Below are 71,257 nucleotides of genomic sequence, written 5' to 3' on the forward strand. Positions count from 1 at the left end.
AGTTACATGTGAAGAAATGAAATGCCTTTTGTAACAAATGAGTTTTCGTACGAAACCCTGATACTTCGAAATTGTCCATTTTGTACACGAAGTGCGTCCAGTTTTTGTCGTAACCCTCTTAACTTTTTATCACATGCTATGTGGGTGAAATGATGATACCATACCAACTTCAACCTTTTCAGACTTCATTGGTAGTGCTTTTCAATTTCAGGGTCATTTAGCTCAAAAAAATCAGTAAATACCAAATTAAGTCAGAAAGGGTTGAAAATTTATGATGTGGCTTTGAATGGTGCATTTAGAACACACAAAAAGTCTGGAGTTCAAATAAGTTCAAAAAAATGAAATCCCTTTGTAAGAGACGAGTTTTTGTCCGAAACCCTAATACTTCGAAAGAGATTGTCCATTTTGTACACAAAGTGCATCCAGTTTTTGTCGTAACCCTCTCAACTTTTTAGCACATGCTATGTGGGTGAAATGATGATACCATGCCAACTTTCAACCTTTTCAGACTTCATTTGTAGTTCTTTTCAATTTCAGGGTCATTTAGCTCAAAAAAATCAGTAAATGCATGAAAAATACCAAATGAAGTCAGAAAGGGTTGAAAATTTATGACGTGGCTTTGAATGGTGCATTTTGAACACACAAACAGTCTGGAGTTCAAATTGGTTCAAAAAATGAAATCACTTTGTAACAGATGAGTTTTCGTCCGAAACCCTAATACTTTGAAAGAGATTGTCCATTTTGTACACGAAGTGCATGCAGTTTTTGCCGTAACCCTCTCAACTTTTTAGCACATGCTATGTGGGTGAAAAAATGATGATACCATGCCAACTTTCAACCTTTTCATACTTCATTTGTAGTGCTTTCCAATTTCAGGGTCATTTAGCTCAAAAAATCAGTAAATGCATGAAAAATACCAAATGAAGTCAGAAAGGGTTGAAAATTTATGATGTGGCTTTGAATGGTGCATTTTGAACACACACAAAGTCTGGAGTTCAAATAGGTTCAAAAAATGAAATCACTTTGTAACAGATGAGTTTTCGTCCGAAACCCTGATACTTCGAAAGAGATTGTCCATTTTGTACACGAAGTGCATCCAATTTTTGCCGTAACCCTCTCAACTTTTTAGCCCATGCTATGTGGGTGAAATGATGATACCATTACAACTTTCAACCTTTTCAGACTTCATTTGTAGTGCTTTTCAATTTCAGGGTCATTTAGCTCAAAGAATGAACTAATACCAAAAATAATGAACTAGAAAACTTTTATAAAACTCTAATAGCCAAAAAGAATGAACTAAAAAGAATCAATTAAAATATGTTTTATGATAAACTAAAACAAAACTATAATATTCTTCAGTAACAAAATTATAAACCTCTAGTATTTTTGAAACTAAAATTATATAAAATTTATGCAACTAAAATTATCAAAGTATTTTTTGTTCAAAACATTAATTGAAAAAAGAATTGTCATAAAGTATTATTTTGTTAGAAACTTTAATTGCAAACTAAAATAACATAATCTGTTTTTGATTAAAACACCCATTTAAAATAACCTAAAAATTACCAAATTGAATATAATGATAAAGCACACTAATATTAAATAGCAGGAAAAAGAATCACTCAAAAATCTATTTTTAAAGTAAAGTTTTTCACAAACTAGTGATTCACACAAATTTCAAAGAATTCAAATTTAAACTATTCAAATTTGAAAACTAATGGCACTAACAGAAAGTTTATATTTTTGTGACCTAAAGCAAAAAAGAATCACTCAAAAACTCTAAGTATTTAGCTATAAGTAGAAACAAGAGAAGATAAATAAAGCAAAAAAAAAACAAAAATACTGGAAAAAATCAAAAAAAATTGCCGCCTACTGGGCCACCACGGCCTGCATACGACTAGAAACCCAACCCGCTAGTTGGGCCAGGATGCAGGCCCGTAGTAGGCCCACAGGCAGAGAGAGTGTGTTTAGGCCCGTACGCCTGCATTAGAGAGGAGCTCGAAGTGGTTGGCGCAGCGGCGCTTATAAACCACTCGGAGGCCCTCTCAACTAGCGAGGTGGGACTAAACTTTTGGCCGTGGCAGCACCCCCCCTTTCGTCCCGGTTGGTGGCACCAACCGGGACCAATGCCCCCCTTTAGTCCCGGTTCGTGCCACCAACCGGGACCAAAGGTCTCTGCTTCCCGCCCTTTGGGCTGATGAAAACTGACCTTTGGTCTCGGTTGGTGGCACGAACCGGGACTAAAGGGGGGCATTGGTCCCGGTTGGTGCCACCAACCGGGACTAAAGGCTTTGCTATATAAGCCAACACTTAGCGTTTTTCAGATTTCATCTCTGCAGTTGCCCCCGACGACGACGATAGGCTGCCCGAGCTCGCCATCAACGCCGTCGCCGCCCTCTACCCCGTCGACGTCGTCAGGCTGCTCCACCTCGCCGTCGACACCCTTGCCGACACCCTTTGCCCCGACGCTCTCCCTGCCCCGACGCCGGCGCCTCTCCCCGCGCCCGTGCCCTGCCCCGACACCGCCGTGCCTTTGCCCCTGCCTCGACGCCCCCCCCCCCAGTGAGCCCCCCTTCCCCAGCGCCGCCGCCCTTGCTCTGCTTGCCCCCAGTGAGCCCCACTTTTTTGTTCATAGAAAGTTTTTTGTTCATAGAAAGTTTTTTGTTCATAGAACTTTTTTTTGTTCATAGAAAGTTTTTATATGTGACCATGGATATATGAGCAATGATGATCCATGGATGTATGCATTGATATATGAGCAATGATGTTCATAGAAAGTTTTTTGTTCATACTAAGTTTTTATATATGATCCATGGATGTAGCTCCTCGTCGCCGCCCCCGACGCCATCCCTGCCGCGACGCCGAGCCCCCTGCCAGATAACTTCCCCGATAACTTACCAAGTTACTAAGTTACTAAGTTAACATTTACCCCCTCCTGATAACTTCAACATGAGGGGGAGACGTCGGACATGCCTGCATGAGAGAGAGGCGGTCCGCTCGCCCGACCAACTATCGAGGCCACCCAAACCCTAGAAGAAAGAGCGTCATTGTCAATCTACCCCCTCCCCGATAACTTCGACATGAGGGGGACGTCAGACATGCATGAGAGAGAGGCGGTCCGCTCGCCCGACCAACTATCGAGGCCACTCAAACCCTAGAAGAAAGAGCATCGTTGTCGATCTACCCCCTCCCCAATAACTTCGACATGAGGGGGGACGTCGGACATGCATGAGAGAGGCGGTCCGCAAATAATCCATTGCTCATATATGCATATGATTCCTGTTGTGATTAGCTATAGGTCTATGTTTGCCACTAATATATCCATCTCTCATGTTTGTATATTTCCATGTTGTAATATTTGTAGAAACTATGGAAAGAGACTTAGAACTAGAACAGTTGTTGGGGGATATAATCCTCACCGATGCTGATCCCTTGTCATTTCTCAACGACACCGATGGTCAGGAAGGAGAGGATGACGACTCGGGTAATCCAACAATGGAGGAGGAAGGAGATCATGACGGCTCCGGTGACCGAATGGCGGAGGAAGGAGATCATGATGACGGCTCCGGTGACCGAACGGAGGAGGGAGCTGTTGCAAAGTCCTGCGAGGTATATATATATTAATTAAGCTTGTGATGTCTTGATGCATTAATTGTTTTGGTATGTACATATATTAATGCTTCTTTCTTCTTTTATAGCCCTCCGGATCAAGCCAAACTTCCGTAAGGAGACGAGGCCCGAAGAAAAGGTTGCGCCAGGATGAAAGGTTCACAATCACAGAAATCGCGAAAGATGGCCAACCGATTGCTCCCAAGCGGACCAAGGACACATTTGTACATCAGTGCGGAGTTGTTGTTAGGGACAGCGTCCCGATCAGCATCGTGCAATGGAATAAGAGTAAGGACGGCCCTGAAGTATCTTATGTCCACGATAGACTGAAAGGTGATCTTTGGACCTCGCTGATGACAAATTTCAGCCTCCTGCCAGAGGAGGAGCTGAATAACCCAGTTATAGAGCCAAAGGTCAAGGCGTATGCTCTTAAGAAGATGGCAGAACTATTCAGGAAAAGTTGAACTCAAAGTTTGTCGGCAAAGGAAAGACTCCAGAATTCACCGGTCGATATGAGAAGATAAGAGATCACTGGCCCGCATTTGCGGCCTACAAGCAATTGGAGAAGGGTAAGAAAAGGTCACTAACAAACAAGAAAAATGCTGCAAAGAAGCTGTATCACCATCACACGGGGTCAGGTGGCTACTACAAAGCCCGGCCATTGTGGGAAGTTGAGAAAGACCTGCTTGCTAAAGGGGTCCAACCAGCGACATTACACTGGCCAGGTCGTTCAAGGACTTGGTTCTTTGGGGTTGGGTGAACTTTGGACCCAGAAACAGGGGAGTGTCGTTGGACGGACGAGCAACTTGCAATACCCATCAAGAAGCTTCAGGCAGCAATCAAGGTAGCGCGGGAAGGGATATTCATTCCCGACAGAGAGAAGGACGAGCTGACAGAGGCCCTCGGGAATCCTGAGCACCCTGGACGAACACGAGGCACACCAGGCTCCGTTTCGTGGGTGCATGGGTTTCCCGACAGCGGTGGTTACAAAAGCCGAGAGAGAAAGAGGAAAGTGGAAGCGAGCGAAATTCAGAAGCTCAATGCAAGAATAGCAAAGCTAGAGGAACTTGAGAGCTAGCGAGCTACCGGCCAACCATCTCAGCGGCATGAAGATCCTTGCTTCGACGCTGCCCCAGAAGCTACCCCGCCATCTCAGCGGAGAAGCAGCGTGGCTTCTACGGAGCTTGTTCAGCCTGATTTCATGGCTCCTCACTACCCCGTGGATAGTATCATGGAGGCTGAACATTGCGAGCTAATGACGAAATGCCAAAACCTGACTTTGAAGGCGGCGGTCGGCTTTGTTGTACCTCCTGAAGCTGAGGGAACTTTTCATTGCTGTCCGATTCCACATGGCTATGCTGTTGTGACGGTGGATGAAATAATGGAGAGATTTGAGGAGCTGGAGCTTGACTACCCTACAGGTGAAGGGGAGAATAATCTAGTTTATGCTTTAAGGAGTACCTGTCTATGGAGGAAGGAGTACATCAAGCTTCCAAACTGGACGCCTCCTCCTCCTCCTCCAGCGAGTCAGGGCACTCTGCCTCCTCCTCCTCCTCCGGCGAGTGATCAGGGCACTCTGCCTCCTCCGGCACGTGAGGGCACTCCGCCTCCTCCTCCGGCTCCTCTGGCGCGTCGGAGCACTCCGCTTCCTCCGGCGTGTCAGCGGACTCTGCCGCGTCAGCAACGGCGGAAGAGAGACGCCGCCGCTCCGGCGACTAGTAGTACAAGAGGCGAGAAGAAATACAAATTTGGTCCAAGCCTGAAGCCTCTTCCAAAGTTACCATATGAGAAGACCGACGAGGAAAACGCGGACATCTGTGCTGCCGAAGTGTAGGCCCATTTTGAACGGAAACCTCCACCTCCGAAGGAAACGGTAGATTTAGTGAAGGCGAAGCACACTCTGGATGCCCTGAAGCGACCACCACTGCCTCCGCTGGATTCCAACTATGTTCGTTGTATTAAAAAGACATATGAAGATGCGCAGCGGTCGGGAAGTACTTCCAGTGATGCAAGATTAGCACAACGAAGAAGTGGGGAAACAATTCCCAAGCTCGGCGAACAGGCGAAGCAATCGTGCCCCCCGCTCAAGGTGTATAGCTATATAGTTGCTAATCATCTGGGGCTAGTGCCTGGTACCAATCTTGGTGATTACCTGAGCGATGATGCAGAGTTTGAAATGTTAGAGGTAGCAGAGATCTTCAGATACGAGTACGGGAAGCCTCTCGTCAAACCTGATCATCCTCCTCTAACAAGGATGATGCGAAGATTGCATGAATGGTACATGGATACCTGCAGGAAGTCTGGGAAGGATAGTATGATGGTGAGAATTAAAGGTGATGTGACGCCCCCGATTTGACCGTACACTAATCATGCACGCAAATGTGTACGACCAAGATCAGGGACTCACGGGAAGATATCACAACACAACTCTAAAACATAAATAAGTCATACAAGCATCATAATACAAGCCAGAGGCCTCGAGGGCTCGAATACAAGTGCTCGATCATAGACGAGTCAGCGGAAGCAACAATATCTGAGTACAGACATAAGTTAAACAAGTTTTGCCTTAAGAAGGCTAGCACAAAAGTAGCAACGATCGAAGAGGCAAGGCCTCCTGCCTGGGACCTCCTAACTACTCCTGGTCGTCGTCAGCGGCCTGCACGTAGTAGTAGGCACCTCCAGTGCCGTGGGAGTCGTCGTCGACGGTGGCGTCTGGCTCCTGGACTCCAACATCTGGTTGCGACAACCAGATAGAAAGGAAAGGGGGAAAAAGAGGGAGAGAAGCAACCGTGAGTACTCATCCAAAGTACTCGCAAGCAAGGAGCTACACTACATATGCATGGGTATATGTGTAAAGGGGCATATCAGTGGACTGAACTGCAGAATGCCAGAATTAAAAGGGGGATAGCTAGTCCTGTCGAAGACTACGCTTCTGGTCATCTCCATCTTGCAGCATATAGAAGAGAATAGAGTGAAGTCCTCCAAGTAGCATCGCATAGCATAATCCTACCCGGCAATCCCCTCCTCGTCTCCCTGTTAGAGAGCGATCACCGGGTTGTATCTGGCACTTGGAAGGGTGTATTTTATTCAGTATCCAGTTCTAGTTGTCATAAGGTCAAGGTACAACTCCGGGTCGTCCTTTTACCGAGGAACACGGCTATTCGAATAGATAAACTTCCCTGCAGGGGTGCACCACATAACCCAACACGCTCGATCCCAATTGGCCGGACACACTTTCCTGGGTCATGCCCGGCCTCGTAAGATCAACACGTCGCAGCCCCACCTAGGCTCAACAGAGAGGTCAGCACGCCGGTCTAAACCTATGCGCGCAGGGGTCTGGGCCCATCGCCCTAAGCACACCTGCACGTTGCGAACGCGGCCGCGAGCAGACCTAGCAACCCACACGATCACGGCGGTTACGTCAAAGCGGTCCAACACGGCGCGCGCCACTCAGTCGCTGACGTCAAAAGAGCTTCGGCTGATACCACGACGTCGGGATACCCATAACTACTCCCACGTAGATGGTTAGTGCGTATAGACCAAATGGCCAGACTCAGATCAAATACCAAGATCTCGTTAAGCGTGTTAAGTATTCGCGAACGCCGACCAGGGCCAGGCCCACCTCTCACCTAGGCGGTCTCAACCTGCCCTGTCGCTTCGCCACAAAGATCCACTTGCGGGTACTCCTACGAGCCGACCCGACTTTAGTCATCTCAGGTGTCATGTATATAATATATAAGTATATGCCCGTGTCCACCGCCCAGGTGATCACGGCCCGATAGTATAGCACAGCAGACGGACAAGAATGTAGGGCCACTGATGGAAAACTAGCATCCTATACTAAGCAGTAGGGTAGCAGGTAAGGGAAACAACTGTAGCAACAATGACAGGCTATGCAACAGAATAGGATTAACCGAAAGCAGTAACATGCTACACTACTCTAATGCAAGCAGTATAGAGGAGAGTAGGCGATATCTGGTGATCAAGGGGGGGGGCTTGCCTGGTTGCTCTGGCAAGTAGGAGGGGTCGTCGACTCCGTAGTCGAACTGGGCAGCAGCAGTGTCGGTCTCGTAGTCTACCGGAGAGAAGAGGGGGAAGAAACAGTAAATACAATGCAAACACAAGCATGACGATGCGTGACATGACAGTGAGCGGTGCTAGGGGTGTCCTAACGCGACAGTAGGTGGTACCGGTGAAGGGGGGGAACATCCGGGAAAGTATTCCCGATGTTTTGCGTTTTCGGACAGAAGGACCGGAGGGGGAAAGTTGCGAGTTCGATAGGTTAGGGAGGTGTGGTGGACGCACGGACTGCGTATCCGGATTCGTCTCGTCGTTCTGAGCAACTTTCATATAGAAAACATTTTCATCCGAGTTACGGTTTAAAAGATATGAATTTTCAAAGTTTATTTGAATTTCTGGAATTATTTAATTAACAGAAAAAGGGATATGACGTCAGCATGACGTATGAGTGACGTCAGCGGTCAACAGTCCGGGTTGACTGGTCAAACTGACAAGGGGGACCCACCTGTCATAGACAGTGGGTTAACAGAGGATTAAACTAATTAGTTTTTAGTTAATTAACTACTGGGCCCACCTGTCAGTGAGAGATTAATTAAACTAATTATTTTTATTTATAAAACATTTTCTTTTTTAATTTTTGCGGCGGGGCCCGCATGTCAGTGACTGGGCCTGCCCAGTCAGCAGTTGACTGGGTCAACCCAGTCAACTGGGGCCCGTGGGGGCCACTGGCAGTGACCCAGGGGGTGGCCCCAGGTGTGCCACGTCGGCGGCCGGCGCCGGCGCAACTCCGGCGACCAAAACCGCGGCGGTCCCTCGCCGGAGTTGGCCGGAATTGCGCTACGGGGCTCGGGGAGGAACGGGGCTAGGCCCATTCGAAAGAACTCGCAGCGCCGCATCCAGGGGTGGCCGGGGCTTCGCCGGACTCGGCCGGAATCGGCGCCGGCGAGCGGCGGAGGCGGCGGCGCGCACGGGTGCCCGACGGAAACAGGGCTACGGCAGGCGGTCGAGCAAGCGGAGGGGCTGGGGAGCTTCTACGTGCGGTGGGGAGCGCTGTGAGCTTGAGCCCGTGACCATTTGGTCACCGGAGACCCGCCGGCGGCGAGCTCCGCGGCGCGGCGTTCGGGCGCGCGTGGGGGAAAAGCTAGGGAGCGTGGGCGAGCTAGCGGAGTGGGGGAGGAGGTAGAGGAGCTCACCGCGTGGCGCAAGAAAGGCCCGTGGGTGCTTAGGAGCAGCAGGTCGGCGCCGGGGAAGAAGGGGGGTCGCCGGCGTCCGAGGTTGAAGGCGAGCTCGGGGAGGCCGTTGCGGTGGCTCCGAGCTTCGACGGAGAGGCGGAGGGGGTGTAGTCGAGGGCGGCGACGTCGTACGACACGGCGGGGTGGCGAGTGGGGCACGGTGGCCGCGAGAACGACGGGAACGGCGGCGAGCGCGTCGGGCGTGGGGAAGAGGGGGGGCGGCGCGGATCCGGGGGAGGGAAGGGGGAGGCGCGGGGTGAGTGGGAGAGAGGCCCGAGGAGGCGGGGGAGCTGGCGACCTTATCCCCTCCGGCGTCGGTGCCGGCGAGGGGGTCGGGCGGCAGCGCGCCCCTGTTCCGACCCGGTCGGGGGAACAGGGAAGGGGCGAGGGAGGAGGTGGGCTGGGCCGGGGGCGCGGGGGTGCGGCCCAGTTTGGGCCGGGGGGGGGTTCGGTGCAGATGGGCCACGGGTCCAGTGGGGGGGAAGGCCTGCTCCCCTTTTTTTTTTCTCTGACTGTTTCTGTTTTCTGTTTTCTTTTTATTTGTTTATTTCCTTTTCTGTTTTATTTCATTTAAAGTATTTAGGCATTTTATAAATAGGAGTTTTCTCCACCATAATTGCTAGTGTATTATTTAGCACCCACAGAACATTTTTGTTTGAGTTTTGAAAACTTTTATTTTTCACTTTAATTATATTTGAAGTTTGAACTAGGAGTTTGACAGGGGTGTGGTTCAAATGTGATCAAGCCCTGTTTAGCAACATGATTAGCTTAATCACAGGGGTTACTGTAGCATGATTCTCAGGGTGTTACAGGTGAGCACGGCCTCATTGGAGTTGAGTTGCTTCCTGTTGAATTTATGGAGTTATTTCAGTTATTCTATCAAGATGCCCTCGATAAACAACTCATGACTTGCTACTGTCCATAAGTATTACTTCTGTAATTAAGTCTCTATAGCTTAGCTCTTTCATTGCATGTATATATAATTATCCTCACTATATTATGCAGATTGAAGATCATCGAATGCAAAAAAGGACAAATCTATGACATTGGGTTCATTAACCCAAATACCATAAATGAATGGTCGGTTCAAAAGAGATTCAAAGATACTAAGGACAACTTGCTACAATCGTTACTTCGACATCAAAACAAAGCTAAAATACTCTTACCTTACAACTTCAAGTGAGTGTTACTGTCTTGTGCATATTCGGTTTCGCTTATTCAAGGTTACAGTAATGTAATTGATGAGTTATGCGTGCGCAGCTTCCACTTTATTCTGCTAGAGATTAAGCTTGACCGGGGAATAGTAACTGTCTTAGACTCGAGACGTAAAGATCCCCAGGATTATGCGGACATGACTGCAATGCTCCAGAAGTAAGTTCAATCGATCATTATCGCACCATATCGGCAACTTTCGTTCATTTGCTGATACCAAGTAATCATTTCCTTTGCCTGGCAGGGTTTGGAAAAAGTTCACCGGAATGGTTCCGGGTCTGCAGAGGGAGCTGCGATTTACACACCCCAAAGTAAGTAGTACTAGCTAGTTCCGCGCATCTCTCATTGATTCTAGTTTCATCAATACCATTTATCATGCTTGATTATCAGTTTGATTGAATTCTATTTCTCGTAAAGTGTTTGTGGCAGGAAGGCGGGAATAATTTATGTGGATACTACGTTTGCGAGTTCATCTACAACTTGACCTCTCAGCGGGGCTAATCTGACGAACAATATGAAGTACGTAAACAATATTCACAATTTTGTTTTATTACCATCAATTGTGTTGAGTTTTATTCATATATATGTATTGACCCCCTTCTTTAAATTAGTTGTGGCAGATGCGGGATGAACTCCTACCACATGATCGCATACGAGCAATTCAAGAGGAATTAGCGGGATTCTTTCTTGACCACGTCATACATAAAGACGGAGAATGACATGTGGAAGTTGAAATGGATTTTAGATGTTAGGGATTGTGAGAGATGTTATATTGTATATATGTAGTAGCGTCAGATAGATATATACGAAAACTTGGTGTTCGACCAATCTCGGAGAAAGAGAGGTCACTTCTCTCTGTATATGTTCATGAAGATCTTGTGTAATTAATGGTTTCTTCATTTTCTTACTAGCTAGTGTGTCGAGTTCTCTCTATACGTATAGTAGCTAGCGTCGACCAATCACGGAGAAAGAGAGGTCACTTCTCTCTATTAGCTAGCTAACACAATATGAAACCCCTAAATTAACCCTCCAAAACCCCTAAATCCCTCCCCCTCCTAAAAAAACAAAAAACCCAGCGCCTGCGAGCTGCTGACGCGTGGCTGCCTTTCGGTCCCGGTTGGTGTTACCAACCGGGACTAAAAGTCCTCCTGCCTGGGCGCCCCGCAGCGGCCACGTGGAGCCCCTTCTGTCCCGGTTTGTAAGCAAACCGAGACTGAAGGTTTTGGACTTTAGTCCCGTTTGATTTGTCCCGATTCCAGAACCGGGACTAAAGGCCCTCTGGAACCGGGACTAGTACCATGTTTTTTCTACTAGTGTACACACGGCCTCTGCATAACTAAGATGCACACAGTCAAACAAAGTTCTCTCATATAAAACGAAAAATAAAAAGGCGAAATACAAAGAGACATGTAGAATCTGTATAACACCTAAAGTGTAGGGGGTCTATCCTAAGATCATGCTGCCACCCGTGTTGGGTAAAAGTATCCCTCGCTGTAACCTCCAATCGTGTGCACACCTCCGTAAATAGGTCTCGATTCTCCACGCATTGTAGAGAGGACCATAAACGAAGAGTCTCGGTATATCTGTAGATAACCTGCATCGGAGAGGTACTTTTAGCATTAAAACCGTTATCATTTCTACATAGCCAAATCAACCAAATAACGGCAAGCGCTCCCATCCTGAGAAGAGTTCTAAACCTGTGGTCAATCCCATATAACCAGTTGCCAAATACATTAGCAACACTACAAGGAGGATACAAGCCAGAAGCTATTTGGATGACTGATCATATAGAACGGGCCAATTTGCATTAGAAGAATACATGTTTTACTGTCTCATCATGGTGAAAAAAGACACATTGCGGACTTCCATGCCAATTTCTCTTAATAAGGTTATCTTTAGTAAGAATGACTCCGTGACGAAGATACCATGTAAAGATTTTATTCTTGAGAGGTATCTACATCTTCCAGATCTTCTTGTTATTATCAACTAACACATTAGACTGGATTAACACTCTATACATGGACTCCACTGAGAATTGTCCATTCCCATGGAGGTTCCATCGGAATACATCGGGCCCATGTGACAATTGCACCATGGACAACCGCTGGAGCAGGATGTTCCATGATTGGAGTGTGGGTCCAATTAGATCTTTTATGAACGTCACATTTGGTGGAAATGATTCCATTACCGTGGCAATAGTATCACCCTTGTGGCGCACAATGTTGTATCGAGCCGGGTATTGTTCCCGGAGTGTGGCATCTCCTACCACTTGTCCTCCCAGAATCTAATTTCCGAGCCGACTTAATCGAGAAGGATTTTGCTCGGACTCGCAAGATTTTGCTCGGATATTGTGTCGTTACCTTGTTGAAGGCATTGCTAGGATTTTGCTCGGACTTGTTCTTCGGGGTGAAAACCACTGATCTGACCTTTGGTGGTTGGATCCTGCGCCGGCGGTCGGGGGACGCTTGAGCGTCATCCCCTCCTGAAGGCATTGTTGTTAGAGAATCCCTCTCAAGGTACCGGTGATGTCAAGTTATTGTTGGTGCGGATATGGTTGTTGTATATTGTTGATCATTGTTTTGATTGCTTCAGAGTTTTTTTTTCATCAAGGCATAGCGTCGGTCTTGTTTAACTTTGCTAGTTGCCGGTGTTTTTTATGTGTGTGCGTTGGAGTTGGCTGTGTCCATCCTAACTATGCAGAGGACGGGTGTGTTGCTCGTTGTGTTTGTATCCCCTTGATGCTTCATTGTAAGCCAGTAGAATCCGCCCTTTGTCGAAAAAGATCATAGCTCACTTGTTCCTCGTCATCTAAACCATCTTCTCTATTGTTAACATTGATATACATTTCGCTCATCAACAACATCAGTTTGAGATCCCGGCACCTCAGTGTTGTTTTTGATTGCTTGCTGCAGCAACTCGTGCTGTCTTTCCACTTCCAGCTCAAAACTTCTTTTCTTCACCTCTAGTTGTTGCATCCTTTCCTCTTACAGAGCCAACTAGGCGTCCTGTACAAAGCAGCAGGCTCTTCAGCTTGCCTCAACCTCCTCAACAGTTCTCATCACCTCAGCGCGCACTTCTTCGATGAGATGAACTAGTTGCCATGCATGTCAGCTAGTAAGTGTTATTCCATGCTAGCTTTAAGGGTGTCTTCATATTTTGCCTTAAGAGACAGGCAGCCCAATATTCTACTCCCTCCGTCTCAAAATAAGTGACTCAATTTTGTACTAACTTTGTTTCACTCATACTCAGTTAAACGTATGTACGTGAGCGGACACTAGTTCCAGCAGAAGTACGCTGAACTGAGTTTGGTAGAAAATCAGTTTCTCTCTACGAGAGAACATTCGGCACTCTTTGTTGTGTTGCATGGGCATTCATCGCGACACAAACTCACACCAATACTATCTCGCTCTCACCTCACTTGGCCAAGAATCGACAGCGTCTGCATCTCGATGTCAATCAAATAATTAACTTGCGTGGCAGGAGAGGCACGAGCGCTGTACGTGCTCGTGCTCCACGAGGCCACCATAATAACGCGTGCTCCACGAGTAGTACCATCGAGCAGTGACCAATTTCCAACACAAAATGATGTTGCTGTAAAAAAAGACTCCCGCCTCCAGCCTCGTGTATATATAGGCCGGCCGGCCAGCCATGCATGGCGTACGCTGGACTACACCTCACGGTCACCACCCTGGACACGCGCAGTGGCAGCCTAGCTAGCTATAGGAGTGAGTGACAGCTGAAGAAGAGGCATGATGGGGATGGCGCACGTCGTCGTCCTGGCGGCGGTGCTGGCCATGGCGGCGACGGCGAGCTCCTCGCCGGAGGTGGGGGTCCAGCCGCTGTCCAAGATCGCCATCCACAAGGCCACCGTCGAGCTGCACGGCTCCGCGTACGTGCGCGCGAGTGCGCTGCTGCTCGGCGACGGCGACCAGCAGGTTTGTAATTTTGTATATAAAGCTAACTGTTTAGCTGGTTTATGGGTTGGATCTTATTCTTACATCCAGGAGTGAAAAGCAAGCAAAAGACATGTTATATTGTTATACAGAGTGAACCCGGATAGAAACTTTGTGATGGTGCTTGGGTATGAATAAAGTTTCAAATGTTCTATCTCAACCAAGATATAAAAACTAAAAAATACCTAAGCAACTCAAAATTGTGAGCTGCCTCTCACAGGAAGGAGACACTGCAATGGTCACTGTGAATAATGTAATCTCTTCCGGTCTCAAGATGCGCACAGCCAGATACTTTGTGATGGTTCTTGGATATCTGAACAAAGTGTGGATTGTTTCTATCTCAACCAAGATAACAAAAACTAAATAAATTGTAAGCAACTCAGAATTTTGAGTTACCTGTGACAGGAAGGAGACACTGCAACGGTAACTGTGGAATACGGCTGGCAAAACCCCGCCACCGACGACTGGATCGCCGTCTTCTCCCCCTCCGATTTCATGTAATTATTATGATTCCCACCTCCTATCATATGTCGACCAATGTACAGTATTGTTATTGTGTATCTCTGACCAGTCTACGTATGCAGCTCGGGCTCGTGCCCTAACCCAAGGAGGTACCCCACTGAACCGCTGCTCTGCACGGCGCCTATCAAGGTTCGTTGATTAGCTAACCAAGTATTTTTTTTCTTGAGATTTCATCACGTTTCCATGATTGAGCTGAATTGATGTGTGTGTGTGTGTGTGTGTGTGTGTGTGTGTGTGTGTGTGTGTGTGTGTGTGTGTGTGTGTGTGTGTGTGTGGTGAGTGCAGTATCAGTACGCCAACTTCTCGGCGAACTACCTCTACTGGGGCAAGGGCACCATCCAGTTCCAGCTCATCAACCAGCGCTCCGACTTCTCCTTCGCCCTCTTCACCGGCGGCCTCGAAAACGTACGCAACCACAGCTAGCTAATTCCATGGTTGTACCGTGCATGTCTCATGTGTCCCTGTCACGATCTCAAGTTCTAAGTGCTAGCTCTACGTGAACGCCGTGCCTTCAATTTTGCAGCCGAAGCTGGTGGGGTTGACGAAGCTGTCGCCGTTCAAGAACCCCAAGGCGCCGGTGTTCCCGCGGCTGGCGCAGGGCAAGACCCACGACGAGATGGCCGTGACCTGGACCAGCGGCTACGACGTCGGCGAGGCCTACCCGTTCGTGGAGTGGGGCATGGTCACCACCGGCTCCGGCGCCGGGAACCCCGCCCGCACCCCCGCCGGGACGCTAACCTTCAACCGCGGCAGCATGTGCGGCGCGCCGGCGCGGACGATCGGGTGGAGGGACCCCGGGTTCATCCACACGGCGTTCATGAGGGGCCTCTGGCCCAACAAGGAGTACTTCTACAAGGTCGGGCACGAGCTCCCCGACGGGACGGTGGTGTGGGGCAAGCCCTACACCTTCCGGGCGCCGCCGACGCCCGGGCAGAGCTCGCTGCAGCGCGTCATCGTCTTCGGCGACATGGGGAAGGCGGAGAGGGACGGGTCGAACGAGTACGCCAACTACCAGCCGGGGTCGCTCAACACGACGGACGCGCTGGTGAAGGACCTGGACAACTTCGACATGGTCTTCCACATCGGCGACCTGCCCTACGCCAACGGCTACATCTCGCAGTGGGACCAGTTCACCGCGCAGGTCGCCCCCATCAGCGCCAGGAAGCCCTACATGATCGCCAGCGGCAACCACGAGCGGGACTGGCCCAACACCGGCGGGTTCTTCGACGTCGAGGACTCCGGCGGCGAGTGCGGCGTGCTCGCCGAGACCATGTACTACTACCCGGCCGAAAACAGAGCGAACTTCTGGTACGCAGTTTTACAATTCCTACGTGTAGTGTCAAAAACGTTGTTATATTATGGGACGGAGGGAGTACTAGAAAATGACGGAATGGCTGAATGAATAATCAATCTCTCAAGGTACAAGGTGGACTACGGGATGTTCCGGTTCTGCGTGGCGGACTCGGAGCACGACTGGCGGGAAGGGACACCACAGTACAAGTTCATCGAGGAGTGCCTCTCCACGGTGGACCGGAAGCACCAGCCGTGGCTCGTCTTCGCGGCGCACCGGGTGCTGGGATACTCCTCCAACAAGTGGTACGCCGAGCAGGGCTCCTTCGAGGAGCCCGAGGGGCGGGAGAGCCTGCAGAAGCTGTGGCAGCGGCACCGCGTCGACCTGGCCATCTTCGGCCACGTGCACAACTACGAGCGCACCTGCCCGCTCTACCAGAACCAGTGCGTGAGCAACGAGCGGAGCCGCTACTCGGGCACCATGAACGGGACCATCTTCGTGGTGGCGGGCGGCGGCGGCAGCCACCTCAACGGCTACACCAGCGCCGTCCCCAAGTGGAGCGTGTTCAGGGACCGGGACTACGGCTTCACCAAGCTCACGGCCTTCAACCACTCCTCGCTTCTCTTCGAGTACAAGAGGAGCAGTGATGGCGAGGTGTATGACAACTTCACCATCCACATGGACTACCGCGACGTGCTCGGCTGCGTGCACGACAGTTGCTTCCCCACCACCCTCGCTACCTGACCGTCGAGCCGCCATGGAGCCAGCCAGCCAACCAGCGGCTAATAAAGGGAGTTGGCCCTGTATTTTCTTGTATTTTCATGGTGTGCGCATGTTGTGGTCTCTGTTCTTCGCAGTCTGTTGCGCTAGAGTGTGGAGGTTTTCTGTTACTGTTGCTGTAGTTGAACAACACTGTGTGACGCTGGTGTTCCCAGTGATTATGTCGCTTCAATAAAAAGCCGGGCTGTCATAGCATATTCTCTAGAAATAAATATACGCAGAATTTGCTTCTTCTTTTTTTGCATCAACGGCCCCAGGAGCACACCATGGATTTCAGGTCGAAGATGCATGGGCGGGGGGCGGCGGCATTTGCAGAGACGGCGGGGGCTATGAAACTCACGGGAGGCCTGAAGGTCGGTGGAGCTGCTGCGGCTGTAGTAACTGCAACCACGGCTGACATATCTGGGAAAGATAGACATGATCACGCGAACAAATGCAATCGCATGCCGAGCTGCAGGAAGGAGCACGGCAGGACGAATTGCGATGCTACGCAGAGAAGTTATAAAGAACGATACCAAGGCAGCAGAAAAACTACTCCCTCCGTCATATCGGTTGTAATATCTTATAATATGGGACCGAGGGAGTAGATACCAAGGGAGCGCTTGTGTCTGACCTCCTTGATCATGCTCACGTCAACACGAGTCCTGGGCGTGGCATTTTCTGATTGTTACAAGTTCCAACATATAAACATTAACGAAAGAAGAAAGAAAAAAGAAGCAAACAAGGTAGCTGAATCTGCAGCCGCGGACAAAGTGCAAGCAAAATGATGGCGATCGCCCAGAGCTAACATGTTGATCCATTGGACATCTCCAAATAAGTAGTGCTACTCCACTTCATTAGGACATCTATATATCATCATCTGTTCTCGGCCTGCGATTGCATTTGTTCGTGTCCTTCCCGGAAATCGCAGCCGTGGTTGCAGCTACTACGGCTGCAGCAACCGCGCCGACCTTGAGGCCTCCCGTGAGCTTCATAGCCCCGGCCATCTTTGCAAACGCCGCCGCCCCCACCAACTTCGACCTGAAAGCCATGGTGCGTTCCTGGGGCAGCTGTTTCAGAAAATGAGCTAATTCAGCAGCGATCTCCTGTTGTTACGCATGTTATTTCTTCGAGTGCCTGTTTAGAGCATCGATGTAGAGTCAGCAGAGAAGAGGCTTAAGATGTTTATCATGTGCAGTGGCCATTTGTACTCACAAGATAGCTGAAGATATAGACAATTGACCAAGGAACGGCAGACTGAAATCATTTCTAGACTAGAAAAGATTTGTTTCAGAGTTGTAGTGTTCGGAACTTCGAATATCCTGTATATATCACCCCTCTTCACCAGCCTAAGACTTGTGCACAGGAAACAAAATTCCCGACTACGAACTCTGCTATGGATGAGCTCGCAGGGTGAACCTTTCTTTCAAGTGCCAGACTAGATCCAACAACACAACCAAATATCTCAAGACTTGGGTACACAGGAAACAAAATTCCTGACCACAAACTCTGCTATGGACGAGCTCGCAGGATGAACCTCTTTCAAGTGCTAGAGCAGATCCAACAAAACAACCAAATACTATCTAGCTAGCTGCTGGCTGCTAGAGGGAGAGATTCTTAGGTACGATCCATACCTCGACCAGGAAATCAGGAAGAAAAAGCAGCCGCGGAGCTGCCGGCTGGCTCGAGGGAGAGCGCGATCAGCTCCCCAGGACGCCTCGCCTTGGACCTCGCAAGGAAGATGGGGAGGAATGTTTTGAGTCAACACGGAGAGGGCCCGTGAGAGTATGAGCTAGTCACAGGGAGGCCTCTCAAGTCTTTTTCTTTTCTTCTCTTGGGATGGGTGGGGGCCAAGCTTGGGAGAAGCTGTTGAACGAGCGATCCCTTTGAATTCTTCATGCTCAAACAGACCGCAGATGCATGCACCTCCCTCTATTCATTCTCCCACCTGCTCCTCTCGCCATCCATGCGGGGAAGGGCGGACCATTTTCCATGGAGAAAGCATGCGCCCCCAATCAACGAGCTCCATCGCAGAACTGCTCCAGCCACATGCATCTGCAAAAAAATACTTCTCGGTAAAACTATAAAGCATGGCTATAAATTTTCTGTTGAGACGCAAAGTGAGCACTAAAATTTAAACTACTGATGGGTGAAGATGATCAGGCACACATGCAACCATAAACAACTTTAAAAACAAGCTGTAGAAACAAATACTAGTATATTGAATATCCCCCTTGTCCCTCCTCTTGGTGAGAGGTCATTGTGCTTATCCCCACTTCTAATAAAAGAAATCCACGCATCTGTCTTTGCCTGCCCAGGCATCATCATGCACTAGCTAGTCATTCAGATTAATTTATTGTTACTAACTTATTGCCCCGCCCAGGCATCTTCTAGCTAAACAATGCTTTATTCACCATAAAAAATTGTTGGATCATTAACCAAGAGAGGGATCAGGCCAAACGTTCACATCAACTCCAGCTCTCGTCAGCTACAGAATAAACCTCCTATTGGGAAATGCACGAAGCTTGCTTTCCATCAAGGTGCATTCATCAAAGATTGTTGCTGCTGAACCAAAAGACCGTTCGCTGGTCAGCATCACTTCATTCACATCGACACAGTCCGAATCGGTTGCATCCAAATTGCTCTGCCAACCGAAGCCCGTGCAGAAGACCAAAGGCTTTAGCAGTTCAGCTGTCACCTATTTTTATCTACACATGCAGGACGTAGCAGTTCAGGACCAGCCTTAAAACCCTTAATCATTTGGAACATTTAGCGCGGTAGTTGGGCAAATGAGCTGGCATGCTTAGCCCCGGTACCAACAACCCCCTCAATTCATGCATCGTTCTTCTTCTTGTTGTCTTGAAGCCAGCATGGGCTTGATGAGGCGTTGATTAAACCCACCAGCCCTTCACTGTTGATCCGTCCTTTGGCTACACACATCAGCAGCTGCTGCTTGGTCGATTTTACACTGACCACTATAGTCTCAGATCCACACAGAAACAGTTGGGATCAATGGAGGCGACAGTGTTGAGCGTGGGCAAGTCCGCGGTGAAGGGGGCGCTCGGCTACGCCCAGTCCGCCATCGCGGCGGAGGTGGCGCTGCAGCTGGGGGTACAGCGCGACCAGGCCTTCATCAGGGACGAGCTCGACATGATGCAGTCCTTCTTGATGGTCGCGCACGGCGAGCAGGACGACGGCAAGGTGGTCGGGACCTGGGTGAAGCAGGTCCGTGACCTGGGCTACGACGTCGAGGACTGCCTCCAGGACCTGGCTGTCCGCCTCGAGAAGCCATCCTGGTGGCGTTTCCTCAGGACACTGCTTGACCGGCGCCATGTGGCTAAGCAGATGAAGGACCTGCGGGAGAAGGTCGAGGATGTCAGCCAGAGGAACTTGAGGTACCGCCTCATCAGGAGCCCTGCCGCTGCTGCTGACTCCAAGCATGTCACCACCGCCGCCGACCAAAACTTCGCAGGCAGCGCGACGATGTTCGGCATCGACGAGGCGAGGCGTGCCATGAAGCGGGACAGGCCGAGAGTGGACCTTGCCCAACTTATCAACAGGGAGGGCAAGGACCTTGGAGTCATCGCCGTGTGGGGAACATGTGGTGTTCTTGGGCAGGCGTCTGTGATACAGAAGGTGTATGATGATGCAGACAAGTTTGAATGTCGTGCCTGGATCAAGCTTACACATCCTTTTGATCCGATCATGTTCATGCGGAACATTATGAGGCAGTTCTATGGATGTTCTTTTCCAGAACTGGCAGCTGGGGGTCAAAGCTGTCAAGAAAGAGCAACCACTGTAGGGGCTTATGTTCTCAAAAAGATGCTGACAATAAAGCAAGAAGATTTGGTTGACGAGTTCAACGAGCATGTAAATAGCAAGAGTTACCTGATTGTTCTTAATGACCTGTGTACCATAGAAGATTGGAACTGGATCAAAACTTACTTTCCCCTCAACAATAATGGGAACCGGATCATTGTAGCCACACAGCAAGTTGAAGTTGCGAGCTTATGCGTAGGTAAAAAATGCCGAGTCTCGGAGCTGAAACAATTATCCGCTGATCAGACTCTCTACGTTTTCTACGACAAGGTAATACTCAATGTTCATAAGAAAATTTGTGTTACATTATTAATTTTGATTGAAGGCCACATACTGTCATCTACTCCCTCTGTAAACTAATATAAGAGTGTTTAGATAACTATTTTAGTATTCTAAACGCTCTTATATTAGTTTACGGAGGGAGTACTTTGTATCATTTTTGTCTGAAAATCTCATTTTTATTAACTGTTGTATACATTCAAACATCATTACCCCCACCTATTCCAGGTATAATTTACGAAAGGGAAAAATATATCGAAATCTTGCTAGAGTTCTGTATTTTCAAGACTGCAATTTTAGATGATTGAGATTTCTGAAATTTTAAGTAACCGTGAATTAGAAAAAGTATTGGTTTAATTGATTGGCTAGGCAGTCAAGGCAGTTATTCTCATAAGTTGTAGTCTTGTAGAAAGATTAACTAGATAGCCGGTCCGAGACCCCTGCATATATCATTCAAGACTGCAAAACTGAAAACAGTATTGCTAATCAAATAATGCTCTGAAACATATATACTACCTAATAAGTGTTTGCTTATTATCTTACAAAATGATTTTTGCTTGTGTTCAGAGTCCTCAAGGTGGAACATATTCAATGAAACCAGAGTCGAGCTCAAATACATCCATTGCCACTACTAATAGCTCTATAGTGCCCAACAGTGAGATAACAGCTGGTGATCAGGCTATAGATTCCGCTGGTGAAAAAAACACTATGCCCAGAAGGAGCCTCACCCGTATCATGTCGAGGACGGCCGCTTTGGAGGAATCTCAGGTTGTTGGGAGGGAGACAGAAACAACTGACATCCTCCAACTAATTTTAGATGCACCAAGAGAAGAATTTCGGGTGATCTCAGTGTGGGGAATGGGTGGTCTTGGGAAAACTGCCCTAGTCAAAGATATCTACCAGAGCCAAGAGCTAGGCAGTGCATTTAAAAAGCGAGCGTGTGTCACTGTCATGGAACCTTTCAATCATGAGGAACTCCTTGAGAGATTAGTTACCCAACTAGTTGTAGAAACATCTGAAGAGAACGGTGCGATGTATTCATTGGGTAGTGAGAAAAAAACATTGGCATGGTCACTTAAGGAGCTGAAGGCTGAGCTGGAAAGGCTTCTGAAAGAAAAGAGGTACTTGATTGTTTTTGATGACTTGTCATCTACCACTGAATGGGACTTGATAAGTGGAAGCTTACCTCAGACAGAAAATGCAAGCCGAATCATAGTCACCACAAGGGAAGTGAGTATTGCCAATTATTGTTCAAAGAAACAAGAAAATGTATACAGGCTCAAAAGTCTAAACAAGGAGCATGCGCTTGGCCTCTTCACAAAAAAGGTACTTCAAGAGTAATGGTAGCGCTCCATTTTGTTTGACTCAAATTTTCTATTTAGCACGGCACTACTTACTCTAACTTACAAATAGGCCTAAATCCACATTCCAAAACGTTAAAATTATACCATCCGTTTATAGTAATGCTTTGTATGTTGATTTATATAGTAGCAGCGCAGTTTGACCGTCCTAGCTAGATTTATCTTTGACCAGCATTCAGTACAACATGTGGATTATGCAACACTGACACATGTATTCGTATCCAAAAGCATTTTTCTATGATGGTGATTTTGTGCATATAAGGAAATATAGTCAAACTTCAGCTCATTATGATCAAACTATGCCCTATGTATATCAACATAGGGTCAGGAGTAGGACAATATGAAGAATAATGAGGATGATAGATATGGCTGGGATACTTACAGAGTGCACGACCATCTTCCCTACTTCTAATTCTGAAACATAATTGTGATTATAAGCTGAGACCACATATGTTTACTCCAACACATAAATAGCTAGCTAGGATGACTATTTCATATCTAATTTGTTTTGTAGAGTGCTAAGTACTTGGTTGTTAAAATTTCAGGTATTTAAGGAGAATGAATATCTGCATCGGCAGTATCCTGAGCTGGTTGAACAAGCAGAACAAATCCTGAAGAAGTGCAATGGACTTCCTCTTGCAATAGTTGCCATTGGTGGCTTCTTGGCAAACCAACCAAAGACTACCATGGAGTGGAGAAAATTGAATGAGAATCTTAGTTCTGAGTTGGAGATGATTCCAGAGCTTGACACCATAAGAACAGTCCTTATCAAAAGCTACAATGGTTTACCATATCATCTCAAAGCTTGCTTCTTGTATCTGGCAATATTTCCTGAAGACTGCAAGATTAGTCTAACACGTTTGGTCCGGCGGTGGATAGCAGAGGGTTACTCAAGAGAGGTACGCGGCAAGTCTGCGCATGAAGTGGCGGAGAGCTACTTCATGGACCTTATAAGCAGGAGCATGATCCTGCCATCCCAACTATCAAGCCACAGCAGAAAAAAGATTGACTCTTGCCAAGTCCATGATATTATTCGTGACATCAGCATCTCAAAGTCAGCGGAGGAAAATCTTGTTTTCAGATTGGAGGAAGGTTGCAGCTTAAACAACCAAGGCACGACACGTCACCTCTCTGTCAGCAGCAATTGGAAGGGAACCCAAAGTGAATTCGAGTGCACGGTGGACCTGTCTCGTGTCCGATCAATAACAATTTTTGGGAAGTGGAAGCCATTCTTCATTTCTGACAAGATGAGGTTGCTGCGGGTGCTGGACTTGGAAGGCACTTCAGGTCTGGTTGATCATCATCTCAAGCACATTGGGAAGCTTTTCCACTTGAGATACCTTTCCCTGAGAGGTTGTCATGGAATTTATCACCTGCCAGGTTCTTTGGGTAACCTGAGGCAGCTCCAAACACTAGATGTCATGGGTACAAACATAATCAAGCTGCCAAAGACCATCATCAAGCTCAGAAAGCTACAACACGTTCGTGCCAGGGGCGTTGGGAGCAACGATGATTGTGTGTATGAAGAGTATCCAGAAGAGGTGCCGAGGATAATGAGGAACAAGCTATGCATCTTGACTTCCTCCTCGGTAGGATTTTGTGTGGCATGCTGTGACCCTCACCTTCTGAAGGAGTGCATGGACATCGATGGGGACACCAACAGACGTGATGTCTGCACCGCATGCTGCTGCTCCTATCTGCCAATGCAGGTGACACGCCGGAGCCGACGCGGTGTTGCAGTGCCCAGAGGGATCCACAGGCTGAAAGCCCTGCACACGCTGGGTGTCGTCAACATCTCGAGGAGGAAGGCTGCCGTGCGAGAGGTAGCGAGGCTCACCGGGCTGCGCAAGCTGGGAGTGACCGGCATCAACGAGACCAACAGTGGAGAACTATGTTCAGCCATTTCTAGTCTCAGCTCCCTGGAAACATTGCTCATGCAATCTGAGGGGAAGCCCGGTTTATATGGCTGCTTGGATGACCTCTCTATGCCTCCAAAAAACCTTGAGAGCCTCAAGCTGTACGGTAACCTGGTCAGACTGCCGGCATGGATAAATGGTGGGCTGCTACAAAACCTGGCCAAGCTCAAGCTGCGGAGCTCCAGGATATCAGACCATGATGCCGCCATAAAAGTCCTTGGGAGCCTACCAAACCTAGCCATCCTTCGTCTGCGGAAGGAGTCACTTGAGGGCGAAGAGGTCCGTCTCCGTTTCTGTCCGGGTGCATCGTTCCCAAGCTTGATGGTGCTGGAGCTGAGTTCTCCAGGTAAGCTCAAATCTGTACAGTTTGAAAAGGGAGCAACCCCTAAGCTCGAGCTGCTGCAGTACTACGATCAGCCTGACCATGGTAAGAATGATGTTATTTCAAAAGAAAATGATGATCAGTTTGAAGAAGCTTCCAGTGTTTGGCTGTTTTCTGGGCTAGCATCTCTGGGGAGTCTCAAGAAAGTTCTGCTAGAGGGTGGCAACTATGAACACTACTTTGTACGGAACTTGCGGTCCCAGCTTGAGTTGAATCAGAATCGGCCTTTTCTCAAGATGGACTGAGCTAAACTCTGGAAACTCTGATTCTGCTCACCTGTTTTGATCACCATTAGTTAAGGTCATTTTAGCCTCTGCCACTGGGTTGCTTAATTTGACTTCTTTAATTTGCTTATTACAGAAAATGTCTAGTTTACTCCTTCCGCGAGACTGCGACTAAAATATCTACTCCATTGGGTCTCATATGAAAGACATAGTGTGTTTGTTTATTTGTGTTAGGTCCCATATGTGAGAAAGTATATTTGTTTATTTATGTCCCTTAGAATGTTTCTAGTCCCACTGGTGGGTAGGAGTGCACTATATGAAAGACTAGTACGAGGAAATTACTCATATTAACATATCTTAGGCCATACAGAGTAAGAATAATTTATGCCTAATTTTTCGTAATTTACTCTCATGTCCCAGAGTAATATATAAGAAACTGAATGGTTCCCCTAGTTCTGGCATGCATGCTTCCACTTCCACAATACAAGCATAGCTTTATAAGTACATTCCTGGACCTGGAGTATGGTCAGTGGTAAATTTCACTACATTCATGATTTCCATCCTTGATAACCGATATAGTAACAGAATGTCAATGAAACTTTTTACCTTAATAATGTTGAGAAAGCCTTTCCAAAGCGCATTTTGGATACTAGAATGGAAGGAATATGTTTCACCATGGAAAAGCTTTACAGCTGGCTATCTGCACATGTTTGCATAGCAATTATAATAATTACTTTATTAGAGAATCTACTCCCTCTGTTGAACTAAAACCACGACATGAATTATGGAACGGAGGGAGCACATGATAAAAACAGAGCTAAGAAATGGCCGTGAGAACTTACAGTTTGGTGGTCAGAAATAGTCAGGGGTCAATTGAGTTACTCAACAGTATAACATTTTCTCCACATGACAAAATCTGGCCAAACCTATGTACGTACTGCATAACAAATCAGAATGGCCCTTATTTTTCTGTCCATTAATTTCTTTTTTAAGACAATAGAAATTCACCTCGTTCTTGGGCCATCGAATGAACTGAATGTATCACAGCAGGTCATTGAAGAAACTATGTACAGCATGATTGCACAGAGATGAGCTTTATATATATGAAATGCTGTCTGCTGCTAAGTTTTCGTTTTCTATCTACAGCCACACTCATGTCAAGTCAGAGGAACATAACCTTCCAGTTTTAAATGGATATAAATGTTCTTCAATGCTGCATAAATATCTTCTGAATGAACATGTAAAACATCTGCCGCCAAAAACTCATGACATTTTCCATCCACCTCAATAGAACTACATCCAGGGTTCTTTTTTACCCCTCTATCTCTCATCAACATCCTCAGCATCTTCACCTGATCCCATTTACTTTTACTTGCATATATTTGGCACATAAGTACATATATTCCACTGTCCGATGGATCGAGTTTTACTAGCTTATCTGCAGCACATTCACCAATCTCTACATTGCCATGCACTCTGCATGCATTCAAAAGAGCACCCCAACCGGCCTCGCCAGCTTCCATTGGCATACCCTTTGCAACTTCGAGTGCCTCTTCAAGAAGTCCACTTTTCCCCAAAAGATCAATCATGCATGCATAGTGTTCTGCTTTGGGTTCAATCTGATAGCCCATTTTCATTTCTTTAAAATACCGACGCCCTTCTGAAACCAACCCACTATGACTGCATGCAGAAAGTAGCCCAAGGAATGTGATCTCATCAGGCACAATACCTGTTCCTTTCAACTGCTCAAAGAGATGAAGGACTTGTTCAGACTGACCGTGCACAGCATGGGCCATGACCATCGAATTCCAACTCACTACATTTCTCTCTCCCATCTCAGCAAACAATCTTGATGCTGCATCCAAATCTCCACATTTTGCATACATGTCAATGAATGCATTACCTAAATTCACGGTAAGTACAACCTTACCACTGACAATGTAGTTATCATATATCCACCTACCAAGATCCAGGCAACCTAACTGAGCACAGGCCGGAAGCACGCTTACAAGGGTAGCATTAATCGGCTCAACATTTTCTTCAATCATCTTTTTAAACAACCTCACTGCTTCCTCAGGCTGATTTGCCTGTGAGTAAGCAGCGATCATGCAACTCCAAGAAACTGCGTTCCTCCTAGGCATATCCTCGAACAGTTGAGCTGCACTCTCCAAGTGACCGCACTTGGCATAAACGTTAACCATGGTCGTCCAGGAGTACACATCCTTGACCGCCATGCCGTCAAAAACCTCCCTGGCAGAGGACTTGCACCCGAATTTCCTGAACATATCGATCAGCGCATTCGCCAAGCTAATGCTTCCACCTAAACCACCCTCTGCAACATACCGATGCACCCTCCTCCCCAGTGCCAGCAATCCCATCTGCCCGATCGCCGACAGCGCCGCAACCAGCGTCACCTCATTCGGCTGCTGGCCCCCCGCCACCACCATCCTGCAAAACACGCGCCAGGCATCGTCAGCCAACCCCCTCCGCGCATACCCGTCCACCATGGTCGTCCAGGAAACGACGTCCCTCTCGGACATTTCGTCGAACACCCTCCGCGCACGCGCCAGCGACCCGTGGTCCGCGTAGAAGTGCACCAGCGCGTTCCCGACGAGCACGCTCCGGCCAACGAACCCCCACTTGAGGGCGACGCAGTGGACGCCCTCCCCGCCCGCGGACGACGGCCCGTGCTCGGCGGCCGCGGCGGCCTTGAGCGCGAAGACGAGCGTGCGCGCGTCGGCGGGGAGGGCTTGGCGGACGACGCGGCGGAAGAGCGCGAGGGCGCGGCGCGGGAGGCGGGCGCGGAGGAAGGCGCGCATCATGGTGGCGAGCATGTAGGCGTTGGGGCCGGGGGCGGGGGCGCGGGCGAGGATGGCGGCGGCGTGGTCGACGCGGGGCGGCGTGGAGAGGGCGCAGAAGGCGAGGAGGCGGGACGCCGGGAAGCGGCCCGCGGCGAGGCCGGAGACGGTGAGCAGCGCGTGCAGCTGGAGGAAGCGCGGGAAGGAGGCGCAGGACTCGAGGAGGGCGAGCAGCGGGTGGGTCACCACCAGGTTGCGGTTGGTGTTCCACGCCGGCCGGGGCGGCGGCGGTGGCGTCCCTGGGCCCGGGGAAGGCTGAGGAGGCCGCGCGGGCGGAGCGTGATGGCGCATCACAGCTTCGCGGGAGCACGAGGTTTCTATGGGTTCGCCGGCGGGGGAGAAGAGGCCGTCGCCGGAGCTACCTCGGCGGGTGGGTGGGCGAGGTTGAGTAGGGGAGGGGAGGGGAGGAGACGCCATTTTGGGGAGCGGTACAACGGCGGGAGTCGCCGCGACCTCCTTGCGAGGGGAGACGGTTATGGGCTTCAATTCCACTTCTAGCTCAACTGGAAATGGGCTTGTGTGCTTCAGTTCAGCTGGATTTCCAACTCTGGAATTCCAATTTTTCTTCCAATTCTAGCTCAGCTGGAAATGGTCTTGTGTGCTTCAGTGCTTCAGTTCAGCTGGAATTCCAATTTTGCTCCAAAAAAAAATGGAATTCCAATTCGTCTCCAATTCTAGCTCAGCTTTTTTTTCAGCTGGAAATGGGCTTCAATTCCAATCACCCTAATAACCAAACAGCATCCTCCCCTCCTCTCTAACTGATGCTATGCCCAAAAGAAATCACTGCTTGTTGCTGCGGCAGCCCTTAAATAATCACAGTACATACTGTTTTTCTCAACAGCAACAAAAAACATGATATTAGTAGCATTTGGTTTGTGCAACAGATTATGTAACACACTGGCCTTGTCTCAGCCTTCCCTCAGGATGAAAAAGGAAAATCATTGTGTAACAGGAGCGGAGCGTGACGTCGCACCATCGTGCGAGCCCTGGATAGGCACCAACATCACCAGACAGCAAAGCAGATGACACATACAGATTGCAAGCAATGCTGAAAGGAAGCTTTTGCTTAGAATCAGCTGCTCAGGAATTTACCATTGCAAGTGAGCAACATAGCCAAACAGTGAAACAGATACAAACATAGGTCGCGAGCAAATGCTGAACATGTGCTTAATAGAACCGTTTACTGAGGAACCGTTTAGACACAGCAATTTGGTACCTGACACTAGTTTCAGGGCACTTCAGCACTGATTATAATGTATCATGGGAGCAAAACAATCAAGAAGAAGAAGAAAATCAGGATATCATAATTCTTATACCCTGAGTTACAAAAACACATGTATCATGGGAATTGCGCTGGCAAAACTTATTTATTGTGAATGCAGTCTCCTCCCGAAGGCCACGATTAGCTTCCGCAGCTCTTCAGCACTGATAAACTGCTGAATGCTGGTCTACACGCTATGGAGAAGCATTTTAGAACACTGCTTCTCCAGCAAATCCATGGCAGGTTGTATCATTTTGCCCCCGGCTTTTGGTTATCATTACCCGCATCTTTTCCGGATACGGCAGCCGTCGCGGCGGCTGTCATGGCTGCAGCCGCCGCACCAACCTTCACGCCGCCTGCAGCTTTCATCGCCCCGGCGATCTTTGCGAATGCAGCTACCCCGCCTACTAGGGCAGCACGCAGGGCTACCATTGGCCTGATCTCCATGGTATGTTCCTGGAGCAGTTAATGCATAAATGAGCAACTTCAGCACAGTCTAAAATACGTCTATATACATCCGTATGTAGTCCTTATTGAAATCTCTAAAAAGGCTTGTATTTAGAAACGGAGGGAGTACATTTTGAGGAAGTTAGATGTGGCTGTATTTTTCAATCTTGTACATGGATAAAAGAAGAAGAAAAACTGATGGTATAGTCTACTGCCTCCGTCTCAAAACATAAGATGTTTTTGTAGGTTAGATATAAGACGTTTTTGTAGGCTAAACTCTAAACATAAGACGTTTTTGTACACATGGCCTCTTAAACACCTACACATGCTGTGAATAGCTGAATGAAATCACAGGATAACCAATGATGCAGAACTAACCAAACCACTGCTTAAATGCCTAAACAGAATTATCTCGTTTTTGGCCTAAAGATTATCGCGGAGCCTCCTGTGGAGTATACTCCAGTGGGATAAACAGTTATGTCAAACGCACCAAGCACCCCCTTAGATTGACCACAACTCTGCTAGCACAACATCATGCAGATAAAACTTAACAAAAACACATGCTCGACAGGATAGTGCCACAACTTCTGAATGCATCATTCTCACACGTGGCTCATTCAGATATCAATCTCAGTAGAACTGGCCCGTGTAAACTAGCCAGGGGTGGATCTGGATGGTATGCCGGCCGTGCACCGGCGCACCCAGAAATTGCGGGGGTCAAGTGGGGTTCGACTAATCACTGGATGAGGAGGACAAGCACATACCTCAGAACCCAAAGACTGCGGCGGGGGCGGAGACGGCGGGGACGCGATGTGACGATGAGGGCAACCGGGAGCGGCGATGGGCGCGAGTACGAGGGGGTGGGGTAGGGGGGGGGGGGGCGAAGGGTCGGCGGTGGCTGGCGCTAAGGCACGGCGCGGCGGCGGCTGTAGGGGAGGCGGCGGCAGATCAGAGGAGATCTTTGGGTCGGGAGGTCAGCAGGAGGAAGAGGGAAGAAGGGTGCGGGGAGAGGACGGGCTTGTGGTGTGTGTGGCTTGAAGAGTTGGGTTTTTTCTCTTTTTTGGATATTCAGAAGGGCTCGTGGGCATATGCTTCCGCGTGTAGATAAACCGGGTTTTTATCGGTTTTGTCATTAGTTGGGTCAGGGCATGTAAAATGGTTGATAAGATAGTCTTATTTTAAGTCTTGCATGTAATTTAGAGATGATTAAAAAAATGTTTAAAATGGGTCATCTCTTAGCCTTATCTTCAATAACTAGCTATTCCTAAAAACATGGTGAGACATATTGTGCTAAGAGATCATCTCTTGTCTTCTCTTAAATAAGAGAAGACAAGTCTTTTCTTATGAGTTCTCTCCCCTCCACCTCATCATTTATCCTACATGGCACTCCTAAGATAGCACCATTGTACATGCCCTCACGGTACTAAATTTTGTCACCAAAGATTTAACTAATCATAATGACGTCCTTTCTTTAAGCTTGTGCTAAAAAATGCCACTCGATATTATTATTGTTCGGTCAAAGGGCATTAACCGGGGTGAAGTGACCAAGATACCCCTGGACTCCACTTGTCAGTGTTCCCTCTACACCTCACTTTAACATGTGGGTCCTAGTTTTCAGCCCACAGAGAATAAAATTAGAAACAGAAATAGCTTCGCGCGGCGGCGCGGGTGATCGAATCTTCACGGGGCGTTATTTTTTTCTCTAATTAGGACCGCGGCTTATAGCAGAGCGCCGACAAGTAGAGTCCAGGGGTACTTTGATCACTTCACCCTAGTCAATGGACTTTGATCGAGCGTTTCTCATGTCGATTGGCATTTTTAGCACACACATAAACTAAATAGATGTCATAGTTTACATATTTGGAGATATTCCCACTCATAAGAAGTTGAAACTTCTAATGGCAAAATTGAGTAGGCGGTGTCTTGCGCTAAGACATGGTGGGACGGCGGCTGTAGGGAAGGCGGCGGCAGATCAAATGAGATCTTTGGGTCGGCCGGGTCGAGAGGTCGGCAAGAAAGGTGTCGGGAGAAGACGATGCTTGTGTTTGGATGAGGAGTTGATCTTTGTCGGAACTTGAAAACGGCTCGTTGGCATATGCTTCCACATGTCAAAATAAATTTATAATTATTTTAAAAAGGGAAAAAAGGTTTGTATGTATATGTTGTTTTTGTGGGTATATGCGGAATTTCATAAGATGAAAAAAATGTTGTGCCTTTCGCTAAAAAGTAAGTTTTGTCATGTTCTTTTTAGAGCATTGAAATTTGTACTATTCTTTGCTCGCACATTTTTCTCTTTTTGGAAGAAAATTTACAGAGCATGCGCGGACACAAATCCGAATGTTTATCCCATTAGCTTCGCTCCTTTCTTTATCTCGGTATAAAATGGGAATGCATGTGTGCTTGTTGTGGATGGGTGCTTGAGTTGTCCTAGTCATTTGTTCCATATGTGGCCTGCTTTGAGATCCGGAGAAGTAAAAATGTGACCAGTCTTCTATACATTTATGCGGTAAGAAAATTTGAGTTTTTGACAAGGCACGCCCTAAAGTGTTCCCTAAAGACTTCTATGTTTTGTTTGTTTTTGAGAAAATCTTAGTTTGTAAATAGCATCTTCAAAATGAATAGTATACATGTGTACTCCTCCCCCCGTCCCCACATGTTATGGCACGCTCTATGGCAACAACGTGTCAAGCAACACTAACTCGAGTGTCACGTGAACTTGACTTCGCATGGCAGGTCATGTGTGTTGTCAAAGATTAAGGAACTATTTTAGTGTCCAATACCATGACTTCTGTTTTTGTAGTTGTTGGTGGTGGTCAATTGTCTCCACAATTAATGCATTCACTTAATTTATTAGTCGGTTCCAAGTATGTTCCCTATGTTCTTGTCATTCTGAGCTGTCCACCTAAAGATCATTTTGTAATGCGGTTGTTTTATGATTTTAACTACTACAAGTACATCACATTGTTGTGATATATTGTTAAAAAAACATTCTGTTATGACATAGAATGTGATATTACCTTTTTTGTCAAGATGGACACTACTACTTGCTTGAAACATAGCGAAACAAAAGAATGATCACATTCATCTAACTTATAAAAAACATCTTCAAACCTTTGGGGCTCGTAGCGACTTCAATGCCCAAATCAGCAATCAAACACTCATCCCTCGGGCATAGCGGATCACACAATCAACCTAGTTTACATACGATGTGATCACTATGATGGCATCTGAGTTGTAGGAAGATGTACAAATTCGAGGGAAGTTGCTCCATTTTTGTGGCGTTCGTGGAAAGTTCACAATATCTTAGGTGATATTGCAAAGAGTTATATATTTTCTTGCAAGATTCGGTTAAACGGTAGGACGTCAAATTTGAAACCCTAGTCAGTAAGAGCAAAGGCAACTCTAACGTGGTGCATCAAAACAGACACACCCAATGCCCGCTAGCACAGAGTCACCAAATTCGGACAACGGGGGTGAGTGAGGCGAACCTAGAGGAAAAACACGTGTGTCGTGAGGACATGTAGTCCAACCGACAGCAGGTCAACACGATTGTCCATACTCCCTCAAAGCTTCCCCTGTTTGCTTCTGGCATACGGGAATTTTTGTGGTCCAGAATGGTCCAAGGACATTCGATGTCTCTCATTAGGTGGCAAAAAGTGGCGGATATTGACGGGCATTTTGATGAACAACGTTGAAGTTTTCTTTTTTAAGGCTAAGAGGATTTTTGTGGTCCAAACTGGTCCGAAGACATTTGATGTCACTAATTAGACGCTAAAAAGTGTCCCGACATTGGTGGCCATTTTGATGAAGAACGTTGGCAACAACATTGGAGTTGCCTTATGCATAGTGGAGTGTTAGCTCTAATGTTTTGCAAAAAAGTCCAGAACCCCATGCGAATTTCCGAACCCTCTCGACGACCCGTCTTCTAGTTGCAGACACACCGGGGGTGCAAAACGCAAAACGCACCCACCTCCCCCTTCTTATACCCCGGGGCTAGGGTTTTAGTTGCTCTCTCCCCGCCTCCTCGCCGCCCAACTCCCGCTCTCCTTAGGGCTTCCTCCCTCCTCTCCCCGGCGGCGCGGCGGCGAAGTCCAACCAGGCCCCACCGGACCTCCGACCATGGGCGGCGAGAAGGAGAACCTCGACCTCTCCGACCTCAACAGCTCCCTCCCCGCCGCCGCCGCCGGTAACCTCCTCTTCCCCTGACTCGCCCCCTTCCCCCTCGCCGTTCCGCCCCCCTAATCGATCCGTGCTTTCCCTGCAGCCCTCAGCGCCGAGGACCGCGTCGGCCTCGTCAATGCCCTGAAGGTACGGTTACTCGCTGTTCGGCCCAGAGGCATGCCATTTCCCGTTCGATTCCGGCGCGCTTGGTCGTCCTGCGTGTGGGCTCTGATGGTTTCTGGCGTGATTTGGGTCCAGTTACCGCGGCTGCTCATTTCTCCGATCTGTTTTGACTGCAGGACAAGCTGCAGAGCTTGGCGGGGCAGCACGCGGACGTTCTCGAGTCGCTCTCGCCCAATGTCAGGACGCGTGTTGAGTTTCTGAGGGGCATTCAGGTTGAGATGGAATTCTTTCCCCTGCCTTAAATTTTAGCATTCCTGTTGCGATTGGTTTGCTGATGCTCCTGTGCGGGAGTACTTCATGTGGTGAAATGCTGATCTGAAATGAATACAGTGATTTTATTTGTATTAGGTGCCATTGATTTGTAAGGACTAAATTCCTTTGTTCTGTTATATGCTAGCTAATTTGTTTTTAGTCCAGTAGTTTTAGTTTCTGTACTCCCTTTTAGGGGATCACAATTACTCGTTGATCGGTTGTGTTGATCAGGCTAGTTAAGTTCTGATATGGAAACGAAACTACTCGGTTCCTTGCCATTTGCTTACAAAGATGGATGTTATTCTTTGGCAGAAGAACTATGTCGGTTTGTAGATTAGACCTACTTATGTGTTTACGAGTGAGGCAAGGAATGTGAATCCCAAGTCATCAGGACGGCAAACACAGAATAAGCCAGGATATGGATTATGAACTGAAAAAGTACTTGTGGAGTTCAATACTGAATAGAGACATTATGTCCTATTCCGCTGCCATGAGTATCTACTTTAAGACTATCGCATTGCCTACAGCCTAGAATTAGCTTCATGGAAATTCTTGTTTGACCCAAACAACATTCTGAATTTGCCATTCAAATTTCAGTGCTGAGCTGAAGAACCTAATGCAATGTTTTGCCTCATGGTAAAGCGAGCCAAGCTTTTGTATTTTATATGAGGCCTTCTAGGAGTTTGCTTTATGTTTGCAGGTTTGGAACTGTAAATATTTGCTAGGTTGAGATGTAGGATCAAATGATTCAAACTCTGTTAGCATTTTTTGGTGCTAGCATGTATAACGACATTGGTTGGACCAACTTTAGACAAGCTACATCATTTGTATTGTTCCAATTTCCTAGCGTTTTTGTGTGTGCAGTCAACCTTATTGCTTCCAGTTTGTCCTGTATCATATCAGTTATCCATGGTGAATCTTTGAAAAGTTCCATTTCTATGCATATTTTGTTGGATCAGAGTAGATCAATGTCTTGAGTAAATTTCCTATTTCATTGTATGATATTTGGTTGCCCCAGAGAATTAACATTTATCCGTGTAATACTTCAGAGCCAACATGATGAGATTGAGACGAAGTTTTTTGAGGAACGGGCTGCCCTTGAAGCCAAGTACCAGAAGCTGTATGAACCATTGTATGCTAAGGTATGCTTATTCCATGTTTATAACATTTCAGGCTAATATATGAAAAGATATAACTTCTGTCCATTTCCTTATGTGCAAATTGTTCCATTGTTTTGCGTTGTTTCAGAGGTATGACATTGTAAATGGAGTTGTGGAGGTTGATGGTGTTGCTAAAGAACCTACCAGTGAAAATGCTGCTGAGGGGGGAGATTCAGATGGTATGAAATCAAAGTTTGCACTTCCTCTTAGAGATCACCATTCTGATGTGCTGTTAACCTCTTTTTCAGCTAAAGGAGTCCCAGATTTTTGGCTCACTGCTTTGAAAACAAATGACGTGCTGACTGAGGAGGTAATTCGCAGTGTGCTGTATTTTTAGGTGTTCTTTTAGCTCCCTTAATGCATTTCTGACTGTATACTTGCTTAATTCTAGATCCAAGAGCGTGATGAGCCTGTTTTGAAATATCTAAAGGATATCAAGTGGTCTAGAATTGATGACCCTAAGGGTTTCAAGCTTGAGTTTTTCTTTGATACAAACCCTTTCTTCAAGAACTCTGTCCTAACAAAATCCTATCATATGGTTGATGAGGATGACCCAATTTTGGAGAAAGCAATTGGGTTGGTATTTCTTTACCTATTAGTTGTTGTTTTCATGTATAGGGTTCTCATGTTCCATTATAAATGATAAACTGTGTGTGCATCCATTATTAGCCTCACACATCATGTGTACTGCAGGACTGAAATTGAGTGGTATCCTGGGAAAAATGTGACACAGAAGATTCTAAAGAAGAAACCCAAGAAAGGTTCAAAGAACACCAAGCCTATTACTAAAACTGAAGAGTGCGAGAGCTTCTTCAACTTTTTCAGCCCCCCACAAGTACCTGATGATGATGAGGACATTGATGAAGAAGCCGTATGTTCAAGATTTATTGTTTGATTCACAGAGAGCACACTATGCTTTGTTCACAATTCATACTAAACTTATTCTTCCAATCTGTGATGTAGGCTGATGAGCTTCAGGGTCAAATGGAGCATGATTATGACATTGGGTAAGTGCTGTTCATCATCTGCTGAATTTTTTAAATGGGAACCAGAGATCCTTGCCCTGCATATAATTCCATTCCATTTCTGCACATTGAGCTGTATATTATGGCCTAGCATAGTGCCCCTCTTGCTGATTTCGTGCTGCTGTTGGAATTTGACTTGTAGGTCTACCATAAGGGACAAGATCATCCCTCATGCTGTTTCTTGGTTTACTGGTGAGGCTGTGCAAGCTGAGGATTTTGATGATATGGAAGATGGTGACGAGGATGACGACGATGAGGATGATGATGATGAAGAAGATGACGAGGAGGATGAGGACGAGGACGAAGACGATGATGAAGACGAGGAAGAGCTAAGCAAGCCAACGAAGAAGGTAATCTTATCTTGCAGCCATAGAAGTACCTATCTCTGCTCTCTGCAACATCACTCTGTTCAACTGGCCTTGTTAACACATTTCTTTTGTATTTGACTGGGCAGGTGGCGGGCAAACCGAAGGTACAAACTCTACACTAATAATCTCAAACACTTGCCTGGTTCCAGTTTAGCAATGATATCATCATCTTACAATGCATGGTACATCGTCCGCCAGGGACCTGCGAAGGGTGGCGCACAAGGGAACGCTGAGCAACCGACCGAGTGCAAGCAGCAGTAGAACTTTGTGGATGCAGTTGTTGCAGTATTTTCCATTGAACTGCCCAGGGTGGAGGAGCTTTTATGCTGGTTGTGTTGTGCACGGGTGAGACGTCTGGTGTGGATATTTACCGTAGGCATGGTTTTGTATCTGGTGGCGAGGTGATTGTGCTGGTGTGGATGGATGGTTTGGGACGGTCATGTTAGCGTGTTATTCTTATTATGGTCTCTAGCTATATGCAGTCGAAGGATACCCTAAGATTGTGTAATTATATTTGAACTCGTAATAGAGCCTTTTAGTATTATATTTATGCCATTATATCGTGTTTATTGTGATATGCTAGGTTGGCGATCTACATGGCTGTAGTGTTCTACAGTATACAGAATGTTCGTAGATTGCATTAGAGATAACTCAGTCGGAGGGAAGCACTTTGATCTTGTTAGTTCCCAAGTCATTTTCCAGGGTGTTGGTTTTTATGTTCCCCTTGTAGTGGTCGGCTAGATTCATATAGGATAACATACACATATCTTATTGAAGTTGACGTAAAGCACTTACATCACTCATTTGCCCTTGCAAATCTAAACAGCAGTAACGGATTTCACTTTTATTGACATGAACGAAATAGAGAATTTTGAGAAAAAAAAGGAGCAAATCGCCTCTCCACGGCGAATCATAAGGCCAACTCCAACGCACGACCCCAAATGGCCCGCCCGCGTCCCTTTGGGGGTAAACAAACAAAGCAGGCCTTGTCGGGGAGACAGACACCCCCCTTCTTTTCCTCTACTTCCCTCCCCCCTCCCTCGACATTGCCGCCGCCACCGCCCTCCCCGTCCGCGTCGCCTTCCACAAGGGCCATCCCAACCAGCACCATGCCATGACATAGTTGTCTCCGCACCGGCGTTCCGAAAAGCATTTGGCGGGCGTTCTCCTTGGTGCCGGTGGGAGAGATATTGTTAGGGCATTTCCCATCTTTATGTTTTGGGTGATCATGACAACTCTCCTTATGGTCTAATCGTGTGCCAAGTTCTTTAGGTACTCTATGTTTAGGTACAAGTCGGTTAGGCATTCCCTCTAGACGAAAAAGATCAAGACGACGTTTCCTGCGTGTTTATTTCTTTGGCCGTAGGAAACCCGTACTATTAAGAGGGAATCCACATCGGAAGGTATTGGGTGAATCAATGCACGTACACACTTCTCTTCACCCACCTTTCCCTTCCGTTTGAGTAGAGAGAGGTCCCCTTGTTCCCTTCTGAACCAGTGTTTTCACCTCCTAGCGGTTGTACTGCCCACTAGGGCGGTTGTACCGCCTGCCCTGTTATACCGGCTCAACCACCGGCCAAGGGGTGATACCCTGGGGTTGCACCTCCCAGGTACATGCCCAACTGTTGTATTGTTGCCCCAGGGCGGTGGTACGACCTCTACTCTGGGTAAACCCAGGAGTTGCTCCACGGGCGGTTGTACCGGCGGGTACCGCCCAACCACCGGATTTGCTTCTATGATGGGGCGGTCCTTGGGCGGTGGTGGCCTGGTTGTCCCGGTTATGCTCTGCTAACCGGTACTACCGGTGTTCGGAGCAGTTCTATCGCTCGGGACTTAGCCACATCCGGTTCTAGGGCCAGGCGGTAGTTCCGGTGCAACTACCGCTCGACCACCTCCCATAGGGGTGACTCCCTTCTGTTTCAAAGGCGGTTTTTGAGCGGTAGGCGAGCGGTTGGTCCGGTTACTCTTTGTTAACCGGTACTACCGCTCATGCGACCGGTTGTACCGCTTGTTAGGGTTTCTGCAGCTTACCCGTGAATCCCGGTTGTACCGGGGTCATGAGCGGTTGTACCGCTGCAGTGTAAAAACTGCTGTAACGGTTGGAAAATGGGGGTGCCTATATAAAGGGGTCTCTTCCACTACCTCCTTACCTCTTGCCTCTCTCTCTCCTCCATTAATGCCCTTCAAGCTTTCTTGCCCGATCTCTCTCCCTAGCCACTCAAACTCATTGATTTGCTATGGATTGAAGGAGACCTCGATCTACACTTCCACGAAAGGAAATTTGATTCCCCCATACTTTCTTGTGTGGATTTTGTTACTCTTGGGTGTTTGAGCACTCTAGATGGTTGAGGTCACCTCGGAGCCACATTCCATTGTGGTGAAGCTCCGTGGTTTCGTTGGGAGCCTCCAATTCGGTTGTGGAGAGAGCCCCAACCTTGTTTGTAAAGGTCCGGTTGCCACCTTCAAGGGCACCACTAGTGGAATCACGGCATCTCGCATGGTGTGAGGGCGTGAGGAGAATACGGTGGCCCTATTAGCTTCTTGGGGAGCATTGTGCCTCCGCACCGCTCCCACGGAGAAGTACTTCCCCTCAAAGGGAAGGAACTTCGGCAACACATCCTTGCCTTCACCGGCTCCACTTGTGGTTATCTCTTACCTTTACTTTATGCAAGCCTTACTTGTGTTGTATTCTTGGCTTGCTCTTGTCGTTGTTATTACTCCCATCATATAGGTTGCTCACCTAGTTGCACATCTAGACAACCTAATTGTTGCTAAACCTAATTTGTGAAGAGAAGTTAAAAAATGGTAGTTGCCTATTCACCCCACTCTAGTCAACCATATCGATCCTTTCAGATACTAGGACCGTCGTCCCCAACCTCCTCCCTCCGGCCGTTCTTTGCCGCAAGGTGCCCTCCAGCACCACCGACCCCCAAAACCTTGCTTTGCTGCCCGCGAGGGGAGCAGGACGTGCACTATCCAGTCGCGCCCCCAGCACGACCGCAAGGCATTCGCTGGATTGCTCACAAGGTACAATGGATAGCGGTGATGAGTTTTTCTTTCACAACTTCATTTGCTCATCGGATGATTCATCCTCGGATGATGAAGAGCTGGCTGCTGCGTTGGTCGTACATGAACACATTAGTAGGAAGCGGCCTCGGTACATGGGATCAATCACCAGCCATGTTCCGGCCTTCAACCGCAATAGGGAGAAAGGCCACACCCTTCTCTATGCCGATTACTTTAAGGATGGTGCAACTTCAGGCCACATCAATTTCGTTGCCGATTCCGAATGAGAAGGCATGTGTTCTATCGTATTCGCGAGGGAGTGGTCGCGCATGACCCATACTTTGAGTGCAAAGAGGATGCCCTAAGCAAGCTTGGTTTCTCTTCATATCAGAAATGCATTGCGCCTATCCGCATGCTTGCATATGGAATTCCTGGTGATCTTTGTGGATGAGTATGTTTGATGAGTGAGTCCACATGTCTCCTCTCAATGCATAGTTTTTGCACGGCCGTGGTGGAAGTGTTCGGCCCTGAGTACCTCAAAGAGCCAACTGTCGCTGATACAGAGAGGTTGTTGGCGATCAATGCCGAGAGGGGCTTTCAGGGCATGCTTGGTAGTATAGAATGTATGCACTGGAAGTGGAAGAACCGTCCATTTGCTTGTCAGGGGCAGTACAAGGGTGGGTGAAAGGTGCCACTGTTATACTTGAAGTTGTGGCTTCATAAGATCTCTGGATATGGCATTCTTTCTTTGGCATGGCTGGTTCTCAGAATGATATTAGTGTTCTTCAGCAGTTTCCGGTGTTTGCAAGGCTTGCAGAAGGCCACTCCCCGGAGGTCAACTTTGAGGTCAATGTCCACCATTACAACGAGGGATATTACCTAGCTGATGGTATCTATCCTCAGTGGTCCACTCTTGTGAAGACCATACCCAACCCGCAAGGAGAGAAGAGACAGAGGTTTGCCCAAATGCAGGAGAGTGCTAGGAAGGATGTGGAGCGTGCTCTCGGTGTGCTTCAGTCTCGGTGCGCTAACGTTCGTAACCCTGCATTGACATGGAGCACGAAGAAGCTTTGGGAGGTGATGACTGCTTGTGTGATCATGCACAACATGATCGTGGACGATGAGCGCGATGATAGCATCTACGACCAAGGGTTTGATTTCCAAGGTGAAAATGTTGAGTCTGAGCATGCACCTCCTGCAACCTTTGAACAGTTTGTCAAGTTTCATCGGGAATTGCGTGATTGGCATACTCATGTCCAGCTCCAGGATGACTTGGTTGAGCACATGTGGACTCACATTGGCAACCAGTAGATGTATCATTTCAATTTATTTTCATGCAAACAAATTTCGATTGGGTTGTATGACTATTTTGGATGTATAACAATTTGCTATGTTTGATTTGAACCATTTGATATGCATCATTTTAGTGTGCTAGTTGAACGGACGAGATGCGGCCAAAATGTGGCCGCGCGTTGGGCGCACGGCCGCTGCATCCAGAAATCCAGGTGGACACGGCCCCATTGCCACCCCCAAACGGACGAAAAGCAGATGAAACGGATGTCCCTTTGGGGTCATGCGTTGGAGTTGGCCTAACGTCTTAGGTTACAAAAAAAGCATGACCTCTCTTACTCATAACTTGTGTACTTGCCACACCAACACCCTGTTTGGATGTAGGAAAATTAGCTTGGAATTGCCAGGCAAAATTCTGTTGTTTGGGGTGGTACATAATTTGGGCTCGGAAAAGTTGGCCCAATTCCAAGCGATCCACTCGCTCGTGTCCGCCCCTCGCGCTAAGTTTCCGAGCGGACGAGCTCGGAGAGGCTTGGAAACGCCCCGCACCCCACCCCACCCCCCGTACCTGTTCGCTGGACGAGCTCCTCTCGCTCGCGAACACATCTCCCTCCTGACTCCCCTGAAGCAGCCGACGGCGGCGGTAAGTTCTCCGGCCTTCCTCTATCTCTCCCGGCCCATCCGTCCTCTCCCTCCTCTTCCTCCCATCCACCCCCTTATCCTCTTCCATTTTTTCCAGCCATGGCCCGACCTCCTCCGTCGAGGCCCTCAAACCCTAGATTCTATCAGGGATTTGCGGCGGGAATATGTCATCCGCAGGGGAACGTCGGTGGTAGTGGAACGACGGCGGGAGTGGCGCCATCCCCTCCCATGTGGAGCTCGAATTTTTGTGGTGTCCTAAGGGGAACTCGATTTTTTTGGTGTTCACTGTACCTCCTCAAATGCAGTGCAATGCCTCGAATTTAAGAGCTCAAATTTGTGTGTTGCTGAAGTATGATTTGTTTGAACTACGCAGGTTCCTAGGGGAATTTAGGAGCTCAAATTTCAGTGATGTCAAGGTATATTATCTACTCCTACTTCATGTTTGTACCGTGATTTTGTTTTGTCATTTATACACATGTTGTTGCGATGGTTTATTATGCATCAATGCTCTGAATAATTGAAAGCACAAGTGCTCCCTGGTTGATTTTGGTAATTAATATCAACATATCTCTTGTTGGACTAATACTTTTATCTAGTATACTTCAGATGAGTTCAACAGTGGAGTGGCATGGACAAGAGGATGTGGAACCCCTTCAAGATGCTAAGGACAAAGTTTGGCTAAAGCTCAAGGCTACTCATTTTCATTTTAGTGATCCAAGATCACATTGAGTCCATAGGAAAGCCAATACTATTAAAAGAGGATGAGGTGTTGCTTAATGGCTTGCTTGCTCAAAGTGCTTAGTGATATGCTCCAAAGCCCTCAACCACCTTCTCATATCCACATATGTCCCAAACCTAAAGTCAAACTCGGCCCCACCGATTTGATCTATCCGGCACCACCGAGTTCACTTGACATAGCCACTGCCAGAAACCCTAATCAGTTCGATCTCACCGATGGGATCTTAGTCTCACCGAGATGGGCTTGCAAACTCTCTAGTGCCTGTTGCAATTATTTCGGTCTCACCGAGATATGCAGTCGGTCCCACCGAGTTTGCTTGACCAACTCCCTGTTTTGCTTATTACCAAAATCGGTCTCACCGAGTTTGTGTAATCGGTCAAACCGAGTTGAGGTTTTACCCTAACCCTAGCACATCGGTCCCACCGAGTTGATCATATCAGTCCCGCCGAAAACTCTAACGTTCACATTTTGAACCAAATCGGCCTGACCGAGTTTCTCAATTCGTTCCCACCGAGTTTGGTGAATTGTGTGTAACGGCTAGATTTTGTGTGGAGGCTATATGTACCCCTCCACCCTTCCTCCATTCGTGGAGAGAGCCATCAGAACGTGCCTACACTTTCAGCATTCATTTTCTGAGAGAGAACCACCTACTCATGTGTTGAGACCAAGATATTCCAATCCAACCACAAGAATCTTGATCTCTAGCCTTCCCCAAGTTGCTTTCCACTCAAATCATCTTTCCACCAAATCCAAATCTATGAGAGAGTTGAGTGTTGGGGAGACTATCATTTGAAGCACAAGAGCAAGGAGTTCATCATCAACACACCATCTATTATCTTTTGGAGAGTGGTGTCTCCTAGATTGGTTAGGTGTCACTTAGGAGCCTCCGTCAAGATTGTGGAGTTGAACCAAGGAGTTTGTACGGCCAAGGAGATCACCTACTTCGTGAAGATCTACCATAGTGAGGCAAGTCCTTCGTGGGCGATGGCCATGGTGGGATAGACAAGGTTGCTTCTTTGTGGACCCTTCGTGGGTGGAGCCCTCCGTGGACTCGCGCAACCGTTACCCTTCGTGGGTTGAAGTCTCCATCAACGTGGATGTACGATAGCACCACCTATCGGAACCACGCCAAAAAATCTCCGTGTCTCCAATTGCGTTTCCACACTCCAATCCCACCCCTTTACTTTCTTGCAACTTGCATGCTTTACTTTCCGCTGCTCATATACTCTTGCCATGCTTGCTTGGAATGTATTGTGAATGTTTAAACTTGTGCTAAAACTCCACCTTAACTTGAAGAATTTAACAACTGCTAATTTTCTTTGTTGAGGATCTAATCACCCCCCCTCTAGACATCTCTTCTTCGATCCTTTCAATTGGTATCAGAGCTTTGGTCTCCATTGCTTTGGTTTAATCACCATTGGAGGAAGATGGATGAGTCTACATTGGGGAGTCTTAGACGTAGAGTGCCTATACTTGATGGAGAGTTCTTTCATGAGTGGAAAAATGAGATACTTGAGATTTTCAATGAATATCACTTGAACAAGTACATTACTACCGCTTGTGCGCCCCTTGTTGATCCTTTGCATCCTACTCCCAATGAGTCTCTTGACATGATCCGTAATCTTAGAACTGTCAATCTTACCACTAGAGGATTACCTAGAAACTTGATTGTTTGCTTGCCTACTCTTGATTGTGCTTACATGATACGTCTCCAACGTATCTACTTTTCCTAACGCTTTTCCTCTTGTTTTGGACTCTAATTTGCATGATTTGAATGAAACTAACCCCCGACTGGTGTTGTTTTTGTGCAGAAATAAAAGTTCTCAGAATGAAACGAAACTTTGCAAGGAATTTTTATATAATAAATAAGAATTTTTGGAGCCAAGACCTACCGGAGAGGGCCCCCTAGGTGGGCACAACCCACCAGGGCACGCCCCCCTCTCCTGGCGCGCCCAGGTGGGTTGTCCCCACCTGGTGGCCCCGCAGACCCTAAAACCGACGCTATAAAATCCTATTTTTGGGGAAAAAATCAGGGAGAAAGAGTTATCGTGATCCACGAGACGGAGCCGCCGTCACCTCCTGTTCTTCATCGGGAGGGCATATCTGGAGTCCGTTTGGGGCCCCGGAGAGGGGGATCTTCGTTCTTTGTTATCACCAACCCTTCTCCATCGCCAATTCCATGATGCTCCCCACCGGGAGTGAGTAATTCCTTCGTAGGCTCGCTGGTTGGTGAGGAGTTGGATGAGATTCATCATGTAATCGAGTTAATTTTGTTAGGGCTTGATCCCTAGTATCCACTATGTTCTAAGATTGATGTTGCTATGACTCTGCTATGCTTAATGCTTGTCACTTTGGGCCCGGGTGCCATGAACTAAGATCTGAACCGTTTATGTTATCATTATTAGATCCATGTTTTAGATCCGATCTTGCAAGTTATAGTCACCTACTACGTGTTATTATCCGGCAACCCTGGAGTGACAACAGCCGGAACCACTCCCGGTGATGACCGTAGTTTGATGAGTTCATGTATTCACTATGTGTTAATGCTTTGTTCCGGTTCTCTATTAAAAGGAGGCCTTAATATCCCTTAGTTTCCAATATGGACCCCGCTGCCACGGGAGGGTAGGACAAAAGATGTCATGCAAGTTCTTTCCATAAGCATGCATGACTATTTACGGAATACATGCCTACATTATATTGACGAACTGGAGTGATACGTCTCCAACGTATCTATAATTTTGATTGTTCCATGCTCTCCCCGAAGGTTTCAGGGTATAAGAGTATATATAGGCGAAGGAAGTAGGTCGGTGGAGCTGCGAGGGGCCCACGAGGGTGGGGGGCGCGCCCTCCTGCCTTGTGGCCGCCTTGTGGCTTTCTTGACCTCCACTCCAAGTCTCCTGGATTGCGTTTGTTCCAAAAAAAATATCCTCGCGAAGGTTTCATTCCGCTTGGATTCCATTTGATATTACTTTTCTGCGAAACACTGAAATAGGCAAAAAACAGCAATTTGCACTGGGCTTCCGGTTAATAGGTTAGTCCCAAAAATAATATAAAAAGGTATATTAAAGCCCATTAAACATCCAAAACAGATAATATAATAGCATGGAACAATCAAAAATTATAGATACGTTGGAGACGTATCAGCCCCTGGGTGGGCACAACCCACCAGGGCGCGCCCCCCTCTCCTGGCGTGCCCAGGTGGGTTGTCCCCACCTGGTGGCCCCGCAGACCCTAAAACCGACGCTATAAAATCCTATTTTTCCAGAAAAAAATCAGGAAGAAAGAATTATCGCGATCCACGAGACGGAGCCGCCGTCACCTCCTGTTCTTCATCGGGAGGCCAGATCTAGAGTCCGTTTGGGGCTCCGGAGAGGGGGATCTTCGTTCTTCGTCATCACCAACCCTTCTCCATCGCCAATTCCATGATGCTCCCCGTCGGGAGTGAGTAATTCCTTCGTAGGCTCGCTGGTCGGTGAGGAGTTGGATGAGATTCATCATGTAATCGAGTTAGTTTTGTTAGGGCTTGATCCCTAGTATCCACTATGTTCTAAGATTGATGTTGCTATGACTTTGCTATGCTTAATGCTTGTCACTTTGGGCCCGGGTGCCATGAACTCAGATATGAACCGTTTATGTTATCATAATTATATCCATGTTTTAGATCCGATCTTGCAAGTTATAGTCACCTACTACGTGTTATGATCCGGCAACCCCGGAGTGACAATAGCCGGGACCACTCCCGGTGATGACCGTAGTTTGAGGAGTTCATGTATTCACTATGTGTTAATGCTTTGTTCTGGTTTTCTATTAAAAGGAGGCCTTAATATCCCTTAGTTTCCAATATGGACCCTGCTGCCACAGGAGGGTAGGACAAAAGATGTCATGCAAGTTCTTTCCATAAGCATGTATGACTATTTACGGAATACATGCCTACATTATATTGACGAACTGGAGTGATACGTCTCCAACGTATCTATAATTTTTTATTGTTCCATGCTATTATATTATCTGTTTTGGATGTTTAATGGGCTTTATTATGCACTTTAATATTATTTTTGGGACTAACCTATTAACCGAAGGCCCAGTGCAAATTGCTGTTTTTTGCCTATTTCAGTGTTTCGTAGAAAAGGAATATCAAACGGAATCCAAACGGAATGAAACCTTAGCGAGGATCATTTTTGGAACAAACGCAATCCAGGAGACTTGGAGTGGACGTCATGGAAGCAACGAGGCGGCCACGAGGTAGGAGGGCGCGCCCAGGGGGGTAGGCGCGCCCCCACCCTCGTGGCTCCACCGACCCACTTCTTTCGCCTATATATACTCATATACCCTGAAAACATCCGGGAGCACCACGAAACCCTATTTCCACCGCCGCAACCTTCTGTACCCGTGAGATCCCATCTTGGGGCCTTTTCCGGCGCTCCGCCGGAGGGGGAATCGATCACGGAGGGCTTCTACATCAACACCATAGCCTCTCCGTTGATGTGTGAGTAGTTTACCACAGACCTTCGGGTCCATAGTTATTAGCTAGATGGCTTCTTCTCTCTCTTTGGATCTCAATACAAAGTTCTCCTTGATCTTCTTGGAGATCTATTCGATGTAATTATTTTTGCAGTGTGTTTGTCGAGATCCGATGAATTGTGGGTTTATGATCAAGATTATCTATGAACAATATTTGATTCTTCTCTGAATTCTTATATTCTCATAACTATGCGCTTTTCTATCAATTGCTCGACAGTAATTTGTTCACCCACCGTAGAATTTGCTATCTTGAGAGAAGCCACTAGTGAAACCTATGGCCCCCGGGTCTATCTTCCATCATATTATTTTCCTATCAATTTGCTATCTCTGCCGCTGTTTATTTTGCAATCTTTACTTTCCAATCTATACAACAAAAATACCAAAAATATTTATCTTATTATCTTTATCAGATCTCAGTTTTGCAAGTGGTCGTGAAGGGATTGACAACCCCTTTATCGCGTTAGTTGCAAGGTTCTTGATTGTTTGTGCAGGTACGAGGGATTTGCGTGTAGTCTCCTACTGGATTGATACCTTGGTTCTCAAAAACTGAGGGAAATACTTACGCTACTTTGCTGCATCACCCTTTCCTCTTCAAGGGAAAACCAACGCATGCTCAAGAGGTAGCATGGAGCTAGTGTCGTATCGCCCTAGGTTATAACTGTCTCACGATGAATATCATCCAACAAGTCACCGATCCAATACCTACGAATTTATCTTATATTGTTCTTGCTAAGTTACTACTGCTATCGTCACTATTACACTTGCTACAAAATTACTGCTATCACTGTTACCGTTACTGGTACTGCTGTCACTACTATCAAAACTATCATACTACTTTGCTACTGATCACTTTGTTGCAGATAATTTATCTCCAGGTGTGGTTGACTTGACAACCCAGCTGCTAATTGTTGGGGATCGTAGCAGAATTTAAAATTTTTCTACGCATCACCAAGATCCATCTATGGAGTATACTAGCAATGAGGGGAAAGGAGTGCATCTACATACCCTTGTAGATCGCGAGCGGAAGCGTTCCAATGAACGGGGTTGATGGAGTCGTACTCGCCGTGATCCAAATCACCGATGACCGAGTGCCGAACGGACGGCACCTCCGCGTTCAACACACGTACGGAGCAGCGACGTCTCCTCCTTCTTGATCCAGCAAGGGGGAAGGAGAGGTTGATGCAGATCCAGCAGCACGACGGCGTGGTGGTGGAAGTAGCGGGGTCTCGGCCAGGGGGAAACTTACCCCCCAAGGCAAGTGGGGCGCCCCCCCACCCTAGGGTTTCCAACCCTAGGCGCAGGGGGAGGCCCATGGGGGGCGCCCCAGCCCACTAAGGGCTGGTTCCCTTCCCACTTCAGCCCATGGGGCCCTCCGGGATAGGTGGCCCCACCCGGTGGACCCCCGGGACCCTTCCGGTGGTCCCGGTACAATACCGGTGACCCCCGAAACTTTCCCGGTGGCCGAAACTTGACTTCCTATATATAATTCTTCACCTCCGGACCATTCCGGAACTCCTCGTGACGTCCGGGATCTCATCCGGGACTCCGAACAACTTTCGGGTTTCCGCATACTCATATCTCTACAACCCTAGCGTCACCGAACCTTAAGTGTGTAGACCCTACGGGTTCGGGAGACATGCAGACATGACCGAGACGCCTCTCCGGTCAATAACCAACAGCGGGATCTGGATACCCATGTTGGATCCCACATGTTCCACGATGATCTCATCGGATGAACCACGATGTCGAGGATTCAATCAATCCCATATACAATTCCCTTTGTCAATCGGTACGTTACTTGCCCGAGATTCGATCGTCGGTATCCCAATACCTTCTTCAATCTCGTTACCGGCAAGTCACTTTACTCGTACCGTAATGCATGATCCCGTGGCTAACTCCTTAGTCACATTGATCTCATTATGATGATGCATTACCGAGTGGGCCCAGAGATACCTCTCCGTCATACGGAGTGACAAATCCCAGTCTCGATCCGTGCCAACCCAACAGACACTTTCGGAGATACCCGTAATGCACCTTTATAGTCACCTAGTTACGTTGTGACGTTTGGTACACCCAAAGCACTCCTACGGTATCCGGGAGTTGCACGATCTCATGGTCTAAGGAAATGATACTTGACATTGGAAAATCTCTAGCAAACGAACTACACGATCTTTTATGCTATGCTTAGGATTGGGTCTTGTCCATCACATCATTCTCCTAATGATGTGATCCCGTTATCAACGACATCCAATGTCCATGGTCAGGAAACCGTAACCATCTATTGATCAACGAGCTAGTCAACTAGAGGCTTACTAGGGACATGGTGTTGTCTATGTATCCACACATGTATCTGAGTTTCCTATCAATACAATTCTAGCATGGACAATAAACGATTATCATGAACAAGGAAATATAATAATAACCAATTTATTATTGCCTCTAGGGCATATTTCCAACAGTCTCCCACTTGCACTAGAGTCAATAATCTAGTTCACATCACCATGTGATTAACACTCACAGGTCACATCACCATGTGACCAACATCCAAAGAGTTTACTAGAGTCAACAATCTAGTTCACATCATTATGTGATTAACACTCAATGAGTTCTGGTTTGATCATGTCATGCTTGTGAGAGAGGTTATTAGTCAACGGGTCTGAACCTTTCAGATCCGTGTGTGCTTTACGAATATCTATGTCATCTTGTGGATGCTACCACGCGCTACTTGGAGCCATTTCAAATAACTGCTCTACTATACGAATCCGGTTTACTACTCAGAGTCATCCGGATTAGTGTCAAAGTTCGCATCGACGTAACCCTTTACGACGAACTCCTTTTCACCTCCATAATCGAGAAAATTCCTTAGTCCACTAGATACTAAGGATAAGTTTGACCGCTGTCATGTGATCCATTCCCGGATCACTATTGTACCCCTTGACCAACTCATGGCAAGGCACACTTCATGTGCGGTACACAGCATAGCATACTGTAGAGCCTACGTCTAAAGCATAGGGGACGACCTTCGTCCTTTCTCTCTCTTCTGCTGTGGTCAGGTCTTGAGTCTTACTCAATACTCACACCTTGCAACACAGCCAAGAACTCCTTCTTTGCTGATCTATTTTGAACTCTTTCAAAATCATGTCAAGGTGTGCGTTCTTTGAAAGTATCATCAGACGTCTTGATCTATCTCTATAGATCTTGATGCCCAATATGTAAGCAGCTTTATCCAGGTCTTCCTTTGAAAAACTCCTTTCAAACAACCCTTTATGCTTTCCAGAAATTTTACATCATTTCGGATCAACAATATGTCATTCACATATACTTATCAGAAATGTTGTAGTGCTCCCACTCACTTTATTGTAAATACAAGTTTCTAACAAACTTTGTATAAACCCAAAAACTTTGATCACTCCATCAAAGCGTATATTCTGACTCCGAGATGCTTGCTCTAGTCCATGGAAGGATCGCTGGAGCTAGCATACCTTTTAGCATCCTTAGGATCGACAAAACCTTTCTGATTGTATCACATACAACCTTTCCTTACGAAAACTGGTAAGGAAACTTGTTTTGACATCCATCTGCCAGATTTCATAAATGCAGCTAATGCTAACATGATTCCGACGGACTTAAGCATCGCTACGGATGAGAAATCTCATCGTAGTCAACTCCTTGAACTTGTGAAGATACTCTTTGCCACAAGTCGAGCTTCATAGACGGTAACATTACCGTCCATGTCCGTCTTCTTCTTAAAGATCCATTTATCTCAATGGCTTGCCGATCATCGGGCAAGTTCACCAAAGTCCATGCTTTGTTCTGATACATGGATCCTATCTCGGATTTCATGGTTTCTAACCATTTGTCGGAATATGGGCCCACCATCGCTTCTCCATAGCTCGTAGGTTCATTGTTGTCTAACAACATGATATCTAAGACAGGATTACCGTACCACTCAGGAGTAGTACATATCCTTGTCGACCTACGAGGTTTGGTAGTGACTTGATCCGAAGTTTCATGATCACTATCATAAGCTTCCACTTCAATTGGTGTAGGTGCCACAGGAACAACTTCCTGTGCCCTGCTACACACTAGTTGAAGTGACGGTTCAATAACCTTATCAAGTCTCCACCATCCTCCCACTCAATTCTTTCGAGAGAAACTTTTCCTCGAGAAAGGACTCGTTTCTAGAAGCAATTACTTTTGCTTCCAGATCTGAAATAGGAGGTATACCCAACTGTTTTGGGTTTTCTATGAAGATGCATTTATCCGCTTTGGGTTCGAGCTTATCAGCTTGAAACTCTTTCACATAAGCATCGCAGCCCCAATCTTTTAAGAAACGACAACTTAGGTTTCTCTAAACGGTGTCGTCTCAACGGAATTGCGTGGTGCCCCTTTTAAAGTGAATGCGGTTATCTCTAATGCCTAACCCATAAACGATAGTTGTAATTTGATAAGAGACATCATGGTATGCACCATATCCAATAGGGTGCAGTTATGATGTTCGGACACACCATCACACTGTGGTGTTCCAGGCGGTATTAATTGTGAAACACTTTCCACAATGTCTTAATTGTGTGCCAAACTCGTAACTCAGATATCTCTATGATCATATCATAGACATTTTATCCTCTTGTCACGACGATCTTCAACTTCACTCTGAAATTACTTGAACCTTTCAATAATTCAGACTTGTGTTTCATCAAGTAAATATTCTCAGCATCTACTCAAATCATCTGTGAAGTAAGAACATAACGATATCCACTGCATGCCTCAGCACTCATTGGACTGCATACATCAAAATGTATTACTTCCAATAAGTTGCTCTCTTGTTCCATCTTACTGAAAACGAGGCCTTTCAGTCATCTTGCCCATGTGGTATGATTTGCATGTCTCAAGTGATTCAAAATCAAGTGAGTACAAACGATCCATTTGCATGGAGTTTCTTCATGCATATATACCAATAGACATGGTTCGCATGTCTCAATCTTTTCAAAAACGAGTGAGTCCAAAGATCCATCTACATGGAGCTTCTTCATGCGTTCTATACCAATATGACTCAAATGGCAGTGCCACAAGTATGTGGAACTATCATTACTATTTTATATCTTTTGGCACGAACATGTGTATCACTACGATCGAGATTCATTTTAGGTGCAAGACCATTGAAGGTATTATTCAAATAAACAGAGTAACCATTATTCTCCTTAAATGAATAACCGTATTGCGATAAACATAATCCAATCATGCTCAACGCAAACACCAAATCTCGATGGTAGAGGGAGCATGCGATGCTTGATCACATCAACCTTGGAAACACTTCCAACACATATCGTCATCTCACCTTTAGCTAGTCTCCGTTTATTCCGCAGCTTTTATTTCGAGTTACTAACACTTAGCAACCGAACCGGTATCTAATACCCTGGTGCTGCTAGGAGTACTAGTAAAGTACACATTCATTTAATGTATATCCAATATACTTCTGTCGACCTTGCCTGCCTTCTCATCTACCAAGTATCTAGGGTAGTTCTGCTTCAGTGACCGTTCCCCTCATTACAGGAGCACTTAGTCTCGGGTTTGGGTTTAACTTTGGGATTCTTCGCTAGAGCAGCAAATGATTTGCTGTTTCATGAAGTATCCCTTCTTGCCCTTGCCCTTCTAGAAACTAGTGGTTTTACTAACCATCAACAATTGATGCTCCTTCTTGATTTCTACTTTCGCGGTGTCAAACATCGCGAGTTGCTCAAGGATCATCATATCTATCCCTGATATGTTATAGTTCATCACGAAGCTCTAATAGCTTGGTGGCAGTGACTATGGAGAACCATCACTATCTCATCTGGAAGATTAACTCCCACTCGATTCAAGCGATTGTGGTACTCAGACAATCTGAGCACATGCTCAACGATTGAGCTTTTCTCCCTCAGTTTGCAGGCTTAAGAAACTTGTCAGAGGTCTCATACCTCTTGACGTGGGCACTAGTCCGAAATCCCAATTTCAGTCTTCGGAACATCTCATATGTTCTGCGACGTTTCAAAAACCGTCTTTGGTGCCACAATTCTAAACCGTTAGCATTACGCACTGAACTATCACGTAGTCATCAAAACGTGTATGTCAGATGTTTCGCAACATCTACAGACGACGCTGAGGTTCAGCACACCGAGCGGTGCATTAAGGACATAAGCCTTCTGTGCAGCAATGAGGACAATCCTCAGTTTACGGACCCAGTCCGCATAATTGCTACTACCAACTTTCAACTAAATTTTCTCTAGGAACATATCTTAACCAGTAGAACTAAAGCGCAAGCTATGACATAATTTGCAAAGACCTTCTGACTATGTTCATGATAATTAAGTTCATCTGATTAATGAACTCCCACTCAGATAGACATCCCTCTAGTCATCTAAGTGATACATGATCCGAGTCAAACTAGGCCGTGTCCGATCATCACGTGAGACGGACTAGTCATCATCGGTGAACATCTCCATGTTGATCGTATCTACTATACGACTCATGTTCGACCTTTCGATCTCTTGTGTTCCGAGGCCATGTCTGTACATGCTAGGCTCGTCAAGTCAACCTAAGTGTTTTGCATGTGTTCCGAGGCCATGTCTGTACATGCTAGGCTCGTCAACACCCGTTGTATTCGAACGTTAGAATCTATCACACCCGATCATCACGTGGTGCTTCGAAACAACGAACCTTCGCAACGGTGCACAGTTAGGGGGAACACGTCTCTTGAAATTTTAGTGAGGGATCATCTTATTTGTGCTACCGTCGTTCTAAGCAAATAAGATGTAAACATGATAAACATCACATGCAAATCATAAAGTGACGTGATATGGCCAATATCATCTTGCGCCTTTGATCTCCATCTTTGAGGCGCGGCATGATCACCTTCGTCACCGGCATGACACCATGATCTCCATCATTGTGTCTTCATGAAGTTGTCTCGCCAACTATTACTTCTACTACTATGGCTAACGGTTAGCAATAAAGTAAAGTAATTACATGGCGTTTTCATTGACACGCAGGTCATACAATAAATTAAGACAACTCCTATGGCTCCTGCCGGTTGTCATTCTCATCGACATGCAAGTCGTGATTCCTATTACAAGAACATGATCAATCTCATACATCACATATATCATTCATCACATCCTTTTTGGCCATATCACATCACATAGCATACCCTGCAAAAACAAGTTAGACGTCCTCTAATTGTTGTTGCATGTTTTACGTGGCTGCTATGGGTTTCTAGCAAGAACGTTTCTTACCTACGCAAAAGCCACAACGTGATATGCCAATTTCTATTTACCCTTCATAAGGACCCTTTTCATCGAATCCGATCCGACTAAAGTGGGAGAGACAGACACCCGCTAGCCACCTTATGCAACTAGTGCATGTCAGTCGGTGGAACCTGTCTCACGTAAGTGTACGTGTAAGGTCGGTCCGGGCCGCTTCATCCCACAATACCGCCGAAACAAGATAAGACTAGTAGCGGCAAGAAGAATTGGCAACATCTACGCCCACAACTGCTTTGTGTTCTACTCGTGCATAGTAACTACGCATAGGCCTGGCTCATGATGCCACTGTTGGGGATCGTAGCAGAATTTAAAATTTTTCTACGCATCACCAAGATCCATCTATGGAGTATACTAGCAACGAGGGGAAAGGAGTGCATCTACATACCCTTGTAGATCGCGAGCGGAAGCGTTCCAATGAACGGGGTTGATGGAGTCGTACTCGCCGTGATCCAAATCACCGATGACCGAGTGCCGAACGGACGGCACCTCCGCGTTCAACACACGTACGGAGCAGCGACGTCTCCTCCTTCTTGATCCAGCAAGGGGGAAGGAGAGGTTGATGGAGATCCAGCAGCACGACGGCGTGGTGGTGGAAGTAGCGGGGTCTCGGCAGGGCTTCGCCAAGCTTCTGCGAGAGGGAGAGGTGTTGCAGGGGGAGAGGGAGGCGCCAGGGGCTGTCATACTGCTGCCCTCCCTCCCCCCACTATATATAGGCCCCCTGGGAGGGGGGCGCCGGCCTGGATCCCATCTGCAAGGGGGGGGGGGCGGCGGCCAGGGGGAAACTTACCCCCCAAGGCAAGTGGGGCGCCCCCCACCCTAGGGTTTCCAACCCTAGGCGCAGGGGGAGGCCCATGGGGGGCGCCCCAGCCCACTAAGGGCTGGTTCCCTTCCCACTTCAGCCCATGGGGCCCTCCGGGATAGGTGGCCCCACCCGGTGGACCCCCGGGACCCTTCCGGTGGTCCCGGTACAATACCGGTGACCCCCGAAACTTTCCCGGTGGCCGAAACTTGACTTCCTATATATAATTCTTCACCTCCGGACCATTCCGGAACTCCTCGTGACGTCCGGGATCTCATCCGGGACTCCGAACAACTTTCGGGTTTCCGCATACTAATATCTCTACAACCCTAGCGTCACCGAACCTTAAGTGTGTAGACCCTACGGGTTCGGGAGACATGCAGACATGACCGAGACGCCTCTCCGGTCAATAACCAACAGCGGGATCTGGATACCCATGTTGGCTCCCACATGTTCCACGATGATCTCATCGGATGAACCACGATGTCGAGGATTCAATCAATCCCGTATACAATTCCCTTTGTCAATCGGTACGTTACTTGCCCGAGATTCGATCGTCGGTATCCCAATACCTTGTTCAATCTCGTTACCGGCAAGTCACTTTACTCGTACCGTAATGCATGATCCCGTGGCTAACTCCTTAGTCACATTGAGCTCATTATGATGATGCATTACCGAGTGGGCCCAGAGATACCTCTCCGTCATACGGAGTGACAAATCCCAGTCTCGATCCGTGCCAACCCAACAGACACTTTCGGAGATACCCGTAGTGCACCTTTATAGTCACCCAGTTACGTTGTGACGTTTGGTACACCCAAAGCACTCCTACGGTATCCGGGAGTTGCACGATCTCATGGTATAAGGAAATGATACTTGACATTGGAAAAGCTCTAGCAAACGAACTACACGATCTTTTATGCTATGCTTAGGATTGGGTCTTGTCCATCACATCATTCTCCTAATGATGTGATCCCGTTATCAACGACATCCAATGTCCATGGTCTGGAAACGGTAACCATCTATTGATCAACGAGCTAGTCAACTAGAGGCTTACTAGGGACATGGTGTTGTCTATGTATCCACACATGTATCTTAGTTTCCTATCAATACAATTCTAGCATGGACAATAAACAATTATCATGAACAAGGAAATATAATAATAACCAATTTATTATTGCCTCTAGGGCATATTTCCAACACTAATACCTTCAAATATTCTTTGGCTCCCCTTGTGTCAAATCTATAAATTTGGGTTGAATACTCTACCCTCGAAAACTGTTGCGATCCCCTATACTTGTGGGTTATCAAGACCTTTTTCTGGTGCCGTTGCTGGGGAGCATAGCTATATTTGTTGAATCACTTGGGATTATTATCAATTCATCACTATGAAGAATCTGAAGGATGCTAAGACCAAGATTTTTCCCTCTAAGTGTAACATCCCAAAATTCTAAATTTTGGAATGTTATAATAAATAGATAGATTGGATTGATTGTTTGATTGATTGACTGAAAGTGAGTGAATTCGAAATCTTTTGAAAGTTAAATGAGAGGGAATAAAAGGACTTTCCCAAACTTTCATTTTGCTTTTATGATCTCCATGAATTCAAATTCCTTTCATCACAAAACCCTCGAGAGAAGATGACATGACTTCTTCCATTTATTTAAATGAAAAGGGGTGTTGAAAATATTTGAATATCATTTGAAAATATTTCCAATTCAGAAACTTCAAGCAACTCAATGATTTTCACAAGAGAAGATAAAATGACTTCTTCAAAACATATGAAATATGAGTTGGGAGTTTCAAAGGATTAAATTCAAAGTCCCATTGAAATTATTTTCAATATTGGAGTTATTTGAGTCTTATTCAAATTATTTTTCTCCAAAATAAAAATATACAGAAAATAGGGTAACATGATTCCCTACATCAGAAAATTGGAGAGAAATAAATTTGAAATCATTTTGGTATTTTTAAAATGATTTTTATTGGATTTTATTAAGGCAGTAGCACTGTTTGATTTATTCAAATTTGTGTGGATTTTATTTGACTTTACAAAAATGTTCATGTTGTAGAAAATCTTTTTTTGAAAATTTTGATATATTATATGCCTATATAATATTTTTTTATTTCCTTTGTTTTATTTATTTTGTTTGTTTGTGTTTAAAAAAAACTTTTCCCCGCGGACCGAACTGGACCGGCCCAGCTCCCAGCCAAGCCACGGCCCAGCCGGCCCACCGCCTCGTCTTCCAGCTTGGGACAGAGTCCCGAGCGAGCACGCATCGCCGCCGCCGTGCCCGACCCGGCCTCGCCCGCGCTTGGCCCCTCCTCCACGCCACCGCCTTCCCCCTCCTCCTATAAATCCCGCAGCCCCGGGCCCTGTCTCTCCTCTCCTCGCCACGCCGCCGCAGATCGACGCCGCCGCCGCCGCCTCCCCTCGCCGCGCCGCCCGCGCTGCTGCCTCCACCGCCCCGCGCCGCTCCCCGCCAACGCCGCACCGCTCGCCGGAGGCCGCGCCCTGCCGGAGCTCGCCGTCGCCACTGCCCCGCCTCGCCGGAATTTCCCCGCCGGCGCCGGACCGCTGCTGAACCGGTATAACCCGCCGGTCCAATCCAGTTTTTTTTCAAGTTCGGTTTTTTTTAAAAAAACCCTAGACTAGATCTGTTTTTTTAGGTTTTACTAAACAACGAACGTCCACTGTTTAGATCCTATAAACGAACGTTCACTATTTAGCTTTTTCTTTTTCTGTTATTTTCGGCCAGGGACCCATCTGTGAATAATTTATTTACAGATTAGCCCATGATCTTCAAACGACTATAACTTTTTACTCGTTTGTCCAAATCCAACGAAACCAACGCCCACTTCTTCGTTATGATCTCCTCTAACCAGTAATCCAACTCAAACATGTTTTTGAAATTTTAAAATTTGAATTAGATCAGATTTGAATTCAAACTTTTTTTGTTCATAACTTAAGTTCCGTAACTCCGTTTGAGTTGATTCTTTTTGCAAACCGAAGCTCTTGACCTAAACTTTCTGATAAGGCCAAATTCACATAATTTTGGTACTGTTAGAAATTGTTTTATGTTGCAAGAGTTAATTGCTTGGTTTTGATGTTTCCCGAATCGTCTTCTTCGTTCTTTCTGATCTTTTGAGTGATTGCTTATGTGTGGTTACCATTGCTTGCTTACGATAGATTGACGGAGTGTGACGAGTAGATCTATCAAGAGTTTTGAGTGCGAATCATCTTCATCAACATAGCAGGCAAGTAACACTTTGATCATATACTTTCCATACCCAGTTTTTATTGCATTAGTTCTATTCCTCAAACATTGCATGATTAGGATCAAATTAAATTGTGGGAATTGGGAAGTAGTTGAGGTAGCACCTATTACCTATTCTTTTATCAAACCCTTGGGAGTTACTTCTACGTTGTTATTATATTGCCATGCTATGCTCGTAGACGTGGATTGGTTTTTGAGAGATCTTCATGACAGATGTGAGATTGTTAATAATGGTTTACTTAAGGTGGCAACTAAAACTCACATCTGGGTGGATTGAGGCACCTGGAGAATCCAGTGTTGTCTGTTTGTATAAGGACCACCACCCAGGCTCAAAGGGATCATAAGATTATTCATGCTAGAAACTTCCGTGTGCAGCCACAAGCTATTATGGGCTCTAGCATAGTTGAGTAGGTTACATGATCTCTTGAAGAGGTGGGCTAGCAGATGTAGGGGAAAGTAGGTGTACCGGTCCACCCGGAGTAAAGAGTGATTGTTCCTGAAAGACTGTGTCTCGGTCATCCGTTTCTCAAACATCATGCAGTGCGAGAATCAAGCGGAGGCGATCGAGTCTTGTGGGGAAAAGTGCACAAACCTCTGCAGAGTGTACAAACTAATCATGATTAGCCGTGTCCCCGGTTATGGACAACTTGAGTATCTAGTTTTTGGATTATCCCGTTGATCTCATCATGTTACTTAATTTAAATTTGATTTGGGTTTAATCACGTTCTTAATTGGGATTGAGATGCTGTCAACCATCTCAATGTTTCACAACCACCATGATAGTTAAATAAAATTTATTCCTTTGAAGTAGGGAAAAATTGGCTTTTCGCAAAAACATTATAACCATAGAGCTTTTCCACAAGCCATATATGTATGTAGTGATAGCCTTTGTTCATCATTTCTCTATGGTGTGAATTTGCCAGCATATTCCATGTGCTGACCCGTTTTCGGGCTGCAACGTTTCATGTTGCCGGATTCTTACGACGAGTAAGTGATACGTTAGGGTTACGATTTCTACACTCAACTTTGCCGTTGGTGTTGATGGGAATCCACAACCTTGTTACTTCCGCTATTTTGGATTGAGGTAATAGTATTTACGTTATTTTATACATGTGATTTACCTCTGTTATAAATCCTCGAGTACTGTGTGTGTCAGCATACCGATCCAGGGATGACACTTAAGCACAGAGACTTGATCCATTCGGGTCGGGTCGCTACACTAAGACGAGGGGAGGTAAGGAACTGCCATCCAGTTCTGCTTTAGATTCACCTTCTGTTATAAGTAAACTTGCAACACCACCACATGCTATCAATTCTAAATGTCGCAAGTTATTGATGATGCTACTTCTACTATGAATGATGCTTATGATGATGCTAGTACCTTGCTTGATAATGATGATGTGCCACTTGGTGAATTTCTTGATGAACAAATTGCTAGAGTAATACAACATGATGTTGTTGAATCTGATGATGAGATTGAAACTGAAACTCCTGAAACACCTGCTAGAACTACCCTTCCTAGATATGAATTGCCTAAGGTACCGGAAGGTTATGTTATGAATGAGGAGACAACTAGAGATATACTTGCTTGCAGAGATAGAGATGATCTAGAGAAATTATTATGCAAGTATAAAGAAAAATCTCTGAATGCTAGAATGAAATGTGATCCTAAGTTTGCTTCTTCACCTATCTTTATTGATGATAAGGATTATGAATTCTCTGTCGACCCAGAGTTAATTACTTTGGTTGAATCTGATCCTTTCCATGGTTATGAGACTGAAACTGCTGTGGCACATCTTACTAAGTTGAATGATATAGCCACCCTTTTTACTCATGATGAGAAAACTCGCTATTACTTTATTCTCAAATTATTTCCTTTCTCTTTAAAGGGTGATGCTAAAGCTTGGTACAATACTCTTGCTCCTGGTTGTGTGCATAGTCCCCAGGATATGATTTATTACTTCTCTGAAAAATATTTTCCTGCTCATAAGAAACAAGCTGCCTTACAGGAAATATTTAACTTTGTGCAAACTAAAGAAGAGAGTCTCCCAAAAGCTTGGGGGAGGTTTTGCCAGTTACTTAATGCTTTGCCTGATCATCCTCTTAAGAAAAATGAAATACTTGATATCTTCTATAATGGACTAACCGATGCTTCTAGGGACTTCCTAGATAGTTGTACTGGTTGTGTTTTAGGGGAACGAACTCTTGGACAAGCTGAAGAGTTATTGAATAATATATTGAAAAATTATGATGATTGGACTATTCCTGAACCATCGCCTAAACCCACTCCGAAGAAGAGGGGTATATTATATCTCAGTCCTGAAGATATGCAAGAGGCAAAGAAATCTATGATGGAAAAAGGTATTAAAGCTGAGGATGTTAAAATTTTACCTCCTATTGAAGAAATACATGGGCTTAATACACCACCACTGCCTAAGGTGGTAGAGGTAAATTCTCTAATGAAGTTCAATGATAATGACAATCCTCACAATATGCATCCTAGCCAATGCCTTTATGAGTTTGAAAATTACATTAGAAAACAAGACCACTTCAATGCAAATGTTATGAAACAATTGAAATATAATTCTGATATGATTGCTCGCTTGAGTGACTTGTTATTTACAATCTCAAATGATGTTAGAGGTGTTGGAAAGCATGCTTCTATGGTTCAAACTCAGTTAGAACAAGTTGCTAAATCTCAAAGAGAATTGCTTGATGAAATGAATAATAATAAACATGACTTTGCTGTTAGAGCTGCAACTAGAGGAGGTAAAATGACCCAGGAACCACTTTATCCTGAGGGACACCCAAAAAGAATTGAACAAGATTCACAAAGAAATAACACTAGTGCACCTAGTCCTTCTAGAAAGAAAAAGAAGAAGAAAAATGATAGGACTTTGCATGCTTCTAGTGAACCTGAAATAGAAAAACCTCCTGATAATGTTAATGAAACTTCTATTTCAGATGCTGAAACTCAATCTGGTAATGAACACTCACCCAGTGATAATGAAAAAGATAATGATGAGGTTCATGCACTCTCAACCAAATAATGAAAAAGAACCAGATAATGATGCTGAGATAGAACCAGCTGTTGATCTTGATAACCCACAACCTAAGAATAAAAGGTATGATGAAAGAAAATTCATTGCTAGGAAACACGGTAAAGAAACAGAATCGTGGGTTCAAAAACCTATGTCTTTTCCACCCAAGTCAACTAAAAAGAAAGATGATGAAGAATTTGAACGCTTTGCTGAAATGCTGAGGCCAGTCTTTTTGCGTACTCACTTGACTGATATCCTGAAAATGCCTCCTTATGCAAAGTATATGAAAGACATCATCACCAATAAGAGAAAAATACCGGAAGCTGAAATCTCCACTATGCTTGTTAATTATTGATACGTCCATTTTGCATCATGCTTTTACATCGATATTTATCGCATTATGGGCTGTTATTACACGTTATGTCACAATACTTATGCCTATTCTCTCTTATTTTACAAGGTTTACATGAAGAGGGAGAATGCCGGCAGCTGGAATTCTGGGCTGGAAAAGGAGCAAATATTAGAGACCTATTTTGCACAGCTCCAAAAGTCCTGAAACTTCATGGAAGTCATTTTTGGAATTAATAAAAAATACTGAGCGAAGAAAGTACCAGAGGGGGCCCACACCCTGGCCACGAGGGTGGGGGCGCGCCCTACCCCCCTGGGCGCGCCCCCTGCCTTGTGGGCCCCCTGGCAGGCCTCTGGTGCCCATCTTCTGCTATATGAAGTCTTTTACCCTGGAAAAAATGATAAGCAAGCTTTCGGGAAGAAACTCCGCCGCCACGAGGCGGAACCAATCTAGGGCTCCGGCAGAGCTGTTCTGCCGGGGAAACTTCCCTCCGGGAGGGGGAAATCTGAAGGAAATATGCCCTAGAGGCAATAATAAAGTTATTATTTATTTCCTTATATCATGATAAATGTTTATTATTCATGCTAGAATTGTATTAACCGGAAACATAATACATGTGTGAATACATAGACAAACAGAGTGTCACTAGTATGCCTCTACTTGACTAGCTCGTTAATCAAAGATGGTTATGTTTCCTAGCCATAGACATAAGTTGTCATTTGATTAATGAGATCACCTCATTAGGATAATGACCTGATTGACTTGACCATTCCGTTAGCTTAGCACTCGATCGTTTAGTATGTTGCTATTGCTTTCTTCATGACTTATACATGTTCCTATGACTATGAGATTATGCAACTCCCGTTTACCGGAGGAACACTTTGTGTGCTACCAAACGTCACAACGTAAATGGGTGATTATAAAGGTGCTCTACAGGTGTCTCCAAAGGTAATTGTTGGGTTGGCGTATTTCGAGATTAGGATTTGTCACTCCGATTGTCGGAGAGGTATCTCTGGGCCCACTCGGTAATGCACATCACTATAAGCCTTGCAAGCATTGTGACTAATGAGTTAGTTGCGGGATGATGTATTACGGAACGAGTAAAGAGACTTGCCGGTAACGAGATTGAACTAGGTATCGAGATACCGACGATCAAATCTCGGGCAAGTAACATACCGGTGACAAAGGGAACAACGTATGTTGTTATGCGGTCTGACCGATAAAGATCTTCGTAGAATATGTGGGAGCCAATATGGGCAGCCAGGTCCCGCTATTGGTTATTGACCGGAGACGTGTCTCGGTCATGTCTACATAGTTCTCGAACCCGTAGGGTCCGCACGCTTAACGTTACGATGACCATTTTATTGAGTTTTGATGTACCGAAGGAGTTCGGAGTCCCGGATGAGATCGGGGATATGACGAGGAGTCTCGAAATGGTCGAGACGTAAAAATCGATATATTGGACGACTATATTCGGACTTCGGAAAGGTTCCGAGTGATTCGGGTATTTTTCGGAGTACCGGAGAGTTACGGGAATTCGTATTGGGCCTTAATGGGCCATACGGGAAAGGAGAGAAAGGCCTCAAAAGGTGGCCGCACCCCTCCCCATGGTCTGGTCCGAATTGGACTAGGGAAGGGGGGCACACCCTTCCTTCTTTCTCCTTCCCCCTTCCCTTCTCCTACTCCCACAAGGAAAGGAGGAGTCCTACTCCCGGTGGGAGTAGGACTCCCCCCTATGGCGCGCCTCTCCCCTTGGCCGGCTGCCTCCCCCTTGCTCCTTTATATACGGGGGCAGGGGGGCACCCCAGAGACACAACAATTGATCCTTGAGATCTCTTAGCCGTGTGCGGTGCCCCCCTCCACCATATTACACCTCGATAATACCGTTGCGTAGCTTAGGCGAAGCCCTGCGTCGGTAGAACATCATCATCGTCACCACGCCGTCGTGCTGACGAAACTCTCCCTCAACACTCGGTTGGATCGAAGTTCGAGGGACGTCATCGAGCTGAACGTGTGTAGAACTTCGGAGGTGCCGTGCGTTCGGTACTTGATCGGTCGGATCGTGAAGACGTACGACTACATCAACCGCGTTGTGATAACGCTTCCGCAGTCGGTCTACGAGGGTACGTGGACAACACTCTCCCCTCTCGTTGCTATGCATCACCATGATCTTGCGTGTGCGTAGGTTTTTTTTGAAATTACTACGTTCCCCAACAGTGGCATCCGAGCCTGGTTTTATGCGTTGATGCTATGCACGAGTAGAACACAAGTGAGTTGTGGGCGATATAAGTCATACTGCTTACCAGCGGTATTGTGAGATGAAGCGGCCCGGACCGACATTACGCGTACGCTTACGCGAGACTGGTTTCTCCGTTGCGAGCACTCGTTGCTTAAAGGTGACTGGCGGGTGTCTGTCTCTCTCACTTTAGTTGAACCGAGTGTGGCTACGCCCGGTCCTTGCGAAGGTTAAAACAGCACCAACTTGACAAACTATCGTTGTGGTTTTGATGCGTCGGTAAGAATGGTTCTTGCTAAGCCCGAAGCAGCCACGTAAAACTTGCAACAACAAAGTAGAGGACGTCTAACTTGTTTTTGTAGGGCATGTTGTGATGTGATATGGTCAAGACATGATGTGATATAATTTTTTGTATGAGATGATCATGTTTTGTAACCGAGTTATCGGCAACTGGCAGGATCCATATGGTTGTCGTTTTATTGTATGCAATGCAATCGCCATGTAATGCTTTACTTTATCACTAAGCGGTAGCGATAGTCGTAGAAGCATAAGATTGACGAGACGACAACGATGCTACGATGGAGATCAAGGTGTCGCGCCGGTGATGATGGTGATCATGACGGTGCCTCGGAGATGGAGATCACAAGCACAAGATGATGATGGCCATATCATATCACTTATATTGATTGCATGTGATGTTAATCCTTTATGCATCTTATCTTGCTTTGTTTGACGGTAGCATTATAAGATGATCCTTCACTAGTATGCACCGTTGCGAAAGTTCTTCGTGCTGAGACACCACGTGATGATCGGGTGTGATAGGCTCTACGTTCGAATACAACGGGTGCAAAACAGTTGCACACGCGGAATACTCAGGTTAAACTTGATGAGCCTAGCATATAACAGATATGGCCTCGGAACACGGAGACCGAAAGGTCGAGCGTGAATCATATAGTAGATATGATCAACATAGTGATGTTCACCATTGAAACTACTCCATCTCACATGATGATCGGACATGGTTTAGTTTATTTGGATCACGTGATCACTTAGAGGATTAGAGGGATGTCTATCTAAGTGGGAGTTCTTAAGTAATATGATTAATTGAACTTGAATTTATCATGAACATAGTCCTGATAGTATTTTGCAAATTATGTTGTAGATCAATAGCTCACGTTGTTGCTTCCCTGTGTTTATTTTTGATATGTTCCTAGAGAAAAATTATGTTGAAAGATGTTAGTAGCAAAGATGCGGATTGGATCCGTGATCTGAGGATTATCCTCATTGCTGCACAGAAAAATTATGTCCTTGATGCACCGCTAGGTGACAGACCTATTGCAGGAGCAGATGCAGACGTTATGAACGTTTGGCTAGCTCAATATGATGACTACTTGATAGTTTAGTGCACCATGCTTAACGGCTTAGAATCGGGACTTCAAAGACGTTTTGAACGTCATGGACCATATGAGATGTTCCAGGAGTTGAAGTTAATATTTCAAGCAAATACCCGAGTTGAGAGATATGAAGTCTCCAACAAGTTCTATAGCTAAAAGATGGAGGAGAATCGCTCAACTAGTGAGCATGTGCTCAGATTGTCTGGGTAATACAATCGCTTGAATCAAGTGGGAGTTTATCTTCCAAGATAAAATAGTGATTGACAGAATTCTCTAGTCACCATCACCAAGTTAGTAGAACTTCATGATGAACTATAGTATGCAAGGGATGACGAAAGTAATTCCCGAGCTCTTCGTGATGCTGAAATCAACGAAGGTAGAAATCAAGAAAAACATCAAGTGTTGATGGTTGACGAGACCACTTCAAGTGTTGATGGTTGACGAGACCACTAGTTTCAAGAAAAGGGCAAAGGGAAGAAGGGGAACTTCAAAAAGAATGGCAAGCAAGTTGCTACTCAAGTGAAGAAGCCCAAGTCTGTACCTAAGCCTGAGACTAAGTGCTTCTACTGCAAAGGGACTGGTCACTGGAGGTGGAACTGCCCCAAGTATTTGGTGGATAAGAAGGATGGCAAAGTGAACAAAGGTATATTGGATATACATGTTATTGATGTGTACTTACTAGTGTTTATAGCAACCCCTTAGTATTTGATACTGGTTCAGTTGCTAAAGAGTAGTAACTCGAAAACGGGAGTAGCAGAATAAGCAGAGACTAGTAAAAGGCGAGGTGACGATGTATGTTGGAAGTAGTTCCAAGATTGATATGATCATCATCGCACACTCCCTGTACTTTCGGGATTAGTGTTGAAACTAAATAAGTGTTATTTGGTGTTTGCGTTGAGCATGAATATGATTTGATCATGTTTTTTGCAATACGGTTATTCATTTAAGTTAGAGAACAATTGTTGTTCTGTTTACATGAATAAAAACCTTCTATGGTCATACACACCAATGAAATGGTTTGTTGGATCTCGATCGTAGTGATGCACATATTCATAATATTGAAGCCAAAAGATGCAAAGTTAATAATGATAGTGCAACTTATTTGTGGTACTGCCGTTTAGGTCATATTGGTGTAAAGCGCGTGAAGAAACTCCATACTGATGGGATTTTGGAATCAATTGATTATGAATCACTTGATGCTTGTGTACCGTGCCTCATGGGCAAGATGACTGAAATGCCGTTCTCCGGAACTATGGAGAGAGCAACAGATTTGTTGGAAATCATACATACAGATGTATGTGGTCCGATGAATATTGAGGCTCATAGCAGGTATCATTATTTTCTGACCTTCACAGATGATTTGAGCAGATATGGGTATATCTACTTGATGAAACACAAGTCTGAAACATTTGAAAAGTTCAAAGAATTTCAGAGTGAAGTGGAGAATCATCGTAACAAGAAAATAAAAGTTTCTACGATATGATCGCAGAGATAAAATATTTGAGTTACGAGTTTGGCCTTCAGTTAAAACAATGTGAAATAGTGTCACTACATCACGCCACCTGGAACACCACAACATAATGGTGTGTCCGAACGTCATTAACGTACTTTATTGGATATAGTGCAATCTATGATGTCTCTTACCAATTTACCACTATCGTTTTGGGCTTATGCATTAGAGACAGCTACATTCACGTTAAATAGGGCACCATCAAAATCCGTTGAGACGACGCCTTATGAACTGTGGTTTGGCAAGAAACCAAAGTTGTCGTTTCTTAAAATTTTGGGGTTGCGATGCTTATGTGAAAAAGTTTCATCCTGATAAGCTCAAAACCCAAATCGGAGAAATGTGTCTTCATAGGATACCCAAAGGAGACATTTGGGTACACCTTCTATCACAGATCCGAAGGCAAGACATTTGTTGCTTAGTATGGATCCTTTCTAGAGAAGGAGTTTCTCTCGAAAGAAGTGAGTGGGAGGAAAGTAGAACTTGATGAGGTAACTGTACCTGCTCCCTTATTGGAAAGTAGTTCATCACAAGAAACGGTTCCTGTGACGTCTATACCAATGAGTGAGGAAGTTAATGATGATGATCATGAAACTTCAGATGAAGTTGTTACTAAACCTTGTAGGTCAACCAGAGTAAGATCCGCACCAGAGTGGTACGGTAATCCTATTCTGGAGGTCATGTTATTTGACCATGACGAACCTACGAACTATGAGGAAGCGCTGATGAGCCCAGATTCCGCAAAATGGCTTGAGGCCATGAAATCTGAGATGATCCATATATGAGAACAAAGTATGGACTTTGATTGACTTGCCCAATGGTCGGCGAGCCATTGAGATTAAATAGATCTTCAAGAGGAAGACAGACGCTGATAGTAGTGTTACTATCTACAAAGCTAGAATTGTCGCAAAAGGTTTTCGACAAGTTCAAGGTGTTGACTACGATGAGAGAGTTTCTCACTCGTATCTATGCTTAAGTCTGTCTGAATCATGTTAACAATTGCTGCATTTTATGAAATCTAGCAAATGGATAAACAAAACTACATTCCTTAATGGATTTATTAAAGAAGAGTTGTATATGATGCAACCAGGAGGTTTTGTCAATCCTAAAAGTGCTAACAAAATATGCAAGCTCCAGCGATCCATCTATGGACTGGTGCAAGCATCTCGGAGTTGGAATATACGCTTTGATAAGTTGATCAAAGGATATAGTTTTATACAGACTTGCAATGAAGCCTGTATTTACAAGAAAGTGAGTGGGAGCACTACAACATTTCTGATAAGTATATGTGAATGACATATTGTTGATCGGAAATAATGTAGAATTATTCTGCAAAGCATAAAGGAGTGTTTGAAAGGAGTTTTTCAAAGAAAGACCTCGGTGAAGCTGCTTACATATTGAGCATCAAGATCTATAGAGATAGATCAAGACGCTTGATAAGTTTTTCAATGAGTACATACCTTAACAAGATTTTGAAGTAGTTCAAAATAGAACAGTCAAAGAAAGAGTTCTTGCCTGTGTTACAAGGTGTGAAATTGAGTAAGACTCAAAGCCCGACCACGGCAGAAGATAGAAAGAGAATGAAAGTCATTCCCTATGCCTTGGCCATAGGTTCTATAAAGTATGCCATGCTGTGTACCAGATCTATTGTATACCCTACACTGATTTTGGCAAGGGAGTACAATAGTGATCTAGGAGTAGATCACTGGACAGCGGTCAAAATTATCCTTAGTGGAATAAGGATATGTTTCTCGATTATGGAAGTGACAAAAGGTTCGTCGTAAAGGGTTACGTCGATGCAAGTTTTGACACTAATCTAGATGACTCTAAGTCTCGATCTAGATACATATTGAAAGTGGGAGCAATTAGCTAGAGTAGCTCCGTGCAGAGCATTGTAGACATAGAAATTTGCAAAATACTTACGGATCTGAATGTGACAGACCCGTTGACTAAAATTATCTCACAAGCAAAACATGATCACACCTTAGTACTCTTTGGGTGTTAATCACATAGCGATGTGAACTAGATTACTGACTCTAGTAAACCCTTTGGGTGTTGGTCACATGACGATGTGAACTATGGGTGTTAATCACATGGTGATGTGAACTATTGATGTTAAATCACATGGCGATGTGAACTAGATTATTGACTCTAGTGCAAGTGGGAGACTGAAGGAAATATGCCCTAGAGGCAATAATAAAGTTATTATTTATTTCCTTATATCATGATAAATGTTTATTATTCATGCTAGAATTGTATTAACCGGAAACATAATACATGTGTGAATACATAGACAAACAGAGTGTCACTAGTATGCCTCTACTTGACTAGCTCGTTAATCAAAGATGGTTATGTTTCCTAGCCATAGACATAAGTTGTCATTTGATTAACGAGATCACCTCATTAGGAGAATGACGTGATTGACTTGACCCATTCCGTTAGCTTAGCACTCGATCGTTTAGTATGTTGCTATTGCTTTCTTCATGACTTATACATGTTCCTATGACTATGAGATTATGCAACTCCCGTTTACCGGAGGAACACTTTGTGTGCTACCAAACGTCACAACGTAAATGGGTGATTATAAAGGTGCTCTACAGGTGTCTCCAAAGGTACTTGTTGGGTTGGCGTATTTCGAGATTAGGATTTGTCACTCCGATTGTCGGAGAGGTATCTCTGGGCCCACTCGGTAATGCACATCACTATAAGCCTTGCAAGCATTGTGACTAATGAGTTAGTTGCGGGATGATGTATTACGGAACGAGTAAAGAGACTTGCCGGTAACGAGATTGAACTAGGTATCGAGATACCGACGATCAAATCTCGGGCAAGTAACATACCGGTGACAAAGGGAACAACGTATGTTGTTATGCGGTCTGACCGATAAAGATCTTCGTAGAATATGTGGGAGCCAATATGGGCATCCAGGTCCCGCTATTGGTTATTGACCGGAGACGTGTCTCGGTCATGTCTACATAGTTCTCGAACCCGTAGGGTCCGCACGCTTAACGTTACGATGACAGTTTTATTGAGTTTTGATGTACCGAAGGAGTTCGGAGTCCCGGATGAGATCGGGGATATGACGAGGAGTCTCGAAATGGTCGAGACGTAAAATCGATATATTGGACGACTATATTCGGACTTCGGAAAGGTTCCGAGTGATTCGGGTATTTTTCGGAGTACCGGAGAGTTACGGGAATTCGTATTGGGCCTTAATGGGCCATACGGGAAAGGAGAGAAAGGCCTCAAAAGGTGGCCGCACCCCTCCCCATGGTCTGGTCCGAATTGGACTAGGGAAGGGGGGCGCACCCTTCCTTCTTTCTCCTTCCCCCTTCCCTTCTCCTACTCCCACAAGGAAAGGAGGAGTCCTACTCCCGGTGGGAGTAGGACTCCCCCCTATGGCGCGCCTCTCCCCTTGGCCGGCTGCCTCCCCCTTGCTCCTTTATATACGGGGGCAGGGGGGCACCCCAGAGACACAACAATTGATCCTTGAGATCTCTTAGCCGTGTGCGGTGCCCCCCTCCACCATATTACACCTCGATAATACCGTTGCGGAGCTTAGGCGAAGACCTGCGTCGGTAGAACATCATCATCGTCACCACGCCGTCGTGCTGACGAAACTCTCCCTCAACACTCGGCTGGATCGGAGTTCGAGGGACGTCATCGAGCTGAACGTGTGTAGAACTTCGGAGGTGCCGTGCGTTCGGTACTTGATCGGTCGGATCGTGAAGACGTACGACTACATCAACCGCGTTGTGATAACGCTTCCGCTGTCGGTCTACGTGGGTACGTGGACAACACTCTCCCCTCTCATTGCTATGCATCACCATGATCTTGCGTGTGCGTAGGAATTTTTTTGAAATTACTACGTTCCCCAACAAAATCATCACCATCGTCATCACCAACGATCCTCTCATCGGGAGGGGGTCAATCTCCATCAACATCTTCACCAGCACCATCTCCTCTCAAACCCTAGTTCATCTCGTGTATCCAATCTTTGTCCCAAAACCTCAGATTGGTACCTGTGGGTTGCTAGTAGTGTTGATTACTCCTTGTAGTTGACGCTAGTTGGTTTATTTGGTGGAAGATCATATGTTCAGATCCTTTATGCATATTAATACCCCTCTGATTATGAACATGAATATGATTTGTAAGTAGTTACGTTTGTTCCTGAGGACATGGGAGAAGTCTTGCTATAAGTAGTCATGTGAATTTGGTATTCGTTTGATATTTTGATGAGATGTATGTTGTCTTTCCTCTAGTGGTGTTATGTGAACGTAGACTACATGACACTTCACCATTGTTTGGGCCTAGAGGAAGGCATTGGGAAGTAATAAGTAGATGATGGATTGCTAGAGTGACAGAAGCTTAAACCCTAGTTTATGAGTTGCTTCGTAAGGGGCTGATTTGGATCCATATGTTTCATGCTATGGTTAGGTTTACCTTAGTACTTATTTTGTAGTTGCGGATGCTTGCAATAGGGGTTAATCATAAGTGGGATGCTTGTCCAAGAAAGAGCAACACCCAAGCACCGGTCCACTCACATACCAAATTATCAAAGTAACGAACGCGAATCATATGAGTGTGATGAAAATTAGCTTGACGATAATTCCCATGTGTCCTCGGGAGCGTTTTTGTTTATATAAGAGTTTGTCCAGGCTTGTCCTTTGCTACAAAAAGGATTGGGCCATCTTGCTGCACCTTATTTACTTTCATTACTTGTTACCCGTTACAAATTACCTTATCATAAAACTCTCTGTTACCGATAATTTCAGTGCTTGCGGAGAATACCTTACTGAAAACCGCTTATCATTTCCTTCTGCTCCTCGTTGAGTTCGATACTCTTACTTATCGAAAGGACTA

At 46.0% G+C, this 71,257-nt stretch overlaps 4 protein-coding genes and 1 long non-coding RNA gene across 6 annotated transcripts; 3 read left to right on the plus strand and 2 right to left on the minus strand.

Annotated features, from left to right (window-relative positions):
* Positions 1–13,735: 13,735 nt before the first annotated feature.
* Positions 13,736–16,827, plus strand: LOC123164053 (nucleotide pyrophosphatase/phosphodiesterase). The gene is made up of 6 exons (XM_044581469.1): positions 13,736–14,008; positions 14,432–14,523; positions 14,611–14,677; positions 14,834–14,953; positions 15,072–15,856; positions 15,968–16,827. The coding sequence occupies exons 1-6, from the start codon at positions 13,823–13,825 to the stop codon at positions 16,581–16,583; spliced, it is 1,866 nt and encodes a 621-aa protein (XP_044437404.1). The 5' UTR covers positions 13,736–13,822; the 3' UTR covers positions 16,584–16,827.
* A 376-nt stretch (positions 16,828–17,203) lies between these two features.
* On the minus strand, positions 17,204–27,877 carry LOC123164052 (pentatricopeptide repeat-containing protein At2g22410, mitochondrial). The gene is made up of 4 exons (XM_044581468.1): positions 25,422–27,877; positions 25,186–25,279; positions 18,233–20,639; positions 17,204–17,735 (listed from the first exon to the last, which is right to left on the minus strand). Exon 1 carries the CDS (start codon positions 27,852–27,854, stop codon positions 25,737–25,739), a length of 2,118 nt encoding a protein of 705 aa, XP_044437403.1. The 5' UTR covers positions 27,855–27,877; the 3' UTR covers positions 17,204–17,735; positions 18,233–20,639; positions 25,186–25,279; positions 25,422–25,736.
* Positions 19,611–24,847, plus strand: LOC123164051 (disease resistance protein Pik-2-like). Its single transcript, XM_044581467.1, has 3 exons — positions 19,611–20,687; positions 21,264–22,022; positions 22,603–24,847. The coding sequence occupies exons 1-3, from the start codon at positions 19,611–19,613 to the stop codon at positions 24,598–24,600; spliced, it is 3,834 nt and encodes a 1,277-aa protein (XP_044437402.1). The 3' UTR covers positions 24,601–24,847.
* A 700-nt stretch (positions 27,878–28,577) lies between the features above and the next one.
* On the minus strand, positions 28,578–30,217 carry LOC123169340 (uncharacterized). The gene is made up of 2 exons (XR_006484755.1): positions 29,910–30,217; positions 28,578–29,154 (listed from the first exon to the last, which is right to left on the minus strand). It is a non-coding gene; the product is annotated as an uncharacterized lncRNA (long non-coding RNA).
* A 2,894-nt stretch (positions 30,218–33,111) lies between these two features.
* Positions 33,112–36,849, plus strand: LOC123165434 (nucleosome assembly protein 1;1). 2 transcript variants are annotated; one of them, XM_044583072.1, is made up of 12 exons: positions 33,112–33,331; positions 33,410–33,453; positions 33,606–33,701; positions 34,791–34,883; positions 34,990–35,080; positions 35,150–35,211; positions 35,293–35,477; positions 35,595–35,772; positions 35,865–35,908; positions 36,069–36,276; positions 36,381–36,398; positions 36,493–36,849. In XM_044583072.1, the coding sequence occupies exons 1-12, from the start codon at positions 33,265–33,267 to the stop codon at positions 36,553–36,555; spliced, it is 1,149 nt and encodes a 382-aa protein (XP_044439007.1). In that variant the 5' UTR covers positions 33,112–33,264; the 3' UTR covers positions 36,556–36,849. The 2 variants fall into 2 exon arrangements, with proteins under 2 accessions (XP_044439007.1, XP_044439006.1); XM_044583071.1 differs by having other exon boundaries at positions 34,990–35,211.
* Positions 36,850–71,257: the final 34,408 nt, after the last annotated feature.

The sequence above is a fragment of the Triticum aestivum genome, chromosome 7D (assembly GCF_018294505.1).
Source record: "Triticum aestivum cultivar Chinese Spring chromosome 7D, IWGSC CS RefSeq v2.1, whole genome shotgun sequence".
In the NCBI taxonomy this organism is placed as follows: Eukaryota; Viridiplantae; Streptophyta; class Magnoliopsida; order Poales; family Poaceae; genus Triticum; species Triticum aestivum.

Coding starts and splice junctions, on each gene's coding strand:
- LOC123164053 (XM_044581469.1), top strand. CDS start 13,823: ATGATGGGGATGGCGCACGTCGTCGTCCTGGCGGCGGTGCTGGCCATG. Junction 14,524..14,610: donor TTCTCCCCCTCCGATTTCAT/GTAATTATTATG, acceptor CTACGTATGCAG/CTCGGGCTCGTGCCCTAACC. Junction 14,678..14,833: donor TCTGCACGGCGCCTATCAAG/GTTCGTTGATTA, acceptor TGGTGAGTGCAG/TATCAGTACGCCAACTTCTC.
- LOC123164051 (XM_044581467.1), top strand. CDS start 19,611: ATGGAGGCGACAGTGTTGAGCGTGGGCAAGTCCGCGGTGAAGGGGGCG. Junction 20,688..21,263: donor TCTACGTTTTCTACGACAAG/GTAATACTCAAT, acceptor GCTTGTGTTCAG/AGTCCTCAAGGTGGAACATA. Junction 22,023..22,602: donor TTGGCCTCTTCACAAAAAAG/GTACTTCAAGAG, acceptor TTAAAATTTCAG/GTATTTAAGGAGAATGAATA.
- LOC123164052 (XM_044581468.1), bottom strand. CDS start 27,854: ATGGCGTCTCCTCCCCTCCCCTCCCCTACTCAACCTCGCCCACCCACC.
- LOC123165434 (XM_044583071.1), top strand. CDS start 33,265: ATGGGCGGCGAGAAGGAGAACCTCGACCTCTCCGACCTCAACAGCTCC. Junction 34,884..34,989: donor ATGAACCATTGTATGCTAAG/GTATGCTTATTC, acceptor GCGTTGTTTCAG/AGGTATGACATTGTAAATGG. Junction 35,773..35,864: donor AGGACATTGATGAAGAAGCC/GTATGTTCAAGA, acceptor TCTGTGATGTAG/GCTGATGAGCTTCAGGGTCA.